The sequence below is a fragment of the Nothoprocta perdicaria genome, unplaced genomic scaffold (genome assembly GCF_003342845.1).
Source record: "Nothoprocta perdicaria isolate Ctin4 unplaced genomic scaffold, notPer1 scaffold_3, whole genome shotgun sequence".
NCBI lineage: Eukaryota > Metazoa > Chordata > Aves > Tinamiformes > Tinamidae > Nothoprocta > Nothoprocta perdicaria.
This window is the reverse complement of record NW_020455532.1, coordinates 7,884,722-7,956,199: the sequence shown is the minus strand read 5'-3', so window position 1 is coordinate 7,956,199 and position 71,478 is coordinate 7,884,722. Positions and strand designations below refer to the sequence as shown.

The window sequence follows — 71,478 nt, the reverse complement described above, 5'->3', positions numbered from 1 at the left end:
TGTTAGTGACTGTTGGAGGGATCTTTTCCTTCCCATTGCTGGCCTTGGGCACCCATAGCAGTTTGGGGGAGACCTGGGTCTCACACCTGCTCTGCAGATGTGAGTGTGAGCACTGCAGCACCCAGGGCCTCCATGTGAGGAAGCCTGGCCCAGGGTTCCTGTCCCTCCAGCCTCTCTGCCTTCCCTCCTATGGGAAATGAGGCTGTGCTCTGCCCTGACCGAGCTTGAGGAATCCTGTACAAGAGTCCAGGCATGGAATCTCCATCTGGCTGACACATCATCGCCCAAATCACATTAATCTCCTGGTACATCCCCTACTGAAGCCAGGRGAAATTTATGAAGTACAACTGAGCCCTAAATGTGAACTACTCTGCAGAGAACAACTGTGGGCGCCTAGCCAGCTCCTCGCTCCAGTTACGTAGGTGTAAATCCACTAGCATTGCTGGGGTTAGGTCACCCTCACCCCCGGGGAAGCAAGGGAGGACTTGACTATGTCCTGTTCCACAGCAGAGCTGGGCAGGATGGAGGGCAGTCCSAATGATGGCTGGAAGCTGAGAAACACATATGGGGACATACAAGGCAAGACCCAAAAAAACCGAGGCTCTTTGAAAGGCTCTGAGTGAAGTTTGRGATATGGGAAGTGCATTCTCTGTTAGGCATCCCCAGAGTGAACCATCCTTCTCAGTAGATCTCTGCCCTGCACCAAGGGATGGGGTAACCATCACCTCCCTGTACATCCCTATCAACCTGCATAAGTAGCAGTGGGATTTGGCCAGGAAAGGGTTAAGGGCAGGTCCCCATTACTGCTGATGAGCTGCACCTGGGGGAAGAGGGAGCTGGAGGTGGCCTCCCCTATAAGAGGGAGGCTGTGAAGGTGGTGACTCCTTTTGGGCAGGTGCTGCTAGTGAGTAGAGAAGAAGCCCTTGGCTTGATTTTGGGACTTGGTGAAAGGGAAGATCTGGGATTACAGAAAGGACAGTGGTAAGCAGTGGTCCTGGTTCTGTTCTGGCAGGGTGGGGAGGCTCCTGGTGATCCCTTAGAAGCACAGTGTGGCTCAGAAGGATGGCTAGAGAGTGGTGCCTACAGGGTAATGAGGACTTGCTGTGGGCTTGAGGTCTTGCTTGGCTGGTGTGTTTGTTCCTCTGAAGTTGGCATGCTTCTGTGACTACTTCACCTATGAGGTGTTTTGCTTCTGTGTGTATGCTGGGCTCTGCATGTTGCTGAAAGTATGMCCAGGACCCATAGCTGAGACATTCTCTGAGGATTTGACCCAGTGAATAGGTTTKGGTCATCCATGGACTGGCCTATATTTCCCTGTAGTGTAGGGAGGGAGCTCCTATCTCTTCCTATTTGAAGAAGGAACAGCCTAGCTGCTGGTGATCTAGCTAGCTGTCCAGACATCAATTAACCTGTAGTAGACATCAGAGAAGCATCCAAAAAACCTTCTGCATTTCAATATCTAACCATGTAGAAGSGACTGTTTTGATGGAGGCTATAGGGGTGAAGCAGGTGACTCCATAATGATGATAGCAATTCTGCCATTCTTGGCCCTAGTCCTGCTCAGGTGGCCTTCTGATTGCTGCTTTTGATTGTGGCTCAGCTGATGGAGCAGATCAGTGGTGGAGTAGTGGCTGATGGGCAGTTGTCACTAGATGGTGCAATTGCACACCAGCTYTTGAGTTGTTGTCTGAAGAGGGTGGACACACAGCCAGTGCTGGCAAGAAAGTCCGGTTGTCACTTGTGTTTGGTGTGTTCAGCTATGTGTGGGGCTGGTGCTCTGGGAAAGCTTGGAGAGAGCTACGCTCTGCTCCTATGGGTTTATGTGCTGCTCTTTCTCACGGACAGGGCTGGTGTCAGCCTGAGGCACCCAGGGACAGGATCAGCTCCTGTGCTAACTACTTCCTTCTGCAGCAGCCCTGTGTGTGGTTGCAAATCCAGTCATGCTTTGGTTATCTTAGAGACAAACCCTTTGGTTAGATGGGCCACGATAGAGGTACATGGGATAAAGGAGAGGTCAAGCTCTGATAGTGCTGCTTTTCCACAGGAGCATCGTGATGTGGAGTCCACAGTTTGGTCATGCAGCAGTCCCCCTTTTAGAAGGGCAGGAGTCCCTCCAGGAGTGTCCTTGAGTTGGCTTCGGACAGGTATGGAAACCTTATCTTTTGATGTTGTCCTGATGTTTGGCCTCTCTGTGTGGAAGTATGGTGGATCTTGCTAGRAAGATGGGTTTTTGTTAGCTGACTTGCACACCTTCACTGGAAAGGAGATTTGCAGAAACAGGGCATTTCATTTAAAAGAAAAATGTGTACATGCATTTAAATGTGCACTCAGAGTAAATCTGTATTTCAGCTGTCCAAACTCTTCTGTGGTGCTGCTGACTGGGTGGGTTTTTACATAATTGTCATTTAAGTGAGACTTGATCCTGCTGATGATCTTTTCTGTGCAAGGACCAAGTGCATTCAGCACAGTGACCTGCAGAATTGGTTTTTAGTGGTGCAGAGCTTAATGGGCATCAGAGTCTCCTTATCTTTCAATATTGCAGCAATTACTTAACCACCATCATTTGTCTCAATAGGGTAGTAATGTCGGTCATTTTATAATGGATATTAGTAATCCAATATACACACAGTTGATACTKTTCCAGTAGTTCCACAGTTGATACTGTTCCATGCTTTGACTTGTGGGCTGGATTCAGTAGATGAAACATGCAGCAATCAAGAGGGTCCTGATTTTTGATTTTAGTACACTGAAACTTCTGGTTACTTGTCCTTTTGAGGCAGGAGGGAGAGCAGGGTTATTTTGCCTTGCTCACTGTTACATTTGGAGATAAGCACTGTGTTACTTAACCAGATTATATGTGACAAACTACGGCTATTGACCTTACTTGGGACAAAATTTACCTAGAGAAGGTTTCTAGGTAGGGAAAGGGATTCCTGGCTCAAAYGAGTGTAGATGCTGCCAAATCTACCTTGCCATCTGAGGCAAAGCTTGGTTAGGCTCACTTAGAGTGGGCCTCAAAGTTTGTTAGGCTGGCTAAACTCTTTGGCCAGTATCCAGCTGTGAAGCACCTCTCATCCGGGTCATCTTAGGATACTGGGGTTAAACACTGATCGTAGTGGAGGGCTCTGATACGTGGCAAATCAATATAGCTTGGTGGCATGTTAGCTGAGCCAGCACTTACCAGCCTGTTGGTCCTCAGCACATATGTTAAGGTGAGCACGCTTAGCTGGTAATGGAAGCATAGGGCAGCCTGCGTTGGTAGCAGGCACCGGGACTGGTCCAGCCAAGAAGGGTAATGTCAGGCTCTCTTCTAAACCAGGTCAGGCTTGAGCAGCCACGGGAAGCTTCCTGCACCATGAACGCTGAGCTGTACTGCGGTAATTTGCTGAAGTGTTGCCTATAAAACCAGATGTCCTTTTAAAATAAACAGAAGGTCCAGTTCAGAAACCCAGACGCTGTCTGCTTCTTCCATGCAGAGGTTAAATGACCCAAGACAACCTGCCCTCTGTTCATGTGCCAGCCTGTCCTGACCAGGCATCCGGTGGGTTACGTGGAAGGACTTTGTGCTGCTTTTCAGGATGGGGTCTGCCAGGCTGGCCCCGCAGTTCCAGAATGTGCAGGAGGGAGCAACCTGGCTCAGGGCTGATTTTCTTTGCATTATGGAGCTGGTTTTTGGCTTTGGGCAGAGAAGGAGGCTTCATGTGGGCAGGGGGGTAACCTGGAGACTTGAACTTTTGCACATGGCAGCCTGTTTGCTTGACTAGGGCTTTCCTGGCCCAAGAGCCCTYACCCACTTGCTTGGGATGTGAGGTGTTTTCAGAAGAGACAGATCCCTGTGCAGCCTTTCTGAAATCCCTGGTGCTCTTCTACATCAAAGATGCAAATCTCACCATAAAAGTAAACTGATTTTGCAGCCTATGGTCCTCCCCAGCCTCCCCCACTCCTTGCAAGGGAGCAATTTGGGCCTGGGGAGCAGGACCCTGTGAAAAAGCAAATCGCCCATGGCATGGGCTGGTGCCATGATTTTTGGAGTGCTCCAGCCTCCATGTAACTGCTCAGACACTCCCTTCCTTRAAAAGTGAAGCTCTTCAGGCCAGGAAGATCTAAGTGATTTCTGGAAAAGCAGCACAGCTTGCCCCAGGAATTTGCCAAAAAAGACTGAATGCAAACAAAGTCAATACGTCTGTTGGTTTATTTAACAAAGTGGCATGCGTGTTCCTCACTGAAAATAAAATGTTTACTTTGGTGGATATAGCACTAAGTTAATACATTCAGGTGAAATGTTCCTCGACCAAAGTACAGTCGTACCACCAATACAGCCGACTGCAAACAGGAATCTGACAAGCCTCTGAACAAACATGTTACGCCAGAGAGTGAGTTGGAACTGCATTCCTGAGTGTTTTTGCCCAGCCTGGGTGTCCCTAAGAGGAATGGATGAGCAGGCTGTAAAGTAACCTCTTCACTGGATTAAATATGTGATTAGTCTTTATAGGGTTCAATATTAATTAACACATACACAGAAAGCTTCCTCTTTCCTGCTTTTCCCTGATGATATTTTAGGGGTCAATCTAACAGTCATCCCTTGTCGCTCAGTTGTACATAGAGGGGAATGGAAGGGACCTTGGTAGGGCTTTATTTTGGCTTCCCAACTGAAGCAGAGCTGCTGCCATCACCAGTTTGGGTCACCTGTAAATTGGTCTATCTGAGCCTTGGAAGCCTCTAAGGATGGAGACATCTGAGTGGCTCCCTTTAGCTTTGTGTTCATCACTTCTGTGCAGTTTCACCCTTTCGAGCAGTTGGAGCAAGGCAGCACAGTTGGTCTGGAGGTTGCCAGTGGAGACTATTYTAAAAATATGCATTTCCAGTCAAAATAAATACCGAGCACTTCCAGGTTGCTGTTGCCCTTGAGTCTGAGGTCTGCTTAGTCCATGTCTCATTGATAGGAAATCACACATACCCTACGGCTTCAAAATTAAACCGGCCCTTAGGAAATRCCTCGCTGGCGCTCAGCTGTGAAGCCTGAATTCTCATGTTCCTGTTAAAGAGATTTCTTTTTTAATGTAACTATTTCAGTTGGAGTTAACCTGGTGAGCACTGCTGGGAAAAGCAGGTCTGAATTTGAATGCTCCCTCTCTGAGTTGTTTTTGGGGGAAGTGGTGTAGTTCTTATCTCCCTGGTCTCCCTCAGCAACATCTATTTACATGACGGTATGGGCTGCTGAAATAGTTATCTTCTCCAAGGCTTTTGTTTTGTTTCATTGGAAACCAATATTTTGGCTATGATGAGGCTTGAATTCTTTTGTGACATATTTAATCTGGGTTCAATGGCTTGCTCAGGTCCCAGAGGTAGAAAGTGGAGTAGAAATAAATACTGGGAGGAATTGCTAGGATGTAACAGAAACAAAAAACCCTGGAATCTTAGCAATTTGGCAGGAAGGCTCTACTGTTTTTTCTAACATGGCTCATAATTCTGCTCAGGAATCCCAGCTCAGGAGGGAGGCAGATTGTCTCAAAACTGCTGCTGGCAGGGCCACCTGCAGGGACCTGCTTCTCCCAAGGATGGTGACCCTGAGCYGGGCCTAAACCTGCCTCCTTTGTGGCTTCTTCCTGATCTCTGCTCCAAGCTTGGAGTCTGCCCATCCTTTTCCCCTCTTCTTGCCTGTTCTGGCTGGGAGCCCTTTAGATGAGGGGCTTTGGAGAAAGGTAAGGCAGGAGGGTTTTGTCCTGTTAGTGCTGGAGATGCTGCTATTTCCAATCGTCACAGCAGTCTGTTTTGCCTCTATACTTGAACAGCCTTTGCCTGACTATGTATTTGCATGGTAGCCTGGAGGAGAACTTCACTTACTACTTTATCAAACCTCATCTGTTTCTTCTCTGAAGTCAGTATGGCAACGAGTGTTTTCTCACTTATCTGTGTAGCCACAGCTATTGGACAGCAGAGATGGGGAATACTAGAGATGGGGATATCTAAGCAGATCACTTCYTTGCAATGCGTATAAATTATTCCAGGAATTGGTTTTACTGCAGTATTTATCAGGCCATACAAGGTGTTGCATCTCCCATTGCAAAGCTCGGATCTGAATCTAAGTAGAAACTCTTGGAAAGTTTACATGCAGGTTTGGCTTTGAGGCAAAGATGGRTGTTATCTGTACAAAATTAACTATTTTTGCCTGATAATCCCCTGTGATGAAGCAGAAGGGAGGTTACGTGACTGGACTTGTTGAAATGGAGCTGGTGTCTCCAGCATATTCCCACCCTGGAGCTGGGAGGTTTTTTCCTGTTCCTTCCTGCCCTAGGCCCATGCAGCCTTACCCATGGGAGATGCAACCTTAGCAAAGGGCCATCTCTCTTCCTCCTCCTTTTCCTTCTCCTCTCTTTCCACAGGTGGTAAGTGACCAGGGGTGTCTCCTTCACCTGAGCAGGACTCATGTTGTGCCTTCCCCATCGCTTGCTTGTGTTTGCAAAACAGGGACCAGCTCAGCCTAAATAATGCAGAGCAGGATCTGATCTGGCACGGATCGCTTTGCTGGCTTTGTAAAGTTAATCAGTTGACATGTTGCTGTTGGGTCAGGAAAGCTAAGTTTGCCTTAAATAATTAATGATGATTAATTAAACACAGCTAATTGTGAAGAATTAAAAGGAAGAAAATCTTGTTTCTTGTGTGTCTTGCCTAGATAAACAAATAGTAACAACTTACAGAGCTTGGACAGTGGGAGATGAATTTACATTTATGTTTTGTGATGACAGCTCTATCCCCAAGGTTTGACCTAATTACTGTATCTTGTCTTGGTTTCTGTCTGGAAGATATTGTTGCTGTCAGAGTGGCAAATGCAGCTAATTGAAGCATCCTGTGGTTTCTTTAAAATATTAGCGTGGTGAGTCTGTTTTATTTTGTAAGTGCGAATGAGAATGTTTATATTTCTGATTTTTTTGGTGGCTGTCTTATCAAATATATTATCAAAACAAATATTCATCTAGAACTCCTGGAGGATATTTTCTGAAGAAGAAACATTTTGAGAGTAATTTCTTTAATGTGTTTGATAATCGTTAAAATGCTGATGGAAACTATTGAGATGACTGCATTTCTGACAAAGTTAGGGATGCAGTCAGGCAGACTAGAAAGCAACATAAATGATTTTCAGTAACGGGTAATTGAAATGCCTCTTATGTAGCAGAAATTTACAGGCTCAGAAATCTCTGGTAACTTCTGTTTTCCCACTGCCTGATCTTAGAGCTACTTAGCAGCAGCTTCCAGTAGTTTGCCRTAACCATTTGGGGGATCTTCACCATATAAATAAAGTGGGTTCTACCTAATAGCATTCAACAGAGAAACTAGCAAAGAGGAATACAGTATCTCCCAGTGTTGTGTCTTCTAGATGGGCACTTYGGAACTGGGGGGATTTAGAAGGAGTATAAGGTGTTTCTGAAAGGAGCCTCTTTCCTTTGCTCCCACTGAGTTACAAAATTTGTTTCCTAATCCTGAGATACATCGGCACAAAGAGACCACAGAGTTTTAAAAGACTTTCTTTGGCTCTGTCAGGCAGTTTCTTGCAGGGAACTAGCAAATGCCTGCTGGGTGCTTCAAGATTTACATGGTCCTGTGGCCTCCTCCCAGAGAAGGTAAGAGAACAGGTTAAGCAGATGAGCTTACAGGCCTCTTAGCTGGTTTCAAAATGAATGTGAGATCTTTCTGGTCCTAACGTTCAAAAAGAACCCCTGTGAGTCCCTGAACCACAGTGGGCTTTGCAGGGTGGCGCCTTGTTGCAAGATGTTCTAAGGTGGGTGCTTTCTCCAAAACATGATGCTCTTAAACCAAAGAGGTGAAGACAAAGAGTTTCTTGTTGAAAAGGGTATGTGCAGARAGATGTGGCAGCAAGGTGCAAGTTACTGGTGTGATGTCTTGCATTGCCTTTCACTCRGGCCTTGCCTGTTCATTGTCTGTAGTGATAGCTTGGCTTATTCTTATTCCTCTGGCAACGTGTTTATGTGAGTATGTGTATTGGTAGTACATGATTAAAGGCATTCTAGACAGCGATAACTCACTGATAGCTTTGCTCCTGATAGGGAAATAGGAGAGGTTTTGCCACTTTGGCTGCAATTCCTAGAGATCAGCATGTTAATGAAGCAGTCAATGAACTTTGGGTTGGATGTTGTAATGCTCTGTGGGCTGCGGGGCTTATCTGGATTGTTCTCTGGAGGAGCCATGTCCTGTCTGCCTTGCAGGGAAGCTCACAGAGCAGTCYATAATTCCATAGTAATGCACAGACTGGATTTGTTTTTAATCTGATCTGCCCTGTGTCACAGAACATTGCCAGCTGGTTCATCTGATTGAGGTGCCTGTGGTACTAATATAACCTCTGTGCAATGGTCTTTTCTCCTAAGGCAAAAGCAGCTTTTCAGTCTAAATCCTCCCTACCTGGTGGCAAAGCACAGTGGCTTAATAAGACCAAGCGCTGGAAATAYTTATGCTATGGGGATGTCTCTGCTAAAATATGGCTTTCTACGAGTTCTTGTGCCGAGTACACTGCAAGACAAGTGTGTTGTAATGTTTCAGAAGAGACATTAAATGCCTTAGTGTCTCAGAAGAGATCTATTAGATCTCAAATTTAGATGAATGCCAAGGCATATCTTGATCTGCCAATACCATTTACATTTCAAAAACAAGTATATCAGATGAGAGGGTGTTAATGCTGCCTGACTTGAGAAAGCTCCCAGTTGGAGCAAGGCAGCTGTTCTCTGCCTACTTATCCCCAAAGTAGGCATTATTGGAGCAGGGCTCATGCACTCCGCTTCTCTTCACCATCCCATCACTGTGCAAAAAAGCCTATGTTTCAGAAGAGCTGGGAAGGAGATGCTSCTGGTTTAACACTGCAATGTCTCTGTTTCTGCACACAGGCAGGCTGTGCAACTCCTGCTAGCAAATTTATCTGCAGCCACCGAAATCAGGGAGCTGCTTCGGCCAGAGCAGCTGAAGTCCTCCTCGTGCCTCCTGCATCTTAGTGCCCAAGTGAAGGTCMAGAACCACAACCTGCAGTTCGCAGCAGGCTGGCAGCTGCCTGGGTGCTTGCAAAGAGTTAACTGGCACCCCTGGTTGCACGACAGCCTCCAGCTGCCTGCATCTTCTCCTCCAGCGTTTCTCTCCACTATTTCATCAAACCAACAGGCATGGATTTAATTTTCCATGACTGACTTATGAAATACGATCCTTGCTGTAATAAAGAAATTATTTGGTTGGTAATGGATACATAAGAAATCAATTTCCTTTTTTAAAATTAGGTAGGATTAACAATGAAGCAAACAAATAGTGTGAGGGAAAGAAGAGTAGTGGGAGAAGGACCCAATGGACCAGAGACAGGGCTGACTGCACTGGGATGTGTTGCTTGTTATGACGCCTTTGTTAATAGCTTCACTGAGGCTGTTGCAGCTGTAGTGTTTCTTCCAGTGTATATTCATTTCTGTGCTTTAAAATTATGAGTTTGGGTAGACTTCTAAAGACTTATGATTCTTCTTCTGCTTAACAGTGACACAATGTGCAATATACCCTCCCTGCTTTCCTGCTCCATCTTCAGCAGAGACAGTGCTCAGCAGACCTGGTTCCCTGCACCAGGCTGCTGGAACCTGCTCCCTAGTGMCTGCCATAGAGGAAAAACCTTCCAGCCTGCGCTTTCCAGGGTTTTTGCCATGCAGGAGCCAGCTCTGTATTTGGAGATGTTGGAGCAGTGCGATGCAGCCTGCGGGAGAACCTGGCTGTTGCTGCTGGAAGCCTCTGCTCCCCAGCCCCGGCTCCTGCTCCTCTGCTTTCCCCTGTGGCTCAAAGTGCCCTTCGCGCTGGGGAGCCCCRTGTCTGGTAGGGCTGCCAGCAGCCCCGGGTCCTGCCCCGCACTGGGCAGCGCAGCCCCCTTCCCGGCACCCGCAGCATCTCGTCCTGCTGCAGGAGATGTTGACCACRCTTGGTCACCCTGCTGCTGCTGTCACTGGTGCTCTGCCAGCGCTGGCAAAGCCACCCAGCTGCCTGAGCCCTCTCAGGTGTGGGATCCACCTGAGACTCCTGAGCTCCACAGGGAGACATGGGCTGCTGTGGAGGTGCCGCTTCCCCTCATGCTGCTGCTCCCTGAAGCCATAGGCACCTCTGAAGACACGTTGCCCTTTAGACCTTGGCCTGCAGRCAGCTGATACGGCTCCCCTGCCAAGATATGCTGCACGTTGCCAGCAAGTTTGGGTGTCCTTAGCAGATGTGATATTACCCTGTGGCCTGTGCATGCTCCTCCTTACCAGGATCACACTGATCCCTGTCCCCAGAGCGCTCTGCCTTGGAGCATATYGGGGCTGTGGGGCTGTTCACAGCCTAGGAGAACCCAGGCGGGTGACAAGTCCGTCTGAGCCTGTTCCCACAGCCAGCACTGAACTGCAATCTGGACTTGCTAGAGCTCTGTTCCTGGTGCCAGCGTCTCCCTCCTGGCTGAGCTCCATGCTTGTGCTAAGTGGCTTTGGAGCTGCCCCAGGGGTCTGTCACGGGCTGGAATTAGAGCTGTCTTTGGCTGGGCTGCCTTTCCATCCTGGATGCTCTGCCTTTTTTTAAGCTTATCTCAGTTCTGCATGGGATTGCAAGTTCCTGCTAAAGTCTCTAACAAGATTTGTATGGTGGCTTCTTTTTCCTTCAAGCAACTGTAATTTGGCCAGAAATAAATGCCTGCAAAATTCTTTTTTTAAGCCTCTCCTTCAAGTAGATTTTAGCAGCCTTCTTGTGAGACAAGCCATAAAAACTGATCGGACTTGCAGAAATTGTTGGTGGGATTGTTCTGGGATTGGGCTGAGGTCCAGGCAGTTTCTTGTAATCTTCTCCATGTAGCTCTGTTATTGCAGGGGCAGGTACCAGATGCATMATCACTGCTCATCTCCTGCAAGGGTGACGGGGTGCCTGAGCACCACGGATAACTGTGATGGAACAGCCAGACTTCTGTCCTCATTCTGTAAAGGACTGAGAAAAGCCACCAAATCCAGTGCCTGCTCCTGCTTATTAGTGTCAGAAGGAAATTGCTTTTATACTGTAAGAATATCCTGTCAAGCAATAGTCCATAAACATCCTCCCTCTCTCTTCTCCAGCTGCTGTCCTAGTTACATTTACAGCATCTTTTTAAAATTTTTTCCTCTCCATTTCCATTGGCTACCTCTGGAGCTTTARGAAAATGTTGCTAGCACCATCCAGGTGGAAAGGGATGAGTTAGAGATCAAATGTGCATAAACTTTTGCCAAGAACTTGCAGGTCCCTCGTTCCTACATGTGGGATCCTGCCTGTGGGATTTCTGCCTTTAAATTGATAGAGCGGAATTAGCCTCTTAATAAACTTAATATTTAGGTTTAAGGTCATCTAGTAAGAAAGGTGGAAAGAAAACTTAAGCACCTTCAGTTTAGGCTTGTTCTATGGAACATCGTGGGAAGTTGCTCCTGTCTGGACAGATGCAGGCAGATGGTGATGGTTTCATACAAGGTAAAAGGAGGTTTTGTTGTGCTCTCCACATCCATGGCTTACACAGCACCGGTGTGAGGTGGCTGTGCCACCTACAACATGGTTACAAGGCCTTGTGGAGACTCCTGCAGATGCAGGGGGGAGAAATTCAGACTGTTTAACTAATATAAAGCCACTAAAAGTATACAAAGCTGGGTAAGGGCTGTGAGCCTGGAAGCGTTTTTCTGTGGGGGAAGCACTTAGTTTGTTCTGGAGAACAGCTGTTTCCCAGAGTGTGTTTCTGGGAATGACTGTTCCTTGAGCATCCTAACCTGGGAAATGGTGCTGTGATGCTTTAAAAAGAGAAGGAAAAAAAATCTAGTAGCTTGGTGGGAAAGCATCAGCTTTACACAATGTTTATTTTGCTGAATAAAAGACCTTGAGGATACACAAAAACAGCCCAGAAATTTTGATATATTATTTTAGGAGAATTAAAACTGATGGTTTCCTTTTTCCTTTTTTTCCCCTCCCCCTGCATTCCCCACCAATGGCTGGTATCTGACATTTTCAAAGATGCAAAGAACATTTTGAGATATGTATTATAAAGGAAGTGATGCTAACAGCTTATCAACTTGAGCTAAAGCTAAATTCCATCTCAAAACTACATCTGGTCATGTTTATGCTGCTGTAAAACCAGAGACGCTCCAACAGAGCCAATGTGAGGAGGAGAAAAACAAATGCAGAGGTGCCTGCAAATGAGGGCTTCTGCATGGCACCTTATAAAAATATTAATAATAAAGACAAGGATATTAATGCTTGAGATGATGCAGCCTGCTTTTTGCATATTAGTATATGTGGATTTCTGTAATCTGCTTGCTGAATCCTCCTGTGTTAAAATTTTGCAGTCAATAGTTGTATCTGTGACTGCAGAGCCCAACGTGAGGCAGGCAACAGCAATTCTCTGATTTATACCTAGCTATTTTGCAAGCAGGTTCACAGATGTGGCAAGGACCTGCTCTGGAACCTTCTTGACTGAGYTTTGCCAGCACTGAGCTGACAAATGTGCCCCTTTTTGTACTGCTGAGGATAAAGCAGGGCCAGGAATGCCCTCCGTGATCAGCTGTGCTGATTGCTAATTTGGATGTGAGAATGCTCTGCTTTGCCATTCGTAAGCAGCATTTCAGTAGCTGTTCCAGCCAGGTATGTCTCTCGTTATGATAATTCTTTCAGTTAAAGAGCTAATTGACTATCCTGCAGATAGTATGGAGTAAATCATGTTACTATGGTCGCCAAGGTTTTTGGAAAATAGTATTTCCCAGGTAAATGCCATTTCTCCAAATTTTAATTCCTTTCCTGAAAATAGTCCTAACATCAGAGTTGCAAGGGACCTGAATTTGATACTGCTTGCTTCCAAGAAGAGTTTTGCAGCAGGCTGGCTTGTGCTTCTGAGCTTTGCTTGAATTCAACCTTCATTCAAATAGAATCCACATGAGGTGTGTGGATATTCTATGCATTCAATCTAAATTTACTGAGCCTGATGCCTGAGAAAGGGTTTTGAGTGAACAAGACACAACAGCAGTTGAAAACTTGACCTTGAAACATGAGGATTGAGTTCAAAATGCTGTCAGACCTAGACTTCTCAACCTTTGAAGGCTGGATAAGGCCTGGATCTGAGCTTTATGGCTTAATCTGTGCTCATTGGCTACCAAGGCCATGATTTTTGCCTGAGTAGTTGGGTCATTTGGGGAAACAGCTCTAATTGACCAGAGCCTTCCCTGGATCGAGTGTGCCCATAGATGGGGGCTGTGTTGAGGATGGTGTCCCCAGCTCTAAGTTGTCAGGTTTGTTTTCCATACCAGCTGCACATACTTATTCCCATATTACCTCTTCCCTTCATCCCAAAAACATCTTAAAAGCATGAAATCTAGTTATGCTAGTGCACTGTTAGCAAAATTTATCTTTTTCCCCAAAAAAGCAAGAGTTTGACTTTTTGCTGTTTTAAAGACAGGACTAACCAAGTGCTTGAGAAAATGACTTGCTCGTCAACTTGGTCAAGACTGGGAGGATGCTTTGGGTTTGTTTCAGTGACTTGCAGTATAAATGAAGTCCTGGAGGCCACACCAGAGAGCATTTGCAGCTGACTTTCAGTTTTTGGCCTTGTCCCTCTTTTTGCAGCCACCAGTACATCCGCAAGTGCTTTAACAAAATACTTTGTTCCTAGCTTCCCAGAATACCAAGTGTGTTTCATAACACAGCTGCTGCAAATGTTATGGCTTTGTATACTTTGTTAGTCTTTCCTGTGCTTCCTTTTCTCTGAATCCCATTTAATAGGCCAAGTTTTATATTTCTTTCCTAATTTGTTGAAATTTATTACATTTGTTGCCTTCTCCTCTTCCTTTTGAAAATCAGGGGGAATTTCCAGATTTCAATTTAAAAGCATTTTGTTCTAATTCATTTTGTTTTTATGGAGCATGGTATTTGTTGGAGGGAGAGAAGCTGAGATCATTATCTGGCACGGCTGACTAAGTTTCTAAATTTTAAACCACCGCCTTCTCTCTTTTTAAACATTTTCTCTGCCAATGCTAAACATTTTGATCATTCAAAATGTAAATCGTACTCCCCATAGATGCTTATGGGCTAAGGATATATTTACATACAAAAGAGCTGTTAAATGATTCATGTAGAAGGTTATTTTCTTGTTCTTACCYTTGACAGAATAGCATTTTCTGTGGTCTCTGCAATGATTTGTTTGCCCATCAATCTGTGAGCAGTGTTTGAAAAGATGCGGGTAGTTAAAATRAGTGGAGAGAACTGCAAATGGTTTAAATACCTTCACCAAAATTGCTTGTGATATCCTCTTTTCGTGCATGGAATTATGCTGTATCAGGAGAAAAAAAATCTATGGAGAACCTCTGAGGTGAGAGCTGGTCAGGGGAAGAAAGTTCATTAACTTCTAACAAGCAGGCCCCCACTGGCAAAAGCAAGGGTTTTGTCTGAATAAGAAATTCATTTTGGRGGACTGAGGCCTGGTATTTCTGAGGTGCTCTGCACCAGCAACAGCGTGAGCCAGGTGGCTGCTCTAAGGTCATGGATGTGTTGGCCTAGGGTGAGGGGACCTGTTGACTCACTGCTCAGCAACCATGGGGCTCAGTTATCCTGTGCCTGCTGGATTTGGGCCTGCAGCACAAACCCTTCTGGGATGGAGGAGACCTTCTGTTTACAGTATTCCAGGCATGTGGACTAGGTCTGACCCTCCATGAAAAACCACAGGAGCACGCTGTGGTTGCTCAGAGGGCTCTGGAGAGCCCCAAGCTCTTGCACATCATCTGGGCAACTCTTCAACGTATCAGGAACTCTTCTGGTTCCTGGTTCACTTCCTCCTATGCTGAGTGATTTGCAGTCTTTCACTTTGAGGTTTTTTGGTGGTGAGTCCATTGGTGGGTATGCAGGTTCAAGAGGACCACATAGGTGACTGGTTTCCAAGCAGATGGGTTTCTGACAAGCAAACTGGTTCACTGGTGATCATTTCTCCAGAGACCGCTGAGCTCTTTTCATCAGTGTTCTCTATTGTCCGTTTATTCAAAGGTCTATTGACTTACGTTGTACTAGTTGCTTCAGAAATGGCACTGTTTCTGTCAACTTCAAAACCTGCAGCCAGGAGGTAGGTAGRGGCTTTCCAGGCGATGTGACCTCTCCTAGCAAACTCTGGAGGGCATCTGTTGACTAGCCCTGGCACTGTTTGTTTTGTGAGGAAGCAGCATCTATAAAAAGGCTTATTACACAATGTAAGTGATTTTTCTTCTTGTTAAACAAATATTTGCAATATATTTGGGGAGATCAAGCATTCAAAGCGAAAAAGCGTGATATCTGCCAGAGATGTGGGATGCATGTAAAAGACACTTTTAATCAGGAGAATGTAGGATGGTTTTATTAACTTTATCTAGGTGAAAAGAAAGCACAGACTCTTTGAGATCCTGTTTTCATTGAGCTCTAAGGCTTTAGGCATCTCAACAAATTCAGAAAACTCTTCCCAAGTTGTTTACTTCAACAGCTCTGTCAGTTTTGCAGAAGTTCCCACATCCTAGGGAATGGAGTCAAGCCTATGGCTTCAGGAAAGAAGCTACCTCCTAATACAGAGTTTTCTAGGGGACAGTTTATTTCATAAATGCCTGAAGAAATGAATAAAACACAGTCTGGGAGAGCACATAACTAGCTGAATCACTGCACTCTGCTGGTAAGCCTTGAATCATTTCTTTGGCTTGACTAAAAGTTGCAAGGAAAATTTGACTTGAAAGATGTCTTAATTATGAGGAGCAGGCAATGCTAGCAGAGAGCAAACTTTCCAGAGTGAATTCTCYTCCATGCCGTGGTATTGACGCGCAGCCCAATTTATAGGCATGTAGTTTTATAAACAGTGAGAATACTGGAAATGAGGTCGTATTTAATATAAACATTTATTTCAATAGTTTAAAGAACAAGCCATGCAAAACATCTGGAAATCACAGGAACAKGAGGCATATACAATAACAATATCTTAAATACACATTAGAAATACAAAGTCATCTTTCACTCTGATAAAAGTTACTTCATTTTTCTAAAAAATACTTAAGCTATGAAATATGTTTAGATAATACATATGTACAATATTTTTGGTAACTGATACTGCTGAAACAAAAAATTAATCTCAGTCTCTAGTGGTTTGTGCAGTAGGAAGTGTTGCCCTTTGAGGAGTGGATTGTTTTAGAATGGTGTATGCAAAACTGTGCAAATAATTTAAGCACATTATATCTATATGCAGAATTGTGCATGCAAATGATAAATCAGCTTTTAGGGCCATGTGCACATAGATCCACAGAATGTTCACTTATTCGCTACAACTGTGATGTAGTTATAAACTGTTAGGGCTGGAGTTTACTTCTAACATGCACTTCTAGTTTAACTAAACTAAAACTTATTTTTCAGCATAGTTCCCTGCCTGTCAGTGTGCTATTCCTACCGAAGATTTGCTGAAATGTGTGGCCTGTTTTGGCACATGTGGATTCATAAATAAATGTGTTCTGATCAACTATAACTGCTTTATCCTCTTTTCCAAGGCAAGCACTTCTCCTTCTATTTCATAGGGAAGGTCAGCATTAATCTGCCCCTCAAAGTATTGCTTGATTTCTTCCACCTCCTTTTCCCAGAACTCTTTGGGGACCTCAAACAGTTCAGCTAAGCTGACATCTTCCAAACCCTTCAGGTTCAAAGCAGTGTCAGCAGGGATGTAGCCTATGGCAGTTGGCTTGGCAGAGGCCTTCCCTTGAATTCTCTTGAACATCCACTCCAGCACGCGGGAATTCTCTCCRAAGCCAGGCCACAGGAATTTCCCTTGGTTGTCTTTCCGGAACCAGTTGACGTGGAAGATCTTTGGTAGTTTGGCAGCTGGACGATGTGCCATGCTGAGCCAGTGGGCTAAGTATTTGCCAAAATTATAGCCAAAGAAAGGTCTCATGGCAAACGGATCATGCATAATGATTTTGCCTGTTCAAAACACAAGTGGAGAATAAAAGGTAGTACATGAACGTACTCATCCTAAAGCACAAAGATGCAGACCCTCCCAGGATTTAGTTCCCAGATTCTGCATCTGAACCAAAGACTTTTTTTTTAAGAAGCTATATGTGCTTTATTCCTGAGGTAYATAAAAGCACAGATTGAACTTGTTTGTAACCAGTGGAAATTAAATTCTTAAAATTTTAGGTCAAGTAGCTTTAAATGAAGAAGGCCAAGAGCTAGCTTTCATCTGTCACCTTATTTATGCTGAGCCAGCAGAACAGAAAGTTTGTTTCTTTAGCCAAGACAGTAAAAGCCGACTCCATGCTAAGCCTCCAAGTACCCCAGGCCTGCCCCCTGTTCTGTGTGCTTGCCACCTTGGGGGGATTATCTGGTTAATTTGTCTTCTACTGAGAATTTAGGTTTTAGTTCCAGTACAAATATTTTCTAGGGTGAAAATGCACAGGTTGCAAAATTATCTGCCAAAACACAAATGTTAAAGGGAGGGGAGGTGACCAAAGTAGGCTTTCCAGAGAAGATTCCTTTAATAAAGGAAGGGATTAGCTTTTGAGTTACCTTTGTGCTCAGCAGCTGCAGTTGCTTCAGATCTCATAGCTGCTCCTATAAATACTCCATGCTGCCAGTTAAAAGCCTCGTACACCAGAGGSACACCTGTAAAGAACAAAATCCCTTCAGCAATTAAGGGTCAAGGAGCTTTTTTAATAACAGATTTTGTTACTGGAGATACTGCTGTATGCATATTACTGTGTAATTCTACTTTTTTTTTTTCCTTTCATCTTTTTACTCATTTGCTTTCTTGTTCTYCTATTACAAAGTTTGCAGGAATGCTGGCTCCCAAGTAGCTAACACGTATATGTTTAGATGTTCAACTGGAGATACGAGGCCTCAATCTTCTGTGGATTTTACTGGAAACAGAATTTGTTTGTGTGGTTGTGGTCTTAGACTCAGATCTAGCATATTCCTGTTTGTTTTCCAGCTTTGGTTGACCTTTAGCAAACCAAATAATCTTATTTCCTTGTTTGCAAATTGTTTATCATCAGTTCACTTCTCTATTTTCTGTCCAAGCTAGTTAGACTGTGAGGAATATGAGCCACCTAGGTTAGCAGGTCCTATTCTTTCTCCAGTTTTCYATTACCTGCTTTGCAATAATGTGTCCAGCAATTTGGACACTGAAATATAAGTGGCTCTGTGACTATCAAAGGCTAGAATGTGGAAGAAGCTAGATTATTTTCTTCCATTTTTGTCTGTGACAGCAAAAAGTGTATTTAAATGTACTTGTGTCTAAAATTTTCTGTGGGATTCAAGCACTTGAGGCCTGAAACCTGGATGCTGCATCTCTTACCAGTAGGTCTGCGGCCTCCAAATATGATGGCTTCGATGGGCACCCCTTCTGGTGACTCCCATGCGGGGTCTATAATGGGGCACTGGCTGGCTGGGGTGCAGAATCGTGAATTGGGATGAGCACAAGGTTCTCCTGTACAGATTAAACCATAAAGATCAGAATGGCAGAATTAACACTGATTCAGCAGAGAGGAACTGGTRGAAGAGGGACTGGACTGTAGCTTGAGCTCCATTACCATTATCTGGAGTCCAGTCCTTGTTCTTCCAGGAGGTCAGTGTTATTCCTGATGGTAATGGCTCATCAATGCCTTCCCAGTAGACACCTCCATCACTGGTCTCAGCTACATTGGTGAAGATGGTGTTTTTGAATATGGTTTTAATGGCATTGGGGTTTGTTTTGATTGAAGTTCCAGGAGCAACACCAAAAAAGCCATTTTCTGGATTTATTGCCCTTAAATTGCCTGAAATATAAAATGCAAAATATAAGCGAATGAAACTTTCAGTTCTCTCCAGAACTAGGTACCATATCTTGCTGCTCTTAAAAGCAAGAGTACCCAACCCTGCCACAATTCAGCCTCAGTCCAGACCTTGTTCATCAAATTTCATCCAGGCGATATCATCCCCCACGCACTCAATCTTCCATCCTGGCAGACTTGGGTTCATCATGGCCAAGTTTGTCTTTCCACACGCACTAGGGAATGCTGCAGCGAAATACTTCTTTTCACCCTCTGGATTAGTAATGCCCAGGATCTATTGAAAAATAAGTGCAGTTGTTAAATGTAGTTCATTCTTTCTGCATTTTTCTGTCTAAGGATTGTCTTCCAAAAAAAACCAATGATAAAACACTTAATTATGCAAATTGCTTCCTGCAAGAGAAGCATAGTACTACAGTTTGAATATTACAGTTGCCAGCTCATTAAAAAGTCCATTCTTCTTGCCCTTTAAACATCTATGAGGAGTTCTTGCATTTTTTCTAAATGTCAGGTGTATAGATCATTCAAACATTCATTTTTATTTTCCCAGKTAATGATATCTAAGCTGCACACAGCTGTGCTTCTCAGCTTAGAAGAGAACCAGGTAATTTTCTGAATGCAAGATTGGAGTAGAGTGAAATTGCTATGAATACTACTTGTGCATTTGACAAAATAATATAAACTGTTTTCCAAGATAATTCTGTTATGTTTTTCTCAAATGGTAGAATGCTTAAATGATAGTAGAAAGTAAAGGCAGGAAGGGTGCAAACCAGAACTCATTTTAAAAAATCTAATTCATATTTGTAGGTTTTTTTGATTGTATAAACTTCTTTAGAATATGGAAAAAGTTTTCAAAACTTGCATTGGTCTTTGCAGCAATTAGATTTGTAAGAGCAAAGCAGTTGCCCAGTGATGATGTTTAGGCTCTGCTCAATACAGGCATCTATCTACAAGCAGTCATTATCAGAATCTGTTTTAAATCTTTCTTTATACCCTTTTTTCATAAGTACTACTTAAAACTGGCTGCTATTTAACCTTTGCAAGCAATTTCCTATTTCTTATAAGGCTACCATGTGATAAATGCCTGTCTCCTGTTACAGGGCTGTCCAGGTGAGACTGCAATTTCATTGATATCAAGATGTATTTATGTTGAGCTAATTTGGGGTTTAATAGATGTTCAAACACATGATTTAATAGCCCTTACCAGCATGTGCTCAGCTAACCAGCCCTCTTCCTTGGCAATTCTGCTGGCGATTCTGAGAGCAAAGCACTTTTTCCCCAGTAAGGAGTTTCCTCCGTAACCGCTGCCAAATGAAATGATCTCTCTGCGATCGGGGAGATGAGCAATCAGTGTTAACTCTGGGTTGCACGGCCAGTTGTTGATTAGTGGTTCTGCAAAACAGAACGTTGTACTTGTGAATATAGCAATTTCCATGCTGGATCAGACTGTGTTGTTTCATCAGCATCAAGCCTCTGACAGCAGCCTGTACCAGATGCTTCCAAGGAAACCCCCCGGTAAGTACTTGGGATAATAATCTCTTTCCATGCAATTCTCATTGAGCTTTGATTCCTTTAATTGAGATTTGAACTTTGCCTTACTACACAAAACATGGTTTCCTAGGGTGAATTTACCATGTGCTGAGAACACACRGTCAACTCCAAAATGCATCGCTGAGTATTTCCAGAGGTGACAGATTTTAATTTTACCAACCTTTTAGTGGCAGAGGGCATCCAACTGAGTGAAGGCATTTTACAAACTCCCCATTGCCCAGGGCTTTCAAAGCAGCTGTTCCCATTCGTGTCATGATCCTCATGCTGGCTACTACGTATGGTGAATCTGTCAATTCAATCCCAATCTTGGACAAGGGAGACCCAATAGGCCCCATGCTAAAGGGGATGACATACATCGTACGTCCTGTAAAACAGAGAGGAGAACATGATCTTGCAAGTGGTAAAATAAGGAATGTTTAAAATAATATTTATTGACATGGAGGTGGTTTCTAAGTTATAAGGAATGTTTAAAATAATATTTATTGACATGGAGGTGGTTTCTAAGTTCTTTAAGAGCTGTTGGTCTTCTGGTCATTTCTAATAGTGTTCAGAGATCTGTAATTATCTTTGTGTTCAGACAAAYTGTCTAGTCAGCAGTAAAGATGGGTGGAGATGAAATTATCTGCTGGCACAAAATGCTGGATCTTTCACTGAAGAAATTTGTACTGGGAGTGGCAGTCTTACTTCAATCCTTTCTTAAAGGAACTTAAATTGAACTTCTTAAAGCCACCCAACCTTTCCTACCTTGCTCTGCCCCTCTTTATGCAAAGAATGAACTGTTTACCAGGGAGACCATAGTAAAGACCCAGATGAAACCTACAAGATGCCGAATATCAGGATTACCCATTTAAACCTTCAGCTGAAATATTTTTAATTAAAGATTACAATAATTAGTAGTAGTGTTTCTGCATTTCAAGCCAAAGTCAGCTTTCCTTTTCTCACCCACCTTGCATGCAACCTGGGAATCTGATATTGAAGGCTTTCTCAAAATCCTCCTCTGACATCCAGCGGCCCAGCTGGCTAGTTCCAGTTTTAGGGATTGGAATGGTATCTCTCTGCTCTTGTGTGATAATGACAGTTTTGCTCTCAATTCTTGCCACATCTCTTGGATCAGTGAGAGCCAACCAGCTGTAAAAATGATAAAATTAGGCTTTAATCACTTTAAAAGAAAAAGAAAAAAAAACCAACAAACAGTACAACGTTTTTAACCCTTTTGTAGCATCCCTTTACCAGAAAAGGTAAAATGTTTTGTAATAGTAAAACTAAATTGACAGAATCAATACATCTGACACAACCTCAGAATTCAGTCAAATACTTTCTCTCATACAAAGTATCTAAGGACACCRAAGAATGAATAACAAACAATAAGGCTTGGGAAATTCTCATTACTYCTTAATATTCTGCCTCTTCCATCAGCTTTATTTCCTGTTGCTAGCATGCAGGGGAAAGCTAAACTCATTTCATTTGTATTTTCATCAGTACAGACAAGTAAAAATACTTTTACATAGGGACCATGAAGTGATGCTTTTAGCAACATKCATGGATTCCAAGCTAGTTCTTTAAATGTGGGTATATATGTCTGTAGAACCAGAATCCAGGCTAGTGGATTGACATTGTCCTTTAAGTTAAAGGCCACACAAAAGAAATATTAAATATCATTAAAAGTAAATCTGGCTTATTAGACGGGATTATATTTTCTTCCTTCAATGAATGTATTTGTCATTTATTTACAATAGAGAATTGCTTTACCATTTTCACCTCATAGAAACAGAAATTTTCTATGAGGATAAAAATGTTCTAGTTGGGCTGTCATAACCATCATCGCTACAGCTAAGCATATAATTAACAATGAATAATTTATCTGGTGAATTTTGCCCTCTTCTCTCCCAAATAGTCTGCAAACAGATTGCCAAATTCTTTCACTTCTGAGTTCTTTGCAGATTTCTTCCATGAACATTTCTTGGTCAGCATGCAATTCCCAAGCATGTACTTGTTAATATTCTCTTTTCATGTTAGGTAAGTTGGGAGAGATGAAGGAATATTTGAAAAAAGTATTTGCTGAATACATTACAGTCAAAACTTATCGGCACAATATGAATAATGCCTGGGCTGAATAATATTTGAACACCCACAGAGCTATTTGAATGCCACAGAAAAGTATTTAATGAATAAATTAATTGACTGAAATAGTAGAATTCTTCAAAAGATGTATTTGCTAAAAAATGTTTAACCATTGGTAATGATTAGTTACCCAAGTCTCATGATATTGTTTCAGTTACCCAATTTTTGTAACTAATCAATAGAGACAATGTACAGTTGGTAGCCCAATTGATCCATGCAGTTTAAGTTCATTTTAAGGGGGAAAATTATGCTTTTCCTGATTATTAATCTATGCGAGCTACAGTTCTGAATTGCTTTTGCAAAGTAAATATTAATGGGTTTTCAACACTTTTAAATGCAAACAGATAGAATTTGCTTATCAYTATTCCGAGCTTCTGTTTGACTTCATCTTATGCCACTCACCAGTTCTCATACTTGCTCAGCTTCTTGATCATGCCTTGTTCTACCATGATGTCCAAAATTTTTTGGTTTTCTTCTTCAGAACCATCGCAGATGTGGATGCTCTCAGGCTGGCACAGCTTGGCATTGCTTTCAATAAACTCTTTCACTTCTGGAGGTAGGCTCTGCAAGTCCCCCTGGATAACCTTGGGGATGATGTTCAGCTCGGTCTTCAACTGTGGGGGCATTACTGCAGCCTGCAATTGATCTGCATGATGAATTTGAAACACTGAAGCTATAATCAAATGTTGTCTATTAGCATATTATGTCATTCTAACATTCTAACTAAATATGCTTTCCTGCAATGCTTCTACTTAAAATCAGTACAGAGAATTCAGATCATTGGTAATGTAAGCTGGAAAAAAAAATATATAGACCCCATTTTACTTGCCTTCTTTAGAAGAYCTCAGAGAGGATTTTGCTGTTCCTTTTGGTTGGTCCGATGTTTCTTGCCTAGGAATACTCCTGTGATGACTGGTTTCCAAAGAGGTATTCTCCTTTCTTAAATAGTCCTTGTGGAAGTGCCCGGCCCACTAAGTGAGGTGAGAGGGGCCTGTCCTTGACGTCACCACTGAATGTGCCTTGGGACACTGCCACTGACACATTGTCATCGTGAAGAGTTGTCAACAAAGCAGCCCTGAGAAGGTAATCATTTAACAGGTTTGATTAACGAGTGCTGAAAGCAGTGATTCCTAGCCCCTGGCTCTGCTGTTGAAGCAGTTAGAAAATGTACCCGTTTGTCCAAACTTTGATCTCGCTTGACTTTGAAACCCAAAGCGTCACAACCTCTAGGTGTGTGGGAAGGGCTGAGTACAAAGAGTATCTGGAACAGGGAACGGGGGGTCAGCCAGGCTGAGCACAGCCGGTGCATTTTGTAAGCAGCCGCTTGCTAGTTGGCTGTGAAGTGGAGGCTCGTCCAASGTGTGCTTATTTACCTTGGGAAGTTGCCTGATCTCGGGATAAAGTTCAGCAGTCACCAGCGATAGGCCTGAACACCCCCTATATATGCCGACAGCCTTATTTTTGTCCATGCAATTCTGAAAATATGCAATATGCAATGCCAGTCTYGAGGGAAGCAGCTTTTCCTTGCGGCTCATCTCAGGCTCTTGCAAGCTGGGCAGCTGTTTCTGCCACTACAAGCTCAGAGAAGAGGCAGGTCAGCAAATGCCTTAGTGATCAACTCCTTACAGTCTTACTTGCTAAATTACTTGGGGTTTGCAGAGCCATAAAGTATTAACCCATCTTTAAATTAATACTCAAAGACAAGGCACAAAATCGCTCAAGAAGGTGACTGCACACTTGCTCCATGGGTAGGTGTGGAGTCTGCTATATATACATCTACATATATTTGCCTACAGGTCTTTCCATGACAAAGAAAGCCAAAGAAATAAAACCTGCTGCCGTTTCATGCTGCTCCATTTACATCCAGTCTTTGCAAACATGTCTGAGGACTGAGTGACACGATTCTTTCACTTCAAACTCTGACAAGGGCTGATGCTGATGGGGCTTTCTCTGTAGATGCAATACCTTGTCAACCACAGTTTGCAGCACAGGATCTGGTTACCTGAGTTAAGGTTGAGGGACTTGAATTCAGCAAAGCTGATGAGTGGTGTTGACAACCATGGTCTTGAAGAGTCTTACGAGTCTTCATGGTTGGTCATCACATGAACGTTTCCCCTGGGACAGTATCCTCCTATCTTTCCTGCAAAGCCTTTTATTATGTTTTGTAAAAGCAAAGGAAAGAAAATAGTGAAGTAACAGGGGCTGTCCTTGATGCACAGCAAGGCCGAGCATTCCTGAAAAGGAAAACAAAAATCTGGTAGGATAAGAGGTGCTAAAGATTGCTCTAGAAGGGGCTCGGCAGCAAGGAAAGGTAAAACCAAAGACAGCTTAATAATGCCAGCAGCGGTGTGTCTTTTGGGTCTGTGTACTGTGTCACAAGCAGAGCTCTTCAGAAATATTTTTGGCCATCCATTTTCTTATTGAAATATATTAAGTACTTAAAATGCAGCAAAATCTTCAGCAATTCTAAGCATACTGGTACTTCAATGAAGTGCAAAAGTACTGGAGAGTCCTTGGCAGTGGCCCAGTAAAAGTCCTTCTATACAGAAATAACAAAGTGAGAGTAAAGCTGCAGTACTTCAGTTTACAGGAAGACAGCGGGCCTGAAAATGATCTCATTGCAGCATGAGTAAAGCCCAAATAAAAGCTTAAAATTGACAGTGTAACAGTGGGATTAGTCCTAGTGTCTCTAAATAAATAAAAAAATAAATAAATAACAACCCAGAGCATTAGCTTCTGCCAATTAAATTATAGTCAGGCAGGTGTTGTGCAAATTTTCTCACACTGCAATCCTAACCTCCCACAATCTTGCTATACAAACTGTGGGTTTCTCTTGAGAAGACACTAAATATGCCAAATTGGTGGCACTGTTATGAACATATGTCCATTAAAAATCACATTAAGGATTCCAAATGTTTTTCATTTGTGATGGCAGCAGGGCTTGAGTGCAGATGTCCACTGGGAATTCTAGACACTTGAGCATCAAATTACTTGTATTTAGGTAACACCTCTCAGCAGAGGATCTCAAAGCATATCACAAATCCTCAGGGAGCTTCAATCCCCGATATAAAACCTCTATTCCGCTTTGTGGTGGAATGGAATAACTGGAGCACATACAAATCGGGGCCAAGAATCTTCTAATTTGGGAGATTCAAATTTTACATACCCAACATAAAGTGTTGAAGGTTTAATCTGAAGATATTGCAAATTCTTATAACTTATGGTGGCTCTGACAAAAAATGCAATTAGAAACTCCAGTAATTCAGCTGTGGTGGTTTTGAGGCGCTCACTCAATATCAATGTGTGCTTTTTGCTGCATATACTCCTGTTCTTTTGGATTTAATGAGTTGGAAGTTTTGTTAGCTAGAAATATGAGAGGTGGGGAGGGATAATGGCTTTTATCAAAAAAAAAAAAAGTGTAATGTAAAGTTTTTTTCACTTAAATGATTTCTTTAGCAGTATCTGTATTCTAATACCTCTCATCTATTAACTGGTACAATTCCTTTGGTTTAAATTTTTTTGGCACTTTTTCTCTACTTTTTTGACACTTGAATGTGATGCTCATCAGGTGTCTTCTTGGAAGCTGTCAAATTATTTAAATGAGTGTGAATCTGACATTTCTAGATGATCGTTTCCAGTACTTTGAAAAGAGTGTTTTTAGGATATTTGCTTTGATGGACACCATTCAGGCTCTTCAAAACACAGGTTTTGAGCACCTCAATTTAGCCTGACTTACTAGAACTCAGAACTGTATATGTAAAGGCTCATTAGATGCTCACGGCAGAGCACAAGAAAGCTTGAGACTTCATTAATACAGAGAGGTGCGATGAAGCACTCAATGAGATTTGAAAGTTATTACTGGCATATACGGCTCCTTCCCTCCTCCCCTTGCTCATCAGCCTAGAAATTGTCACTTCAGACCTGTTGTTTTGTTATGATAGGGATTTTTGGTTTTGTTTTTTTCCTTTTTAAGATTCTTTGGGCAATTGTCAGTGAATTAGCTGCTGCCCAAGTTTACCCAGACCCACGGGTAAAGCAAAGGAAATCGCCATGTACATGTACGTGCTTCTGTTTCCTCATCAAAGTCATGAACCTTGGGTGTGCTTAGTGTCACCTTGAGAGCTCAGCCCTGAGCTCTGCTTTAGGAGAATTCCTTGCCATGGCACAGTACCTGATGCCAAACCAGCAGTATGCCCCAGGCAGATGGCTTTCTCGCTTGCTGTTCCTCTGCTTTGGCAAAGAAACTCTGGGGCCTTCCTACAGACTTCTGTGGGCTCTGAGATGTGGTTATAGACACCAAGGGAAGGTGAAGGTTTTCTCTCTCGTTTTCTCTTGCARAGACTGAAGGCTGGAGCCTAGGGCAGGGTGGTATTGTGGCTTGTATGCTGACTCTGTAAAGGACACTATGGTTTTAATTCTGCTTTTCCACTGACTTCAACTGTCACCCTAACAGCACAAGAGAACCGAGATCCAGACCATGGAGCAGTTCTGACATGGGAGATCCTTCCAGTAGCTAGAGAGGTTAGAGATGTTTAGCCTCACYCTCTGTTTTTACTGCTGATCCTTTTGTGGTTGTTCTGTCCCACATGCTCAGAGGATTCACAGGAGCACCCTTCCCCACCTGTGACTATCATGTGGGGACTCTTCTGCATAATATTCACAGCAGGCATCAGTGGGACTATTTGGGTAAGGCTCTGTAGCTGCTGATATCTGAAAAGCAGCCATGGGCAGGTAAACCTCCAAAGGGTGAGTTTGGGAGCTCTCCTGTTCTATTGTGGAGGATCTGAGAGGTCCATGTAGAGTTTGGGCCCAAGAAGAGCTTGATTGACTTTATCCTAGCTAAAACAGGGGTGATAAGAAAATAGCTATGATTCTGCGTGGTTAAAACAATTTTTTTTTTTTTTTTTTTTTTTGGCTGGATGCACAGCAGAAACAGAGCTGGGAGGGAAGGGGACAAACTGTACTAAACAGAGTGGAAAACAGACAGCATAAGGTTGTGTGTTTCCCTTCACCTATGCAGCATCTGCTCAGCTCAGTCATATGAAGCCCAGATGGCACAARAATCAGCTTTGCAAATAAAAATGGGTAACCCTTGCTGGAGCGAAATGTTTGCYACGTAGCTGTGTCTGCAGCTGTCAAGGACTCCCTGCTTCCTACCTGTGGCAGGGACAAATGATAAATATCCTTGTAAGAAACCCACACAGTTTCGAGCAGCAGGAGATATTTCAACCTGTTCTATAGAAGTCTTCTGGTGTCCTCATGATTACTGGGTTTCTGCTGTGTCCTTTGACAAAGATTTCACAGTCTCGGGCCCTATGCAATGAAATGCCATCACCTTTTGAAAAATGATTTATTTTATCTGAGATGACAGAACCCTGAATTTTGCTCCGTCCCACTCTGTGCTGGTCTCCACTTCTGTTTTCCCTGCTCAGAAGCAGCTCTCCATGCAGGACCATTTCAGCACAACCTGCACAGCTCTGTCGACCTGAGTGGCAGTGTGATTTTTTTTCTTTTCATTTATTTAAATATTTCCATTCACTTTCACCCCTACACCTGCAACCTGACCCAAAGGACAGCACTTCCTATAGCTCTTTCACTAGGCCAGCTCTCTAAACAGGCTCTGGACAGTAAGCCTGGGAAACCTCAAAAAATCTAGATTTTGTTACAGGTTTTCTGCTATGGATTTCCTCTCTGACATTAAGTCCCTAACTTGTATCTGCTGTCTAGGAAGGGGGCTGGGAGGTGATAATACAGCTTTCATTCTTGTGCATTCTTCCTAGTTTGACAGTTCCTGTGTGGAGGCATTTGCAACCTAATTGGAGAATATCATTATCTCTTATCATATTTATGTTCTGGGCCACAGGTAATAATCTTTGCTGGGTCCTGCTTAAGTTATTGTAATGCTAATAACGTGTTCTTTCTTAAAAGGAAATACATTTACTACTACCTGTTTTCTGCTTTGCTAGCAGCATAAAAGCACCAGCCTTGGCTGAACTGTGCTTTCTGTTTCAAACAAGATTTGTTCTATATTTTCATCGGGAAAATATCTTTGATGAATATTTCAAGCATTTTGTAACACTGTAAAAACAACAGGATAGAGAAGCTGATGGTGCAGAAGTAAGTCGGGTGGCACCCAGAGGTCAGAAGGTAGACCTGCCCGTGTCAAGCACAACAAACCTTGTGCTTTTTGAACCTGACTGCTGCAGCAAAATCAGTATGATAAAAACGAAATCCCTCTGTAACAGATGACATGTTTACTGGTAAACCCTGATGTAAGTGTTAATAGGTGAGGTGCAATCCTACATACTGTGCACGAGCTGCTTAGCACCTTTCCAGTAGGAAGAAGGCAACACAGACAGACCCCAATGGGGTATTTCTTTCAATGTAAACCCATCTTTGATGACCTGTGTAAATGGTTCCTACCAGAGAAGTGTCACAAATATCATTATTGCTATGAATGACAGTCTCAGTAAAGAGGCCAAGGCATCAACTGGGCCCGGGAGACTGTAGTCTTCTCATATCCTTTTAGGTCAGCATAAAGAYAGAAGTCTGACTCTGCTGTACTTGTTTCTCTTGATTGGCCACCTGTATCTGTAACCAGACTAATTCAGGCTGACTTATAAGCATGTGAACACCGTTTGCTTAGAGAAAAGCACCCATATATGAGCATAAAACGGTATGTTCAATTGAAAAGCGACTTGCATACGGCAAATTGAAAAAGAGAAACGCACTTGCTCATCTTGAGCAGTTCATACATTTGCATTGCAGTGGTACTAAGGCAGTGACTCATTCTACTGGATGAAAACACACAGGGTGCTCTGCTCAGGAGATCTTATTGTTTAAGATGGCACAAAAGAAGGGTATGAATGACAGTATATGAGACTAAGTGAGATAACTCTGAACAGAGGAATAAGCATTATTCAGAACATACCAGCCACTTAGCTGTTTTCATTTGCTTTCTGTTAACCACCTCATCTTACTTGTGAAAGATCATAAAGAGAAAGGAAATAAAGCTGATTTTGTTTATTCTTATGGTAACATAGAAATATTGTGTAGGGGAGAGACATCATGTGTGTTACAAGAACAGAGGAGGAGGAAGATTGAGTTTTAAGGTATCTCTGCTGTTGAATAACAAGGTGCAAATCACCTCCTGTCAGTGAAGTCACACTAATATATATTCCTTTAAATATTTCCTTAATTTTTGTAGCCCAGTGTTTTTTGTTGTTGTTGTTTTTTAACATCAAGAAACTCTACTAAGATATCGCAGGAAACTTTAGTACTTGCGGAGAYTGGTGATCTAAGCTGGAAAGAGATTTCATGGAAAGCCATTGCTCTTCTGAACCCACCAACCAACTTCTTCGTGCTGATTTTGCAAGGTTTAATGTGTACACTACATATCCACGTGGAAGCAGAATTTGAACTCTTTGGGGTTCTGTCCTGGTACATCYCACTCATTGATTTATTAGCACAATAATTTAATAGTGTTCTTTGGTGATCATATTAACTTCCAAGCACTCATGCCTGTTTAGCTGTGCACAAAGAACTGTTCTCAGAACTGTTTTTCTGATTAAAGATTAACAATGCAATAAAAGCAAGGAAACATGGGCATCCTTGAATTTTGTTTCTTACATCAGCTGGGTTAAACCTTTACTATCTTTTCTCACTGTGTATCTTCACTTGGTGTTTGGCAATCAAATTCTGCACAGCTCTAGCACGTTTCCTCCACTTTAGTCAAAACAAGCGGAAAACTTTCTGCCTTTTAAACTTGTAGCTCTCTGACCCTTGCACCACCAGCAGCAAAAACCTTTACTGACTAACTAAAGGGAGTTGTCTTTAAAACTTTCTTTGCTATCTCTGGGATTAAAGAGTATTCTCTAAAAACAGTGGAAGTCACCGAGGTGTAGCTATCTGTGCAACTCTGTTGTTGTCTTTTGAAATGGAAGAAGCACTGGGCATCTTAGGTAAACACCCTCCTTCCAGGCAGACCCAGGAACATGGGTCTGTTGTCTGCCTTAAGCAGCATATTGTGCGTTTCTGGACTGTGGAACTGCTTCTAAATATGTTTTGTTCTTAGATGAAAAGGYTAATAGATAAATTGCAATTGCGATTAATGTTTTTTTCAGACCACTTCCATGACTTAGGTCTGAGCAATCAGCCCTGGTACTTTCACAACAAGTTTATGTTAAATACTTCCCCCTTTATATAAGCCACAGCTCTCTATTGCTATGCCCTGTTTTTAGTGGTGTTATATAATTATAATCATTAACAGTATGGGACAGTGCTTTAGAAGTATAGACAAGACTTAAAAGCTTAAGTAGAGATGGGAACAGAGCCTCAYGCTTTCTTGTGTGTGAATCCAGGTCATATCTAAATACTAAATGACTTCTGCTGAAATAAACTGCAACTCCCATCTCAGGGCATGTCTAGGGAAAAAAAAAAAAAAGACCATTTTAATAATAGCATTCTTTCCAAATGATCAGTATCTGTTTTGAAATGCAGAATGTATAATTTCTCCTGAGAATCAAGTAAATTCTGAATCTGCAACTTTGTTTCCTAGATCAGCATACAGAAGAACATAATCCATTTTTTTCTCTTGCTCATTAGCTGACATGCTTTCATTTTTTAATTAAGGTTTCTGGCGGTCTCTGAAGAAGCGCTTCATCAGTGTGAAAGGCAAGTGCTAAAGGAACAGCAAGTTAACAATAACACCATAAAGTGCAGAGGAAAGATTTCAGCCATTTAGTGACYACAGCTTTGTAAGTGAACAATATTTGAAGGAGACATTTCAGTTGGCTTATAATGCTGTATTTGGTTCCTGTGAAACAGGTGATGGAGTGGAGAAGATTATTTACTGCTGTTAGGATCCAGAACTCTCTGCAAAGCAGGTGATTAAGGTAGCAATTGTCCCTAGTGCAAAAGGAAAAATAAAGGAATATGTTCATAGACCAGTGTTTAGTCACATAGACACCACTATGACGAGTGTAGTGTGAACATAATGTGCACTTGGAAACAAAAGTGAGACCGCAGGAAAGTGGTGATGGAAAACTTTCCAGATACCAGGTGGAATAGTATATTAAAGCTGTCAAAATAAGTCACAACAAAATGGCTGGATTTTCTAGTAGACTACCAGGAGTCATGTTCTGGATGAAAATGGAGTTTCAGCTGCAAGAAGGAATATCATAAATGGGAATCTTATGAGCATGTAAGGTTAAACTTGGGGCTTCTTTTTTTTTCTTTTTTTTTCTTTCTATTACCTGAATTGATCCTATGCTGCAATAGTCCTGATCTACTCTGAGTTTTGTGGACAGGTCAAAATCTGTAAATAAATTGCTCCACTATTGCTTCACATATTTTATCTATTCTGGGCCTAATTCCAAACCCATTTAAATCAATGGCAGACCTTCTATTGGCATCAAGGGACTATAGCTTCAGACCTATGACAGGAAGATGGAGATGCAAAATACGCATGATAATGGCTGCTTATTCTGTCTCTGCAGTCATCTGAAGTAACTTCTTAAAACACAGGAAATGAATGAAACCGAAGACTTTGAATTAACCTCAAGGTCAAAGATGTGTTATTACATGGTGATGGACCTTTAAAAAAAAAAAAGTCAAGCTGTGTCTACCAAGTATTGAGCCTATTAAAGGTATGAAAGACACTATTTATATTTAGTGAGTCTCTGAACAAATAATTTGGTGTTTTGCTTATGTAAAAAGTATTTGAGCTGCTTATACACAGCGTAAAACACATATTGCACCTAATTCTCTGTTTCCCTAGTGCAGCCAAGAGTAGATTTTAGTCTGCTGATTTAGAATTTTACTTCTCTATGTGTTCACCTTCGTGCACTGGTAGGTTCCTACCAGCAATTTATCTGCAGCTTTGTTTTTTATGTAACCATTTTTAGCACAAGAGAAGGGGAAATTTGTGAAATTTTCTTATCAGAAAATACCCCTAATAACCAATAATTCAAATTGAATTTGTTTACCGCTACAAAATATAATTATGGTGTAACAAAGAAAAAGGTACTCTCTTCTTTTTGTGATATAAATGCAGACTGTTGATTTGTTAGAAAGGAATGGACCCTTCAGAGGAGTGGGTAAAAGCTTGAGTGAAGTTAAAGATAGGTGATGCAGCAGACAATATTGGTTACTGTAGAGAATGTAGACACAATAGACCGGAACAGCCACTGCAGAGCCATTAACCTCCACTGTGTCAAAATGTAATTTGAGAGCGGTAGACTTTCTAGATTGCTGATCCAAGTGGTTCCTTTAAATTCAAGAAAAATGAACTGAAATGCTGTTCTGTGTTTGAGTTATAAATCCTTTTTAGGAAACATCAGTTTATAATGGAAATAATGACAGACTTTTAACTACAGCTGCATGGATGGTACTCTTATTCATAATGCAGAAGTACAAGGCAGGACAGCACTTGGATGCTGATGACTATTCAAGTTTACAGAAATAATAGTTATGAATTTAATTGTACTGAATAACTCACATTTATTTAATATAAAAGATGAGGATATATTGTTCCTGCCCTTAGGATCCTACAGACTTGTGGATAGGATCAGTTCTTGTCTAGAGTGTTTTTGTGGGAGCTACAGAAATTGTCATCTCTGAAGAAAAACCCAGTAAGGCTTTAAAACAGACTCAGTATGAGATCTGTTTTTCAAGATGTACAGGTTTTATTTTATTTTCTTTTCTGCAACTTGTTACAGCAGCCTCACCCATACAACCCTAATACTTCCTAGGGATGGATCTTCTGCAGGAATTGGGATCGCTGCCTTTTCCAATGATGTTGTATGGTACTCAAAGTGTAGAAATAAGATCATCCCTGACAAAATTCGTGGAAAATGGCATGTGTGGATCCTGGATATCAAGCAGTGTAAACTGTACTAAGGGTATTTCAAAAAATGCTGGGTTTAATGTGCTACTTACATAGGTAAGTAAACCCTGAATTAGTTTTTGTTTTAGGTTCAACACACTGTTGAACGGGTTTGAATTGTGCTGTGCTAAAGGCACTTTGCCATGTGCTATATTTTGTAACATACTGAGCTATCGTTCAGAGATAACGCTCTAAATCCTTCCTTCGTGCTGGTGTACAGCAGCTTATTAACAGCAAGCAGGCCTCACAAAAACGTTTGAGGTTGGAAGTTGCTAGCCTTGAAGGGTAAAAAAGATTAAATGTTAGTTTCTCTAATCTCACAAGTTTGCCCCAAAGCCATTTTTACAACGCCTCTGGAGGGCTCTCAACCTGAAAACGTCTTGTTCTCTCAGTGACTAACCAAACCTGCGCTAAAGCACAGCGCAATGGTGCTCATGCAGCGCTGCCCCAGCCTGCTCCCCTGTGAGGCCAGGCCGCCATGTCCCCACATGAAGCACGATGCGAGGCCGTGGGGAGGCCATGGCAGCAGCCGAAGGGCAGAGCTTGAAGCCAGTGCTGCCCTTGGTGGGACAGGGAGGCGAGGAGCCGCTTTCCCCCAGGGATAACCTGGCCAAGGACACATTCCCCCCATCTCCGGCACTATCCCAGCACGGCGGTAGGGCCGAGGGCCGGGCCCTTGCTGCTGTCGCCGCCCCCTGAGGACAGGAGGAGCTGGGCCCATCTGGTGGCCTCTGGGTCCGGTTGGGCTTGGAGGAGGTTGGAGGTGAGGGTCAGGAGAGCGGCATGGCGTGGGGGCTTGCTGGGGGGAGTGGGGAGTGGGCAGGGGGCATGGCCGCCACGTTGGACCAGGGAGCCCTGCAGCCCTTCCCTGCTGGCAGCAAGTCAGGGGGATCTGGTCCCAAAGGCCTCTCTCCTGCTTTTCTCCCTTGCCAGGGTGGCTCAGCGATGGACGTGGCCTTCGCTCTGGTGGAGCCTTTCACCAAAATCAAGACGGAAGAGAAAAGCTGGAGCAGGTCAGGAGAAGAGGCCATCGAGGACCAGGTAGCCCGGGCGCCGGAGAAGCCCGACGCCTGCGCCCACGCTGCTGGAGACGCCGCGCTGGGTGAAGGAGACAACCCCCCCGAGTGGGCCCTGCCCGCCGAAGAGGGCGAGAAGCAGCTGCTGACTCTGCAGCCAGTGCGACTAAAGGCCGGCGAAGACGACGAGCACGAGGCTGGCCCGGCGAGCGGGGCGCCCGCGGGGCCGCACAGCGCCGGCCTCGTGCCGCTGCTGCTGCCGGGGCAGGGTGCGCGCCCCGAGCCGCCCGCCGGCGTGGCCCTCGGTGCGCCCGACGGGCTCTGCGCCTTCTATGACCTGGAGTGGATGCAGATTAATATTGTGGAGGACAGGGCGCAAGCGAGTCACCCAGAAAGGACCCAGAGCCCCATGGACGTGCTGCTGATCAAGGTATCAGTTCAGTGCACGGTGAAGACTGATGCAAAAGTTGTTGGCATCTGAGTATCATGCTGATATTGTTCTGGTTTTAACATTATTTTGCCTAAGCGTTCATGTTAATTGGACGTAAATATAATTTTTTAAAAATTCTTTTCACTTAAAATGCGTTGTATTGAAAGAACATGCAACAGCTGGCATTAACACCATGCTAACCGATGATTTTAAAGGAAAAAGCATATTTTCCCTTTCAAAACTCATATCCATATTTTCAGAGGTATGATTATTTAAAAATTTATCTAATGCAAAAAATCTAGGGACCTTACTAATTGCCTAATGGCCAAGAACAATGCATAAACATTACAAGCTGGCTGTCCAAGTCCTCTTTAAAAAAATTTTTTTAAAAGGAACATATTTTCTTTGGCCTTTTATTTTAAAAGGTAAATGTGTTGCAATTTCATTTTTAAAAGTTAAAATATATTTCAGGATGTAAGCTTGTGTTTTGAGTGCTTTATTCTCAAAAAGATGCTCCAAAATTTCATATAAAATTTTGAGGAAATAGGACTCAATTTTAAAAATTGCTCATCTTCCACTTTCGCTACTGCACATTAAATGCAGACTTTTATTGCAGTGCTGTCCATTGCATTTAGGYTGAAAATTTAAATGCGTTGGTAGTTGGCTATTTGTTGGTGACTTGGTTTCTGTGTCACTAGTGACTTCTTTTGATTAGGAGAGTTTTAACCCTTTGTTTCTTTTTTCTAAATAGCTTGACACTGATAAACAGGTCATTGCACTTGAAAGTAAGGTCCAGCCGTTTATCCCATCTGAAGAAGGAGCAGAAAAGGAACTTGTTGGTGTTGAGGAAGGAAAGAGCCTGGACTGTAAAGCCAGTAGTGATTCGTTGGTTTCATGCAATAAAGAGCAGGAATACGTGACTCCATCTGAGCAAACTTCTACCAAAACCCCCAGATCTCTAAAATCTCCAATTAGCTCTTCGTATCAGAAAAAAGGTAAAAACGTGACTAGTTGTAGTTCCTTCTTAGATAAAATATTTTAGATCAGATTTAGTAGTGAAGTTGAAATGGCATAGGAAACTTTCACAGTGCTTATTGTTAGGTTTGGATTAGTTAAATCTCATTTCTATGGGAAATGGAGAGGAAGGGATAATGCTTTTCAGCCCTAAGTGAGGAAGATACTGTTTGATGGCATCTGTGTAGCGTCAGGAGAGAGATTTTGGGTAGCATTTAGAAATTAATAATGTTTTGAACAGTGTGCAATACTTGAAACCTTCAGGGAGCTTTCAATGTCAATAATATGTATAAATGCCTTTGAATAAGCCAGATAAAGTGCTTAGTCTTTCGTAGTTCCTGTATTCTGTTTCAAAATGTCCATGTAAGGATTGTGGATGAGCTTAGAATGGTTCCAAGCTACAGTCTGAGAAACAGTTGCAGGAAAATACTGATCAGGGTATCTACCAGAATCTAAATAAAAGGAGCATAAAATAGGTGATTGAAGAAACACAGAAGTATATTTCAGAAGTTAAGGTTTATTTAGAAGGGAATGGAGGTACCACAGTTTCTCAAAAAACTGTATGCACTATAATAGTTGGGTTGCATCAGTAGAGTTGAATCTATGAATGCATGTTTGAAAATTGAATATTAAGATATGCTGGACAAGATTGATTAAAATACAGATATTGTAGCAATTTTTAATACCTCTTGTTTTAACCTGTGTTTGTAGGGAACATTTGAATAGCTTTAACAAAGCTATAACTGTTCTTTGGGCATGAATCCATAATGAGTAAAAAGCAATAAAGTGTTTTTGTTTGCTGATATTGAAATGGAGTGTTAGCGGCACATTTCTGTGCTCTAAAGCATTGAATAAAATACATTTTGATCTCAACATGAAAATCACTACAGAGAGTGCGCTTGGGAGCTGAGATTGCTGTACTGGAAAGGCTCTTCATACATGAAAGTGCTTGCCATTTGGCAGTTCTGGATCTTCTTCAAAACTAGAAATCCGTCGTATTTCATCTTTATTACTGTCTACCAAAATTCATTATCACTRTGATATGAGTTTGGAAATGTTATGTAATCCAGGAAGGATCGTAACCAACATCTTTTGGCTTCTTCAAGGAATTGCTCTATCTTTCCTCAAATTCAGCTAGTGATTTTATAACTTTAATAAAATATAAATCATAATAAATTCTATTTTATGGTTTTAGGCCTACAAGAAAGCTCACGATATCTTAATCTGCCCTTTTGAGTTCTTTGAACAAGCTCAATTAATACTTACAACACACTTGAGTGTTGCCAAGGGTCCGTTGAGCCAACTGTTAATACCATCACGAGAAGGAAGTTTTGTTTTGTGTTGGAGATGAAACCTAGACTAGGAGTTAGGTTTCCTGGGTTTAGGTTCTAAGCTATATCACTCATTGGACTATTTTTGGATGAATCATTTCAGTCTTAAATAGCTATAATAATTCCTGTCTGACATCCCAACTTTTTTGTGATGCATTTTGAAGTCTTTCTATTAAAGGTACTGCAATAGTGTGAAATAATTTCATCCAGACTAGAGGAACTATACTGAAGTTGGTGCTATTTTTGAAAAAGTCAAGTCGTCATTTTGTGGCTTATATGATGTAAATGTGTCTTTGTATTCACAGCAGTTTTCAGCTGTGATTTGTGCCCATTCACCTCGCTCAGAATATCAAGTCTTAACCGTCACGTGAAAACCCATTCTGATGAAAAACCTCACGTGTGTCACCTCTGCCTTAAGGCTTTTCGTACAGCAACTCTCCTGCGTAACCACGTGAATGCACATACAGGTAGCTCTTTATTTTTACACATTGYCTGCAAAATTTAATAGGTGAATTTGTCTTAAAGGGCATATGCAGTTATTCATAGAATTTTCACAGATTTTTCTGAGAGTTTCCCCCGAAAGCATGTGGTTTGCAGTTAAGTCTCTGTATATGAATGCATTTATCTTGTTAGGTATCGTTACACATTTTTCAACTGAATCTAGGCTTCAGTTGGTTATGATTTCTAGATATATTGTGTCCTGTTTCTGCTTTTCTTTCTTTTTTTTTTTTCTTTTGCTATTTAACTAAATTAAGCAATTTGTTACACCCCTTATTTATAATAAATCTAAGGTGTATGTTTATTGTCTATAAAAATTAGGGTTCTCAAAAATAATTATATATGTAAAAAATGCTTATGCATGCTTATTTAAGATAGGAAAAGATGGGGGGGAAAAAAAAGCATTGTTGTGTATTTTAATGAAGAAAATCTAAGTTTTGATATATTCTTACAGGGACCAGACCATATAAATGCTGTGACTGTGATATGGCATTTGTGACCAGTGGTGAGCTTGCAAGACACAGACGTTACAAGCATACTTTAGAAAAGCCTTTCAAGTGTTCAATATGTAAATATTCTAGCGTGGAAGTAAGTGCAGCATTACTTTATCTTTTGGGAAGCCTTGCAGACTTTCAGATACTAAGATCTCAATGTACTGTGTGTTAAGAATGTTTTTGCTAGACAGGGACCTACCTGTGCATGTATCTTGCCTATATTGCCCTTGTTTATTGTCAAGTTTATATCGGAGATCAGCCCAGTAAATTACAGAGGTAATAACAGTTGTCAGGCTGCGTTATTAATATTTAGCTGGCTTGATTTGTGCTGGTGAAAGTCTCCATGGTGATGTGGGTGAATGTTTTTGCTGAGTTGGGAGGAATAGCCAAGCTTGTGGTTGCTGCAGTACCTTCCTACTTGGAAGGCAGACCACAGAGGGTGAGATAGAGGTAAAGCAGGGAGCGCCACAGCATCCAGGAACCAGGAATCTGCCCATATGGTTAAAGTTAAGGCCATGTTCCTCAAATGGCCTTTGGACTACACTGAAGTATTGAATTCCATTATTCTAGTACATTATTGCAAAATTAGTGTATGATACCAGATAAATAAAAGTTTTTGAAGGCACACCTGTCATATTTATGCACATTTTTCTTTCTTCCCCATCTTCTTTCAGGAAAGGAAAAAGTAGTCTGGATTCCTTRACTCGGTACTTTGTCCGTATAGTAATATTTATAAATGAATTACTTTGAAATTACTATGTGTGCATTTACTTAGCTTTTAAAAATAAGGATTTTTAAAAATGTACTAAACTGCTGCTAGATAATGTATTCRTGTTAATGTGATCCTGCAAAAAACACATGTTTTTCTTCTTCACTGAATATACTGTGGACAGCAAGACTGGCYAAGGAAGTGAAGCTAATAGACAGTGTTTATGCGCTTGATGTTGTTTGTTTTTGTTACAGGATTGAAATTTTCTTAATCTGTAAAAAATTAGAAACTGCCTCAGGGTTCACTGGGGAAAAAGAAGCTTTTGGTCATGCACCTGTGACTAAATATATCACTGTCATGATTGTGTCAGTAGATAATCAGCACCTAAGTTCTTACATCTGCATCAGGATCTAAAACTGTAGGACAGACTAAACTTTATTCTACCCACATAATGTTAGTAATTAGATTTTGAATAGCTTTTATCTTTAGAAACCTTTTCAGTTTATATTGAGGGACACTTTTATCCTCTGATTCGGTAACAAATTATGCAGCACTCACTGCTSTTGCAGAACTGTCACTGATACTGCTGTAAGCTTTACCTGAACAAGGAGACCCCTAATRCCCCATGCCTCTGGTTTAACTTTTGTATAGGAGATATCATGCATAATTTTACTCAAGTGAATGGTGCTGCTGTTTTAAATGCATTTAGCAGTGAGTTTATGTGGTGTGGTTATCAGTGGAGGAATTCCACATTAGGGAATCCTAGTTTTAGGTTGCATACCTGAAGTATTTGTATGGGACATATCATAGGAAYAATATATCACGGTGAAGTGAATTGAACTTTTGTAATGAGATTGTTTCAGTGGGACTTGAAGATGAATAAACACTTCGATTAGTGAGTTCTGGCTTTCATTTATTTTTCCTGATTATTTTCAAAGCATTTTACATTTGCTTTAGGCTGAGGCTACCAAAGTAGCCTGAAAGTGTTGGGAATCCAGTTTTGCTGATTTAGAAATTCTACCCTTTATTRTCTCATTATGAAGTTTCTCCTTTTCTTAATGTCAGGTGTTAGGAAACAAGAAACTAGGGAGGAAGGGGAGAGAAGTATTGCCTAACCAAACCCACAAAAATCTGATTGTACAGGAAAATTGGGAAGGGACTAATTTTGGGGTTGAAAATAAATTGCAGCAGAATTATTTTGTAACACTGCATACATTTTAATTGATTGTGCTTTCGGGATGTGAATGTTATTGCAGAAAATGTCTTGTTTTTACGACAGGCGAGCAAGCTGAAGCGGCACATCCGTTCGCACACAGGAGAGCGTCCCTACGCCTGCTGCCTTTGCAGTTACGCGAGCAAAGACACATATAAACTGAAAAGACACATGGTGACCCATTCAGGTAGGACTTCTGGTGTAATCAATCCTACGTCTCCTGGAGGGCTTTAAAATTCATAGCTTTACCAGTTACTTTAAAGGGACCTAATTTCAGACTCTAAAATGTAACCGCTGAAAAGCAGTTTTCCATTTATCATTTTGAATAAAAACATGGGAAACATTTTGGGGAAGAAAGATAAGAAAAGAACTTACCTTCCCCCATTATCAGTGGCTTTTGTTGCATTATTTTTTTAATCACATAAAGTTTACACCCCTTCAACTCTTCTTTCACRTTTGACCATCATTATTTTATATGAAGTATTCCAAACAGAACAAATGATTATTAAAACAAATGGCAATTAATAATTTAGGATTGTATTAATGGCTTTATAGTTTTGCCAATTTGATGCACAGATACTACAGTCCCAAGATCTTGCAGGATAATCAGCCTCATAAACTTGTAGAGACTTTTGTGCATTATCTGTTACCAGGAGGATTTTGGTGGGCCTGGCAACTGATGCTGTTAATAATGCCTGTCTGTGGGAATTTTGTGTTTATCAATTCTGGAGGCAAGTGCTTCAAAATCTGTACTGTTTTTTGATTTTCATAGGTGARAAGCCATATGAATGTTACATTTGCCAGGCCAGATTCACTCAAAGTGGTACAATGAAAATCCATATATTACAAAAGCATGGTGAAAACGTGCCAAAATACCAGTGTCCACATTGTAGCACGTTTATTGCACGAAAAAGTGATCTGGGTGAGTTAAAAAAAAAAAAAAAAAAGTAAAAATATAAAAAAAAATGAAATTAGAAATAATTAATTATATCTGATTTTTACTGCTTATGCTGACTTTGTATCATTGTAGAATATCTCCAGAGAAAATGTGTTTATTGATTTAAATGTAACTTCTTTCTGCAAGGAGATGGGGCGACATCTTGTGGTTGRTGCTTTGTTTTATGGCTAAAATGAGAATTTTAGCTTTCTTTTACTCAATACCTGTTGCATTGGGGCTTTCTTTCCAGTGAGAAGGTTCCTCACGAAAATTTACATRTATATTGCTGATTTTTTCCTTAAAGCTGCAGAAAACAGAGCAAATCTGCATGGAGCCATTTCACTTCTCTCATTCTGTTTCCTTCTTGGGTATAGCCAGTATACAAATATCCATGTAGCAAAGTGGAAAACTAAAATAAATGGAACGTTTTACTATATGTATGTTTGAGCTTATACAAAAGCCTTTACTTCTAATTTTTCTGCTTTTTTTTTTTGGTTGCTGAGCACATCATCCTTGTGCTTTAGAGTAATACATGAAATTGCTTTACTTAAATACAAGTTAACTTTTAAGTTTGACTTCATTAATTCCATGGAAAATCCTTAGAATTCTAAATTTTATTAGATCACTACCAGAAACGATTTTTGAGGTAGCAGTCTGTGACAGTCACAAATGATACAATGCACGTACAAAAAAAAAAAAAAAAAAACTTTTAGGTGCCTTTTGTATCTCTTTGTATTTTCAAATAAAGTTCCCTTTGAAATATAATACTAGTAGAAATATGAAATGCAATTGTTATTTATATATGCCCTTTCTTTGCTCTTTTTATTGTAAATACTACTTTATGTAGCGTTTAATTGTGTACAGAGGTAAAAGCAAGGACCTATTATCATTTTCAAAAGGGTTTGATTTCCATGGAAATTGATGAGACTTATGCTTATAAACYGTTTAATTTCCCTGGAAAGCCCCAGTGTCCTGTATTATTTATTACTAAAAACACAATTATTAGTGCATCTTTAGGTAGTAACTGAAAAACTGGCTATTTGGGACCCGAGAGAGCCAAATCTCATGCTTTCTGGGGTTGAGGTCAATAGTACATTTTCTATGGATTTTGCCCTTGTAATAAGGAACACAGAAGGCTCTTCTGTATTTTGCTCTACCACATATGCACATACTCGGGCACAATCAAACTCTTATGCAGAATTGTGGAAATTCACAACTTACCATTAAAATTAATTGCTTTTACTAACTGTTTAGGTGTCCACTTGCGAAATCTGCATTCCTACATGGCRGTGGCAATTAAATGCAGTTACTGTGAAGCTGTTTTTCATGAGCGCTACGCTCTTACTCAGCACAAGAAGACCCACAGAAATGAGAAAAGGTTCAAATGTGATCAGTGCAACTATGCATGCAAGCAGGTATGTGATTGAGAAATGATTGCTTATTGAATTGCTTGTTGATAAGGTATGGTTGCCTTTGGGAATATATTTACCTTAATAAGACAAAAGTTTTTGTTACTGCAGTCTTACTAAAATACTGTAGTTGTATTTATTTGCAAGATAAATTGTTGATGGGGAAAAAACAGTAAAACTGGAATGCAAAAAAAGTCTATAGCTATCAGATAAATCTTTGCACATGAACTGTTAAGGAGTGTAAGAGCAGTCATTTTTGCTGATGTTTTGATGAGAACAAATTACTTGCAAGTACACATTTCAGCAGTGTCAGAATGGAATCTGAACTGTTTTTTTTAATTAAAAAGTGTGATAATATTTGGTATATTACTGTCTCCAAATTTTGAGAAATGATTGGATTTCAGCAGAGGATTACTGCAAGGTCACAGACATAGCAGCTCAACGGGAGTGGAATTTCCGAAGAAAGTGGGGAGAAGAGATGCTGAGAGCTCTAAAAACACTCAAAATAGAGAGTTCATGATTCTGTGCTAACTTTCAGTTTTATAGAAGAGAATAAGAGAATTTAATTTTATTTCGGACTTAAAAAAAAAAAAATGAAAACTGTAGGTTTGGTCGTATGCTACCTTTGGTTCTGGTTATCTTGTTTGTTAACGTGAATAAAGTTAGGATGATAATCTCTTCTGACCTTCTCCTAGTCAGTAGATGTTAACCTAAGATATTATTTGGCATCTCCTGGCATGAAGGTTATTAAGGGGCCTGGGAAAGGTCCTTGTATTTCTGTGTGTGTCTTCTGAACACGTCACCAAGTTGGGTACTTACGTTGCATGTACTTTTTTGATGTTGTTTCAGGAACGACACTTGATTGTCCATAAACGAACCCACACTGGTGAGAAGCCCTTCACTTGCCTGTGCTGCAGCAAAAGCTTTCGACGCAAGCAGCTTCTCACAGTGCACTTCAGGAAGCACCACGATTCCAATTTTAAACCTCCAGTTTATGAATGCCCTAAATGTGGTAAGGGCTATTCACGCTGGGTAAGATGCTTCCTTTTAAGGAATCTCAGTGGAGTTATCTTTAGTTAAGTGCTGCATATCATGTACAGAAAATAAAAAGCAGGGTGCTGGCTAAAATGTTAACCTCTTAGTGCTAAGCCAGCAGCAGTTTTTTTGTGKTTTTTTTTCCAAGCCTTATGTTAGTAACATATTTTTCCATTTCAAGGTATAAAACATCTTTCAGGTGGTAKTTTCAGGGGGTGCTACCAGTTTCTACAGCACCATGTTGGAATTAYTAGTGTTGAGTACAATAGCCTCCTCAGAACAAATACAAACGTCATATAGAGGTATAAATTTTAACACAAACAGAAGTGYTTGGAGGGCTGATTGAAGGGATGAGTTCCAGGGCCAGTTTAACAAGGAAAATATGAAATTATTGTTCGTGTTACTTTCACATAATATGCGATTTTATGACTGCTTTTTGATTAACTATAAAAGCAAACTATTAGCTTCAAAAGCCAGTGCAGCCCCTTTTACATTAGATCTGAAAGACCATATGGCTTATCTGTGAATCAGATAATACATATTATTTTATACCCGTCAAGTAACAGAATTCCTTTAAACTATTTAATTTCAGTATATATCCTGGGCAGATCTTTAGGAGTTCAAGGAAGTTAGTAACTAAGACATTCACTTAATGTTCCARAATGTGCTTATCAGAACCATATTTGTATTTTTTTGGTATTAAAGTGCTTACATAGATTAATATTGATTCATATATTTATGCTTCATTATGCTAACAGAGTAATATGCATAAACATACTGAAAATTGTGGATTGGTGAGAGAAAAAGCTGTTGCATCCAGAAAAAGAAGCAAGGGCAAAAAGAAAAAACGTGAGAACCTAAGGCATGTGAAACAAGAAGGTAATCAGCAAATAAGTTAGAATTTAATCATGTAAATTAGACTCAAGAATAAAAGGCTAAGGCAGTGAATCTCTCCTGCTGTTTAATTACTGTTTCACAATGAAGCTTATTTAAGTGCTAATAATAGAAGAATGCTCTGGAAAAGTCTTTATTATGTGTCAAAATTGTAGACATCTGAGATTGGGTCATTGCTCAGGTGCCCGTTCCAGAACTACCTTTCTCCTGCTCCTGCATATGTTTTCCTAAAGTCCCTACTCAGTAAAGTGTACAAATGCATTTTTCTTTTCTATTTTAAACATTCAATTTTCCCTTATCATTTCTGGGTGAACCATAGTGAGCTTTCTTAAGAGCTCATTTTTTGGTAATAGATACTACTTTAAACACAGACCAGCTTGAAAACTCTCCAATTTCAGAATTCAAACCAGATGTTAATCACAGTAGAGCTACTACAACTTAACAAAAGTTGTTCTTCTTTCTGTCATACTTTCGCATGGTCAAATAAWAATAAAAGTGCTAGTGGTTTAAACGTCTAGATTTTTGCCTTCCACTGGCCACAAAAATGATCAAGCCATTTTTTGGGGCTCTTGTTTCAAGATATGTGCTCAGACCCTTGTAATTACCGAGTATTACTTACTGTAGATAACTCTTGAGCACTGAGTATTCTATAGTTTTGCATATAGACTATAGAGTAATCTCTTTTCTCCTCTTCCCTTTGCTTCCCAATATTTTCTCATTAGCCTAAAAAAATACATATATGTGTATATATATGTGCATACSTATATACACAYGCACCTGACCAGAGCATCCTGTTAGTTTTGGCCTGTCTGACTCGCAGATACTGTTTGAAGGCCMTGATAATCATCTTGATATGATTCTTAAGGTGATTTTTGTGGAGAAAGCCTGAAGAATGGAGATGTATCTGAAGGCCTAGGTGTTCCAAAACCTTACATTTTTATACCAGGTTGTGTCTACACATATGTATATGATTTGTGGCCAATGGCACTGAGACATGGTGCCATTTCAATATGACGTAGTGAAAAGAAGCAACGTTGATGTTTTTCTGAATCTAATGAATATATATATCAGCAGCTGAATTTACATGAGCATTGACACTTGTGTTTTCACTGGTAAAGCTGTAATGGTATATTTAGAAGGAAATGCTACAGCTGCAGTGTTTCTGTTTTTGCAGTAACTAGATTTTACTGTTTATTAATGTTTTGCTATGTGCAAATTATATCATTTTGGTATCTTGTGGATCACTTCAGCTGGAAGCTTTGTTTTCTAAATAGAGATTATGGCTCTTTAGGTGTTGCTCATATAAATACTCAGTCTGTTAATTCTCTTGCACAAATATTGTAAATTTTGTTGCTGATTGCAGAAGTTATTCCTGGAATTGGCTTTTTTGGGAGCATACATTTCTCTTCACAATTTGCAAGGGCCTGTGTAGCTTTATAAAAGATCACATAATCTAAATAACTTTGCTCTTTTAGAAAATATTTGTACAACTGATGACAGTTGATGACTTGCTGTTATTAAACACAAAAAAAAAAAGAAAGTACTTGTACAGGAAGTAAACTTCTAGTTAAATAATGTTTAGCATTCCCCTAATAAGAATCCATGGGTACTGCTCATTAACAGAATTTGTAATGCTCTATTCAAACTAAATGTACTCATATGATGAGATGTGTTAATATTGAAAGTATTCTCTCCACTAAATTAATTGTGTAATTAAATTTATTGAAGTATTTCTTTTCTTGGTTAATCACCACTATATATATGTATTTTTTTTTTCCACAGTTGGCTTGGAGTCTTTTCAAGATGTCTCCACTGTGAAAGATGAACATTGTGCTATTGAGGTTGTTCCTGTTTTAGATGGAATAGAAAGAGCAGCTCCGAGCAAACAGAAGACAGAAGTGACATGCGAAATGCTTCTCAGCATGATGGACAAATAAAGCATGGACAGACCCTGGTTCTCCCTTTTAATGCTGTTTGTAGCTGACCTGTTCAACGTGCGTAGCTATGTCCAGTTAGTAAGCTAGAAATGATATTGGTTGAAAGCTGTTGGAATCCTTCTGTACTTGTTTTTTCTTCTTGTTGCAATTTATATTCTGTAATATTATTTGTAGCCAAATAAAAAGTAGGCTAAAGAAATGTGAAAGTTCTAAGAAGATTTCACCTGTTGTATTCCATTCACATACTGCATTAACATAGTAACAGAACAAAGGGGRAAAAAGATCTATTTTCAAAGTAATTTATTATAAAATGGGTAAGATTTTTTCAACTTTCATTTTATTTTTCTGTCGGATTTACTCAGAATGGCATACTGATCTAAAGCAGATCTTTTTCCCTCCGTAGCTCTGTACAAATGAGAGCTGCTCCTGGTAAAATATTAAAGTTTCTGTAAGTTTTAGGGTACAGTTTCAACAGCTGACTCAAACTAATGCAAGACCATGCTGCCACTGAAAGGGCTTGCTTTTCACCATGCCCCCTGGGCAGAATTTTCTTTCTTCTTTCCTGCTTCACCTCTGGCAACCATATAGCTGGGAAGGCGGCTTGGATCAGCCTGCTCATCTAATGAAAAACTCCCTTTTTTGATGGCTTAGTTCTCAGTCAGATCAGGAACCTCTGGACTGACACTTCACACCCCTGCATGATCATTAGGGCTCTTGAAAGATGAAGCAGCAGCAAAGCAGCATGAGTGCTGGGGACACAGCAGTGTGCTGGACCTCCCCATTCTAGGAGTGCCTAGAATACCTTTACATCTGCTTAAGCTAACTTAGATCTTTTTAAGTGATAATTTTAATGCTACTAAGAACAGGAGATGACAACTATTCTTTTTTCTACAGCAGTCATGTAAGGGTTTCCATGTATTGACTGCAGTTCTGCTCAGACATTCAGTACAAGATTCAATGCACACCTGTGATTTTAATTAGGTCTTCAGTAAAGCCTSTGTGTGCTATTTCTGAAAGCTTCATATTTATGCTATATTTCAGAAGCAGAAAAAGTCTGTCAAATATAATGCTCTTTTTTCAGTTCCTAAGAACTAGATGTCTTACTCCTCATTCATGATTAATTAATATATTTAGAGTAATTACAGAAAGTACTGTTGATTTTTATGACTAGTTACAATGATACAGTTGTCATACACTGCTGACTCAATGCTGGGTCATGTCATGAGCAAATAGTTATAATTAATGTCAAATACTTATGCTAATTTCAATATACATTCATAATTAAGTTAAAAGCACGCTAACAAAAAACTTGCCCAATGTAAGTTCAGACTGATGCTGTCTTGATTTTTGCCTGTTGAGCAAGCTGCTTGATAGTTGTGTTTATGTGGTGAGGGGCAGTAAAATCTGCTGTTTACTGCGTGTTCCARATGAACTGCAGTTTGAGATGGAAATACTTGCACTTCTTTTTTGCTTTAAAAAATCTATTTAAAAACACATTTCCTTTATTTCTTTCCAGTTAATATATCAATTGAACAGGTTTATTTTATATATGATAGCATATCTACAAGCTAATAGGATAGGTTTGTAAATTCAGTGCCTGTTTTATGACCTGAACCAATGGTATCCTTGGCAGCTTGAACTGCCTTGTGGTGTCTTAAGTATTTCCATGTACTGGTTTCCCTTGCAGGCTGGAAGGTGGGAGTGTTGGCAGCATCTAGCAAGAGATGCTTGCTTTATTCAACCAGCAATACCAAATACATGAACAGGAGTTACTACTATGGCAAAAGAAACCTCATGCATTTTTGTTAGCGTGTTTTAGTAATCATTGGGAAGACAGTAAATTTTCATAATGGGAATGTTTATCCAGTTTAAGTAGGTTCGTAGTTGGTTCTGGCTGCCATGTTGCATCACAAACTTGAAAATACTTTTTTCTATGATAAATGTTTAAATAATATTGTTAAATAATAGCGGTTTTGCTGTGCTATTAATCATTTTAGTCATAAATACTGAGCAACAAGTACTGGAAAGTAATTGAAATTTTACAAGATGTATAAATTGATCGGTTCTTTTGAATACATTGTTCATTTGAATTGCTGTTAATAACCTGTTTGACTTCAGTCTTGCCCCAGTATCTAAAAATCAGATTGCATTAAGCGAGATGTAAATCTAATAATAAAAGACCTTGTTATCTCTAAACTTGCAAAATAATTATTTAAATTTTTGGAAGCTGTTGAAAATCCAGAAAGGATCTATCAGTTCTGTAGATTTTTACCTGGAAATAGTGATTGTTCTTCATGATAAGAACTTGCATTTTTATGACTTTGAGGTGCTTATTTTACAAAGTATGTTTAATGATAACATTAATATCCCTTAGATTAATAAACATTTATTAATATGGTTTAAAACAGTACACATTTGTACTGTYGAGGATGTGTTGAGGATCCTATGAGGATATGCCATTTTAAGATATTTTATGATGCTAATTATGGAGGAGTCATTAAATACATAGGAACRATTCATGTTAAGAAATGGATGTACTGAGGTATCATATAGCATCATATAGTGTTCTTTAGTTATTTGAAATAATGGTTTTCAGTTTGAAGGGAGACATTCCTTCTGAGTTACCTCTGCAAGAAAACAAAAGCCTACACTTTAAATAGTTAATCTAGGAGGAGAAGTACAGTTTCAGCATAGCCACATGGAATACACGCCCAGCAGATAAAATGAGAGGATAGAGGCGCAAAATGCTGCTGGGTTCCATAGTTTTACTGCGATTCTGAAGTGTAGTAACTTCAACACTATTAATGCGGCATGTGCCCCTACAAAAGTAAGCATATCTTGAGGTGTCCATTAGAGTAAAGTTGCCTTCAAGCACTTCTAAACTTAGAAGAATTGCTTTTAAAAATCTTAGCATATGTCAGGGAAATCAAGAAAAGTAACTTTGGTCAGAAACAGACAGACTCTGTCTTGAAATGTGTGCTTGCATGCTAACTTTTATTTAAGCATTATGCTGATGGATAGAAGGAAGTAGGAGTTCCTGTAGATGGCAGTGTATATTCATGTCTTTTTTGTTAGTCATCAGAAGACCAACAAATGATGAAATGATRSATGTTAAAGGTGCTTTTATTAATAATAATATTATTATTATTTTGTCTTTGACTTAGTAATTTATCTTGCTGATCTAATCAAGGCTATGGAAAAAGCTTTTTTTCTACAGCTGGCTAATGAGTCCTGGGGTGTCCCCAAGGTGAAGTCGCTGCTGTGGTGGGACGTGCTCCATCTAGAGAGCGGTGGGCTGCCCTGGGGCTGCTTTGCTGCTCTGCAGRTGGGTGGCCCTGGCCCTGCACGTTCATTCACTGTGGTTTTTTAAACCTGGATGCTGCTTTGCTGAGTTTATTTTCTGCAGGTGGAGTAGACTGAATTGGCCAAATGAAGGGTCAAGGGAATGCCAGAATGCACCAACACAAGGGTGCATGAGGAGCAGGGTCTCCTGCTTGGCCCTGGTCCCACCAGTGAGCTGGTGGGTCAGCTCACGTGTCCTCTGAGACCTTTTCTACAGCAGCCTTTTCCAATGGCTGGGAAAGGCAGAAAAYTTTGATGCATAACCACGTATTTTGTGTAACAGTGTGTGTTAGGCAAGAAAAGAGTGTGCGTAATGAGATAAATGCCCCGTGTCACTTGGTTTGCAATGTTTTGGAGAGTTTTCTAGAGCTGTAATAAGGAATTACTGCAATAATGAAGTGATCGAGCCCTTTTATATTATGGTGAAACGACTAACTGCTGAGCTTCAGGAAAACTTCGTATCTTATGGTATGTTTCATAATTGTTCAGTATTTATTGTATTTTCTTGTAAAGCGTGTGGTAAGGGCAGCAGATGATGGCATTGAGGTTTGTTACACAGACAGRTGAAAAATGTCCTTCAAGGTGGGACTGTGTATGGTGATTTGTCCCTTCACAAGAGTATGAGCTTGTCGTATCTTTTAATTCTGTTTTTCCGTTATTTTTTTGCCCAGGTTGAGAATGGAGAAAGCAGTGTGGAAATGGTGCACAGTCATCGTAAGGACTAACTTTTTGTTCAGWCAATCTTTAAAGTTTTTTGATTAGAGCAGATGAGAAAAAAAATCCTTTCTTCCCCCAGATTGGGTGGGGGATTGGATCCAGATTGGATCCTTCCATTCCAGCCGTATTTTTGTGAGGAAATTCTGTTCGCCTGTGTTTCAATGAAGTAATGCTGGACATCAACTGACGTGAGAGAAAGTTAGCAAAATGGGATTTAAAAAATTTGTAATGAAAAAACCAGCTAACTCWCACAAAGGTAGTGATGGTTCCCTCCTTGGGGAAGAGAGGAAGAAGAGCCGCAGAGGCAAAGCAATCTCYGATTTAATTCTTTTGCTTTCAGCAGCAGTGAAGCCTGCCAATGGTGCAARTCCACTGCTGCTTATTGCTGGTCTAATAACCTCCCTGAACTAGAAATAGAAGCCCAGGGGTGTTGCAGCATGTTAACRATTAAGTTACGTTAATAGAAGATGGTGAGCAAGCATGCAAGGACTTGACGACATTAAGGCAGTGCTGTTAATCACTTCCAGAGCCATTAAACTCAGAATATTGAAAGTGAAATAATGTTTTTAACTTCTTAAAGGTCAATGCTTAAGATATAAAATGGTGACTATATGATATAAATGGCAGCTTGACTAACAGCCATGGTTAGGAGTCGTGTGGTCTGGTGTCTCCTCACAAGGAAATACGGAGAAAAATCAATTTCCTGGTAGTTGGGAAAGTTTGCAAATGAGATGCAGACTCGATAGCCTTAAGACCTAAAGCAGGAAGAGTAAAATGAGTAATCTGGACCACAAAGGTAGACCCATTCCTGTCTCCTTTGCACCGAATGTAAGCTACCTTCCTATGGTTCATAGTGGATTCTCTGCTGGCTGGCTGAATACTGTGCTTTATGGCTCCAAGAGCGACCTCCACTTGCAGTTTAATATCCRTTTTTGTTTTGAGAAACCAAATGTTCATTTGAAAGCAATTTACCTTAATGCAGTATGCCTGCAGGCAAAAGTCCTCCCCGTTGTTGCATTTTTAAACAGTCCAACTATTGTTTGAAGTTAGTCTGAAACACTTGGGCCTGCCTAGCATTGCGGCTGTGTGATCATTACTAGATTGTACAGAAGTTTCTGACAGTTCTGATCCCATCTATTTTTGTCATCAAGTGCCAATTCAAAATGAAGAATTGGTGTCTTTCTCCATTGGTAGTTGACTTTTTGAGTTACCTCTGTAAATGATTTTTGTCTATTTTTAAGTCGGTGTTTTTTCTAGATTGAATCTATTATGAGTTATACCTCTGCCCTGCCCACATAGCAAGGTCTGCAGCTGATGGTAAGAATGCAAAGGAGGAGTGACATTATTGTTTGTTTGCTAAGAAAGAGCCTTGCTTTTAGTACCAGCCATCAACTGGTGGGTAGTAGGTAATCATGAGTATGCCCATATATGTGCAAAATAGCCAAATATGACAATCAGGTGGGGATGCCCAAATATGGGTGTTTTTCCCATATATGTATTTTAACCATATATGGTCAAAAGGTTCAAATATGTCAATCAGATGGATGCCTAAATAAAGCCATATATAACCAAAAATGGCCATATATGGGCATCTCTGCCATATTGCCATATTTGGCTGTTTGATGCTATATATAATAATGCCTATGTATGGTCAAAATAACCACATATGGCATTCAGGGGGTAAGCCTGCATATAGTTGTTTGACCATATATGGTCAAAAYGTTCAAATATGGTCAAAATGAGTGAAAAAGTGAAAAGTGAAAAAAAAACKTAAACACTGTTCACTAAGAAGTAGTTTAAAGCAGCATGAACTAAAATGTGAAAATTGTGTTTTTTTTAATCTCTGGCAGCAGTTCATGTTTAAATTACRTTTATGCTACAGAGCACTTTCTGTTTTAATTGACTATTTCTTTTATTGTGAGGAATTTTCTTCTCTTTCCAAAGGATAGGACACAGACTGTTTATTTCCAAAAGAAGATATTTTGTCCCTATTGTAACAAAAAAYGAAGCTTTACCGAGAGCAAGGAAAGTGAAGCACGATCCTGTTTAGTAACAGAGGTTTACATCTGGAGAAACGGACATTCATCTGTGCTTCATGCATCAGTTTTCCGTGGTTCCCAGAATCTGGCAGAAGAAAGAGGAGCAGGAGCAGCCTGGCAGTGCTTTAACCAAAGCCACGTTCCTCTCCGATGCTCTCCGGGGACTGCTGCAAGTCGGGACATGTTCCTTCCTTACCGACAGGTACACAAAGGCTGGGGAAGAACTGCCTTTGCTGAAAACTGCTTCGGGTGTTATCCCCTTTCCTCTTTCTTCTCCATGTGTTGTTATTTTTCTTTCTATAGTTTTTTTTTCCCTTTTTTTTTCCCTGCTCAAATTGCAAAATGGTGCATTAGGAAAGACAAGTATGTTTCTCTAACATGTATGCTGATATATGTACAATGGTAATTAAACTGTTCTTGAAATACTATTTAGAATAATTGCAAAAATCAGAGACGGTCTTCTTGAGATAACTATTGCATAGGAACTCGGCCAGCTGTTTGTGCTAGGAATGCTTAGGAGAGAGGGCAAACATGGTTAAATTAGCCAGAATACTGGAAGTTCAGTCAAGGACACTGCCTGAAATAGTTCACCCCGAAAAGGAAAAAGTTTTTGTACGACAGCCCTTTAAGAAACTCCAATCCCATTAACAATTTTAAATAAGTAAATATCAAATGCAGTAATTTTGTTGTGACTTTGTGTTACAACAGATTATTGAGATGCTTTAAATTRACATGTCACATAAATCCCTCTGTGCAAAACTCATTACCATAAAAACATAGAGGAATGTGTGTTTGTGCCTTGGACTTATTGTGTTGTGACATGGTTTTTACTTCCTGATGAATACTTGTGACCTTATTCGCCCTAAAATAATATTGACCTACAGAGCATAGGAGCTTTGATCTTCCCTTGCAGGAATAAAATTCAGTGTTCACTCATAAATATTTTTGTATATGTTCTTGTTCAGTCATAAGGAAAATGGAGAGGAATGAGGTTGCAGAGCAAGTTGAAAGATGAAGTGTTCATGCTGTTGGAGTTGCAGATCCTTGTTCGTTGTGTCATCCTTTCAAACTTGTTTGATGGGCCATAGGAGCTCTGGAGGAGCTTCTCCTCCAGAATATCCGATCCATTTGCACTGGGCCCTCCGTGCAGGATGTGAAGCCCCGTTGGGGCTGCCCTAGGCTGAGTTGTTCCTGGGTTTCTTCCTTTAGAATCCTGCTCTTGCTTGGTGGGCATATTCAGCCCTCTCTGTTTATACATCTTCCATAAATCAGGGGTTGAGATACCATCAATCTTCTGACAAGACATCCCGCCTTGTAATAAATCAGAAAACATTTCTCTCCAAGAAGTCCTAACAATCCTGATCCTTCAATCCCCAAAACTGTGCAAATACTCTGCCTTTCACCTCCTCTCTCCAGTTTTTCCATCTCAAATCCTTTCAACTGCTGCCGAACTTCCAGTGTCCTCCGAAATGACAAACGGGTGGCTGCAGCACCCCATCTGTTAATTCCCATTCCCCAGCTTAGTTTCTAATCATCTAGGCAGCTAGCAACTGTACTCACTCCTATGTACCCAAAAAAAGAGCGTTTTAGAAGTTTAACCCTTTGCTRAGAGCGATGCTGCGAGGGCTACGTTTGCAAAGGGACAGTGCCCAGCACGGTTTGCACCTCTCCTGGCACTGTTTCAGAGGAAAAAAATATTCTCAGGTGTTTTAGACCTAAGTATTTTAAGGCCACATGCTAGTTACTTAAGTTGATTTATAAAATAAATGAATGATATATTCTCATCTATTAAAGGCCCCAAAATTCTTTGTTATTACYTATAAATAAAATAGGAATTAATCATAGGCTTCTGTAAGTAAAAACAATTTCATTTTTATTTGTTTCAACTTTATTTTATCTGTACCATAGGCAAACACAAAGTGGACTTGCACAAAAAGGTACGAAGTTTAAAGAAGAAAAATTTATCTACTGATAGATCATGTTTAGAACCAATTTTTAAATTCTGTGTTCTCCTTCTTAATGATTTTTATTAAAGAATACATTTTTGGAAACTTAAATGGCTTACATAAAGAAATTTATGTTCCCAGCTTTTCTTTTTTTTTTTTTTTTTTTTTTTTTTTGGTCTAAAACCAGTTCTAACTGTTATCTGCTGGTGGCACCATTACACCAGGAGAATTTAATCTCAAATTCTAAGCAGGAAAGATGACATAAATTCCATCTTTCAGCTTGTTTTAATGGAAAATTTTACATTAYTTTCTTTCTTTGTAGTTTGAAGTCAGTTAGACTGTGTAGCTTCAGTGCTACACAGACTGTGAGCATCAGCGGGGACCAGCGCAGCCCACACAGCGTCATATCACAAACAAAGCCCCTTTAGATGCAGTATTTGGTGCTATCGGTCCTTTGCAGATGAGGTTTAAAAAAATGGGCTTAACAAGCAACCTGCARGTGATGTAAAACGAGGGAAATGTGCCCCCTAAAGCAGGCGATCTATTGTGCAATCACATCCTGTTCTTGTCCTGCCTCTGCAGTACCTGGACATGAAGTTTAATTCTCCTGTTCTGTTTCACCCAGGACTCTGGGTGAAATAACTAAATCCCAGTTTGGAACTCTGTTCATCTCTGGTACTGATGTTTATCTGTTCTCATTTGGCTTTTCTAGTTGCACGTGGGTAGGAGCAGACACCTGATCCCGTGTCTCCTCTCCAAACCTTTGCAAGGCTTTGGTCTGTGGGCTGACTTGCTGGTGGAACGCTTCCTGGTGGCTCTTCGTGTGCTGCAGAGTGACTGAACACAGGTACATCCGATTTTGCTTGTGGGTCAACTATGGCCATGTGTTTCTGTTGGCTGCTGTAACAGAGACGTGATTCTTCACCAAAGTTTATACTGATGTAAAAATGATCTATCAATTATAAATGTAAACACATTGTAATGCATTTTAAAACATATCAATTGACTATGTAGAGAGGTGATCAGGATTTAGGGAGTTTTGCTTGTTTGTTTTGTTTTTCACATAGTGAACACTCTACATTCATTATGGTTTTCCTAATCCATCATGTCTTTTCCTAGTTTTTTATTCTCTACTTGAATTGTAACCATATGAGCCAATTGTACCCAATGAGCCCAATTGTTAGGGCTGACTCTGAAGTTTGGCTTCTCCTATGGCAAGGAGAGCCAAGCTCATTCTGCAAACAATGGTAAATATTTCTCTGCGCATGTTTTTTCTAACTTTATTTTTAGATAAACACTATGGAGATTGAAAGCTATGAGTAGCTCTCTAAGCTAGTGTTTCTTCTTACTGGAAAAAAAAACAAACCCCTTTTATTTAAATTCATAATGGGTTGTATTAACATCTAATCAGTCTTTTTCTTACAAGGAGCTAAATTAGTTTAGTCCCCTCCCTTTACTCAAAAATGGGAAAATCATATAACACATTAGTCCATTGTGAATGTTCTTATCCATGACATCACCTCTGTATGTGCTAGGATTAAACAGGAGATAAAATGCAGTTTGCAAATGCTTTGGTAGTTTTATTTTTCCCCTCAGTGCCGGAAGACACAGATTCACCCCATGTTGCTCACGCTTTCTCATGGTTTGTGCTGGTTTATATCTGGGTAGAAGTAATCTGTGTAAAACATATTGCTTATAGGACAGTGCCTAAAAATATTCCAAAAGGTCACTGCACATCAGACAGAAGGCAGTGCTCTTTCCAGACACCCGCTCGGAGAGCTACAGCTCTTTGTTAATATTAATCGGGTGTATTTTAAACAGCGCATGTTTTAAAAATGCACTGCACAAACAAGCAGCAAGGAGCACTTTGCTCATCCTGGGCCTGGATAATGGAGGTGAGTTCTGCACTGATGATTTTAGAACTGTTTCCTGGTTCCAAACTTTTACATTTGTCCATTGGCGCCACAATGTGCACGTGCAGGAGAGAGGAGCATATCCTCATGCTCACTGTATTCCAAATGCAACTGAAATGAAATTAATAATAAAAATGTATGAATTACCAAGATATATAACCAACCACTTGCACACTCACCATGATTGCACTTGTCACAGTGGCTACACATGCAGAACTTGGTGGAAAGATCTGCTCTGAGATGAAGTCCGTGTTCTTCACGTGCTCAAAAGGTGCTGAGCTGCTCCGAGCAGGTTGGCTCCAAGCCCTCCATGGCTTCCCACTTCTCACTCCCCTCCCTGGTAACTAATGGACCCTGCAGTCCTCTCTGCTGAGCCCAGGTAAAATGGAAAGATGCACTTCTCCCCTCAGGGACACGTCATTTAAGAACCCCCCCACTCTGAGACCTCTTTACGTCTACAGGGAAAATACTTGGATATTTATAATCTTATATTATTATTCAACAAGGAAACACTAACACCTGGACACCTTTTCTATCAAGATCACCTCACTCCAGGACACCTGGTTTGTTTTTAATTTATCCTTAAAATATAGAAAAGAGCTGATTCTGGCCTTGCATGGGAGATAGCGAGACTGTGTAGGTACATAGTTGTTTACAGCATGACAGAATAGCAATTTAAAAACCAACTTGTGTTGGAAACATTTGCTTCTACCTCGTATGTTTTTTTTTTAGAAAAACTAGTGTTAAAATGTGTTCGCAATGGTGATTATTGGCACGTTTTGAAAGAAAAACAAAAGAGTGTTGAAAATATGAAGTGTGCTAAAAGGTCAAGTGTCATGCATCTAGAAGATGCAGAAAGGCTCTAAATGTTAAGCTTAKGAAGGTAAATGTGAATTCACTCTTGGAAGAACTGAGGTAAACCATGGGGTGCTTGCCAAGCAAATGGCTCAAAAAGGAAGCAATGTATGTTGACATTTCCTGTTTTTACATCAATTTTTCTCAAATAACTTGTGAAATTTTCTTGAGTGGAATAATTGCATTTAATAGTGTGGCATGAAGACAAGCATTTCTAGCAGCCCAAAAGGGCTGCCTTGCACTGTACCTCTCTTCTGCTGTGTTATATCATCCTCTTTGATCTGGGGCCAACAAATGGCACAGACCCTCCATGCAGTTCTCATTGCTGCTTCATTGGCTGTCATCCACCTGTCCACTCCAAAGAGATTTCCTGCATTTTACCATTGAAAAACTAGGTATCACCCCTGAGCATCTCCCCCATCAGCCTCCTTTAGCCTTGTAAATAATGCTCTGCTGCCTTCTTCTCAAGTAACATTTGAACATATGGTTTACATGGAGATGCTGATGGATGACAACACCTGCTGCTCCCAGGCAGCTCCTACCCTCCTATTTGGGTTATAATTACTCCATTTGTTGTGCTCTGGGCCCTGTGTTTGCCCACTATCTGTTCCCATCGGGTCTGCATCTCCTACAGGCTTCCCATTAAACGGTGATGATAATTAAATCTCGGCTCTGCCAGGCAGGTCTGAGCAGGGGGAGCGAGGCCGACCACGTCCATGCAGCTGCCGAGGAAGAGGCATCTCAGAGCGCAGCCTTCATCACCTGCCCCTGCACAATGCGGGGAGCCCCGACTTGCTTCAGACGAGGGAGTTTAGCAGCTGTCGGATGCTACTGGCTCTCAGCTGCCCACAACCTGTGCCCTGTGCAAGCCCGGGGGGCACAGCACGGAAACGTCCATAAATATTCATGTGCCGCTAACAAAACCCGAAGGGTAAATATGGTTATCAGCTTGCACGAATGTATCGCAGCCTGCCCCTCCGTGTGGGTTTTAGTGGGGTGAATGCAAATGCAAGCAGATGTTTTGAGGTGATGTTGTCCTTTTGTTTTGAGGGAGGAAAAACTCCACTGAAGGCAGCGGTGTTGCAGGAGTGTGAATGAGCGCAGAGTTTGTGCCCCTGCCCGGTGCAGACWGCTCAAGATTGACATTGAGGTATGGTGTAGATGAATGGGGATTTTTTAAGGATAGAAAAGATTTTTTTTTTTGTTTAATCATTCTGTTTGCATTTCTGTTCTGATTCTTCATGTGAAAAACTGGAAAGCTCTCACTAGATCTTTGCTAAACGATCAGGAAAAACGAGAATGCAGAGACTGAGCGCAGAGTTTTGGGTCTTACATTAATTCCATGTATTTAGAAACAGGAAAGTATCAGATGTGGTGAAGGTTTTCTAATTGCCCACCGCGCTAGCACCCTGAGACAGCTTTGGTATCAAAACAGTTCATGAGTCTTTTGGGAGATTAGGAAGCTGTCTTCATAGATCCCTTACTTTTTTCATCTTTACTGCTTTGAGTGAGTTTACCAATGAAATTCAATACAAAATTATCACCTTGAGCTGGACAGGGATTAAAGGATCAGTCCTGCAACTGGTTTCAACAGAGCTAATTGTACTTATGAGATTTTCAGCAGGAAAAATCACACTCTGATTTACCTGTGCTCTGATTCTCATTTGCCTTGACTTGGCCATGTTCTGCTAGCAAAGTGTAGGAGTCAGTCTACACAGGCACTGAGCACATGAGAAAGGCTTCTTGAGTACGTGTGAACAAGGGCATCGAGCTGATTAGTCCCATCTAAATCTGAAAATACTGGTAATAAAGTTGTTATAAATTGCTGCAAGTATCCTAGTTCCCTTGCACTACCCATATAGTGTATGTGCTTATTACGCTCTGGTGGCGTAGAGGTTTTGTGGGAATGAAGTTAATTCAGTGTTTCAGGTACACAGGAATATTTTAATTAGAAATTGTTGTCATAAGAGTTACACAAAAGGCTTCAGGTACTCTATAACTTGGTATGAATAAAATATTAAGTGATACAGGTGCTGTTCCTGAGCCATCAAAGACTTTCCTGCTGCCACACTGTTTTATTAAAATGTGAAGAAGAAAAGAAAAAAAAATTAAAAAAAAAAAAAAAAAGCCATGTGCTAATCCTTTCCTTTGTTGCTTAAGGGAAATTTCAGTATAAAGTAGCAATTTCCATATCATTTGAATAGCAGTTGCAACCCATTTCTATTTGAAGTAAAATGTACAGCTACTATAWTCAGCAAAACATATGCAAATGCCTTGTCTTTCTTTAAATGCAGTTTGCTCCTTGCAGTCACAATTAGGTTTGGAGAGGAAAGCTTGATCAGATAATTAAAAATATACCAGCTCATCTTTCATTAGTTTCCTAGTTCGAGCTCGTTAGGTAGCAAGTTGCTGCTGCCGAGTGCAGCTGCCTGTGGTGGGAGCACAGGCTGGGCAGGGACACGGCCCCAGCTCCCCTCCGAGCTCCAGGAGGACATTCCACCTGGATCCCAGGCTCTTATCACTATGAACCTAATGTGTCTGCTGGAAAAGTCCCTCTCGGGTGCATGTCTGTATCCAGGAGCTGAGGTGAGCTGGGATAAAGCAGGGATGTGAGAGAACCGGGCCCTGCTCATMCTTCGAGCAGAAGAGACTGCAAGATGCTGAGGCCCAGGAGCTTCTCCAGCTTCTCAGAAGTCTCCTCTTTCTTTATTTTATTTTTAATTTTTTCTTGAATATAGAGTATGAAATAGCTGTGTCCTCCTAAACATGTTGTCTACAGAATGAGAAGCCCTGCTTTGCTTCACTGAAAACACTTTCTGGAAATCCCTTTGGGAAGACTTTACGTGTGTCTGTGTATATGTACAGAGACATACACAACATTATTATTTTGTCCTAATCAGGAGGTGTTTTATGGAAAAGGATTTCCATCTCGTGGTCAACTGCGGTAATAATCCTAAAAAAAAAGAGAAGAGTCTCCTGGCAGGGCTCTTTTATTGCAAAACATGTTGTTTTTAATAACTAATAATCTAGATCTAAGTCACTTATGCAGGTCAGTGCTGGAGATGTCACAGTCTGCTTGCATTTCTGCTTGGGCATTAGCAGCTAAAAACCATATCAGGATTAGCCCACTTCAAAAGGCCCTCTTAGGGATAAATCCAAATTGGAAGAGGTATCCTAGAGTTATCCTGCAGGTTATTTATGACAGAATATGCAGTCTAGATCAAATATACAGTATGATGGTCTCCTTCTTTGGAGATCTTTAAAACCCGCTTGGATGCAGCCCTGTGCCCTGTGCTCTAGGTGACCCTGCGTGAGCAGGGGGGTTGGACTCGATGACCTCTGAGGTCCCTTCCAACCTTCGGCAATCTATGATTCTATGATTCTACAGGAGCCCAGAATAAGGACCAAGCTGAGCAGAGGAGAGCCAGCTGCTCCTGAACTTTTGGGAAAATTTGCATCCAGAGCCATGTGTTGTTGCTTGGGCTGTTTTATATTCCAGGAAGACTCTTCATACAGTGTGATCAGAATTTCACCAATGCACTCGTTCTTCGGGACCACTTTTGAAGCGTGTCTTGATCTAGAAATAGCGAAGTGCTGCAGGGTTAAGTGCTGAATTCACTGGAAAATCCACGCACTGGAGTGCAAAAGAATTTTTTAACCTATTAAAGGCAAAACAAATCTGTAAAGGTCATTTTAAAATGTAGTTCCATGCCTGGAGGGTAGGGAAGCTGCATGAGCTGCTGGACCTGAGAGCTACTGGTGACCAAGTCCATGAGTTGTGTCCCAGGAGCTCTCTCAGTGCCCTCTGTCCTACAAGCTACAAGACCAGGTGAGACTGTAAAAAAAGGAATAGCCTCATTCTTATTTACACCATTATGTTTATGCTGCTTATACCATATAGTTGCACTGAGGGGTTTCTGGTTCATCTTATTTAGGTGAGTGCAGGACTGTACCTGCAAATCTAGGAGGAGATTTAAGTAAGATCTCAAAKCAAATGCAGACATATCCATACAAGAAGGTTATAGCCCGTGTGAGGGGGAAGGCAAATCACAAAAGAGGTTGGGGGTGCCCCTAGCAATGGCAAGAAACTGGTTTTCAGAAGTGTCTGAGTCTTAGTGAAAATCAGTGATTGCTAGGTATATTCTATCCAAAGTTTATACAACTGCTGCTGAAATCAAGCTATGTATATATATATATGCATATATATATATATTTGGAGGAATAATAAGCAAATATTAGCAGTTAGGTAAAGGATGACTCTGTATATCTCACTTAACTGATGGCCGTATGTAATTAGGTTATAAAAACAAAAAAGTCTAAGCTTGCACTTTAAACATGAGTGCAAAGAAATCAGAAAAGCAGAAAGAATTGTGAACTCTCTATGGCATTGGGTAAAAAGTGTTTCCACAGAAACCTGCTTCTCAGATTTTGCATGTGGGCCTTGTTCTGTTCCTGGCTGAGGTGAGTGACAGTTTCTGCCATTGTTTCTACTGGAGCACGACTGGAACTGGAGTTTTTATTTCTTATGTGGAAATACCTAATACCTTAAAAACATATGTAATACCTTAATAACAAAAACTTAAGGAGAAAAATACTGTATCTTATTTATTACAGAAAAAAAAAAAGTAATCTGAACTACTGGCTAGTTAAAAGCTTTAAAAATATGTCAGGTAGAGCTTCCTAAAATAAAACAAATCTCTTATTTTGCTTTCAGATCTTCCTGGAGAGGGCTGTGTTTACAGCATTTATTTTAAGTGCGAGGAGGTTATGTCAGATGGAACCATTAGCAGCTCTCCAGGGAGCAAGCAGTGAAGTGCCCAGCCCTGGGTCTCTGTTAAGAAATAGTTTCTACACGTCTGTATTTCACCACAGGAAGAGAGCGATGGGGAGGAGTTAGCAAGAGCTAGTGAGGAGAAGAGCAGCAAGGGAACCAACCGGGCTCTGCTTGTCCTGACAGTGACCGATGGGGCCAGCAGGACACACGGCCCTTCTACTCCCCCCAGAAATTAATGTTGCCATTTTAAATGTGTTTGCCTGGAAGATTTTGGCTTGATTCTTCTTAACATGACCATGAAATGCRAATTATCCTTAATTTTTTTTTCAGTTTGAGAGGGTTTGAAGAGCTGCAGTTTGGAACTATTCCATTTGCAGCACAATGTGCTCGCACTTGAATTTCTCCTTCCAACAACTGGGGAGCTCTGTCACATTCCCATGCCTGTGTTTAAGCTAAATATTGGGGTTTTGCTGARCTTGCTGGTGAAGATTTGAGGTGTTTGTGATGGAGGGATGAGCGCTGTTTATTCTTCATTCCATGCAATAGTATTGGTTCCCTGCTGCATTTTGAACTACTGCCTTTGAATCGCGCCAAGGGATTTGCCTGTGGCTGGTTTGCAAGGAGCTGGCTGACCAAGCGGCCTGTTTCTTTTTCCTTTTATTAACGGTTGTTAAAAGGATGCTCGCCAGCCCGCTCGTGTGCTGCTGCTTCTCACGAAAGCTCCCACCAACGTGTGATGGTGTGAGGTTGGCCGAGGCGTGTCCCCGAGGCGTCCCCACACCGAGGACTTCAGCCACACAGAGGTGCAGGCCACAGGAGCCGGGCTGGAGACGTCTCTCCTGGTGGTTCCCCATCTGTGACTGATGGTGCTAAATGACCCAGCAGGCAGCAGAGAAAATAAGCTGTAACCAGGCAGGTTTTGGTAAAGGACAAGGCTGGAGAAGTCATTACGTGGTGGCCAGCAGGCCAGGAAACCCTGCAGAGCCAGGACCTACCTGCCCCGTGTCCAGCAGGGATTTCCTCGGGAATGCCGCAGTCCCAGCATGCAGGGGACCTGGGGTCTCCAAGGGAGCGACCGAGTTCCCAGGAGCAGAGACGTCACCTGCTTGAAAATCTGGTTTGTTGGGGCTGTTTTTCTGTGATTCACATGCTGGTGACATSGAGCTGCCAGCTTGCAGCAGCAGCATCCCAGAAATTATGGTTAATCACAGGTTTATTAGCTTATAGCCTGAGGCAAACCTGAAATCATTAACAGTCCATTTGTTGGGCTAATGACTCTTTTTTACTAGATGTATAATTTAATATACGATAACTTTTATGCTTAATTATGCTCTTCAAAGCTCCTTTTGAAGGAATTTATTTTCCGGCATGCATTTACTTAAAAGATTTAGAACCTGGATGGCTTTGCTTTTTGCTTGCATGCAACTCCTGTGTTAAAATCTACATAGTTTGAGAAGATTTTAATTTACATAGGGTTATTTCCTCCTTTCTTTCTCTTTCAATACTTTTACAAGTGCTTTAAAAAGTGAATAATGATGAATTACCAGTGTGTCTAAAATGCATTATTTTATGTCTCGCTGCAGCTTGCTGCGTTGTTTTGGCTGAGCCATAAATCCAAAACCCTGATCAACAAGGCCCATTGTCGGGGCAGTTTTTGAGTGAATGCAAATCCTGATCTCTGTGTCCTGGCCTTCTTCCAGCCTCATTCCCATTGACTCAATTGCCAGTCCCACTTCATTTCTTAGTGACCTTAATGTGCGCCGGGAGAGACCACAGCAAAGTGCTGCTAATCCCACGTGCYGTCTGCGAGCGGCACTTGTAAAGCATCCTGGGATCAGCTGGGATGAAAGGGGCTATGCATGTACAGTGTTTTTCATTGGCATCCCAAAACCATTACACTATCAGTGAAAGAAGATTATGACTTTTTTAATCATGTTTTCTTCCTTTTTTTTTTTTTTTCCAGTTACGCAGTTTATAGGGAAGGGTAATGAAAGGGTGATTTTGTCTATGTGAGCTGTAGTCTCCCCTTCATGGAGATTAAAAATTTCCCAATACTGTTTTCAGCTCCACGGAGCATGCAAAAGAAAAACCTCCTGCTTGGATTTACTCAAACTGTTGTGATCCACTAATAGGATCGCCATACAGTTTTGACTTAATGAGCACTGGGAGAGGATAATCCTGTTTATTCGGTCATCCAAAGCACTGATGATCTGAGATAATCAGAGGGCTGAGAGCAGGGGAGGGGGGATGCATGAGGCTCTCTCTCCCTCAAAGTTCATCTGGTTAGATCTTAGTACTGGGCAATCATTCAACCTGATTTCTGCAGGCCAGACAGGGCACAGGAGAGCACATAAAACACCCCTCACAACTCTATGTAGAAGCCCACCTACTGCTTGGCAGAGTCTCATCCAGGTGCTGTGCTTCTCTTGAAGGAATCTAAATTGATCTTCTTGAGCCAAATGTATTACAGAAAGACTCAGCTACATGACTGAGTGACCAGCTCAGAGACATTTCCCCAAATGTTTTCACCAGGAGGAGGTAGTGCAGGGGCTGTGCGAKAAGTCTGTATCCTTACAACTAATGATGTTTTTGCTAGATACGAAGGACACTGTTTTTTCCATAGGACATGGCATATTTGTACACTGTCATTAGATCGCTGTGAGTGTAGGAGCACATTCTGCAAATCTAAAAATATATAGTTTGTAAAATACTTTCCCTAGCGATCTAGAGATAAGCCTTGGGACTGGGTTTCACAACATCTCTTGTTATTTAGATTTATATTATTTAGATGTATGTTATTTAGATTTCAAAAATTTTCTGTTCTTGTGATCACTAGAGCTTTTACACCTTATATTATATCCTAATCACTTGCCTGTTTGTTTATTAGCCAGAAATACAGTGAAAGATTGTACATCAACTTTTATTTTATCTCAACCAGTTTATTTACCAGTCAATGCTTTCCCATCACAGACGTTTTTGTATTTGCAATGTTGACTGCTACACTTAACACATGATCTGTGGATTAACTTAAACAGGGCTGCTGACTCATAAGTCTTATCGTACSATCTCGGCGCTGTTGTGGTCCAAACGACAGGTTTGCAGGGTCGGGCAGCCGGTAGCGACGGCTGAGCGTTGGTCTCTAGAACAAATGCACTGTAGGTAGGTGAAGAGCCTGGCTCCTCACCATGGTGACACTGACAAATACTGAGCACATGCAAAATGATTCATAGGCCCCGGTATAATGCTTACTTTAATTAATATTTTGCAAGAATACAGCTTTATTTAACCTCCAAAATGAATGGATACAGGGAGGCAATCCAACGCACAGAATGTTGCTGTGTAAAATTTATAGGCCCTCATGTTTGTGTGCTTATTTTTGAAGAAAAAGGAAAGAAGAAAAGAAAAAGAAGAAAAGCTTTTCCTTCTCTGTGTGCTGGCAGCTGTTCAGGGGCTGGCAAGGGGCTCTTGTGCTTGTTCATGGGCACAGTTGGACGCTGGGCTCTGCAGAGCACTGTCCTGCCTTCCCTGCCTCCTTCCTTGCTCTGCATTCAAGGGCAGCTGCTGTTGCAGGGCTGGGCTCCCCCGAAAAACCTTTCGGAAACGCTGTGCAGGGAACGGGCTACGGCAGCACACAACTGCAGGTGTTCAGCATCCTTGTTGGCATGTGGTGTTGTGCCCCCACCACCAGATTCCCCCTGCAAGACTCAGCATTTAGCCTTATTGCCATGAGGCKCTTGCAGGGCAGGCACCAGCAGAGGCTCTGCTGGAGCTGGCAGCACATGGATACGCAGCACGGTGGCTGCAGATGCCTGCAGCTCTGTGGATCTCTTGCAAAGGGGCAGCAGAGGTAGCTTGGATCCACAAGCCTTGTGCTGGCAGCTGTAGGCAGGTCTGCAAACAGACTGAAACCCTTCTTGGGTTTGCAACCTGCAAAGACCAAGCTCGCCCGGTGGGTTGAGCAGCTTTGGCCACAGCAGTTCTGACAGCAGCCCCAAGGGAGCAGCAAAGTGGCACAGGCTCCATTTGGTTTCATGAGTCACTTCTGGATTTCCCCCTTCGCATCACCCTTCAGAAATGGCTTCTATCTGCTGTCCTGGAGAGCCAGGACAGTGTCCTGTCCTGCCCTCTGCACGGCCCGCTCACATCAGCCTCCCCTCATCCTCCTGGAGAGGCCGCAGTGGCTGCCCTTGATTCTCCTTCCAGCCTGCCCCTTCCTGCTGCCCATGACACTGGAGCGAYGCAGCCTGTGGCACCAGAAGCTGCATCTGGATGGGGACAACGGCTGGAATTGGCTGTTGTTGGGAATGCTGGTAAGTGAGTCCTAGGCCTCCAAAAGTCACCTCTTTTTTAACACAGCACAGATGTCTCATTTGCACTGCTGATACTGTGGGAAATCCAAACAGATATAGCAGCAAAGTGTCCTTAAAACACTTCTCTATGTGACTAGTCCCAAAACTGTTCTTCAGAAGTGGACTGCTATTATCAGGCCGTTCCAATTTTCCATGCACCTTAACTGGCATTCATTGCCCCCTAAAAATAAATTGGTAGGCCACAAACAGAAGTTTCACCTGACAGAGAAAGCAGCAACCATCCCCCTAACTGGTGGCCAACCAGCCTTGCAATGATCATACCTGGTGCAGTGATCATCCCTTTGGCTGCCTACTAGCAACGGGAGATTGCACTTCACACTTGGAGCAATGACATGAATGACCAGCAACGAGGAGGTTTGTGAGTGCATAAATTCACGATTTGGAACTTGCCAAAAAGTAGCCATGTTAGTGCTGCTGTTTATATATAAATATCGTTCCTCCTGTTCGTCATATGGCTCAATGAAGTGCCCATTAGTGCCTGTCTCAACCCCTTTTATATAAAATTGATACTGAAGGAAAAATCCTGCATGAAAGAAATAATAAATTCATCTTCACAGTAGCACAAAATACTGTCATATTGCTCAAAAGATCTGGATTTGGTCCCATGTACTTTTCCTTGTGTGTTTTGCTTTTGCATTTTTTGCAGCTTGGACAGTGATTACATTAGTTTCACTGCCGTTCATAATCTGTCTTTTCTTTTTTTTGTTTTTTTTTTTTTTTTAGTATTATTATTTCCAAATCTGGAATATAGCATTATGTTACAAATTTTGGCTTGTGGCGGCTTGAGGAATATGTTTGTTTAGACAAAAGCTCTTTCCTTCCAAGTCTATTTTAAATACCGTGGAAACGTTCCTCTTAGTCCTGAGGTTTTGTTTGCCATTGTTAGTTATTAAAAACCTGCGCTCAAGGACATCGGTGACCCGACCATCCTTTTCAGGAACATTCTGGCATCTGGCAGTGGCAGCAGGGCAGCAAGGGGGGCTCTGCAGAGGAAGGGTCCTCTTCCATAGGGGTTGTAGCCAGTAGTGGGTGTCAAGGAGGGGCTGGCAGAAAACTGATTGAGGAGAAGCAGCTCTCAAAAAGTGACAGTTTGGAAATGGCTTTGGAAGGTCCTGAAGGGGAATATGGAGAAGACGAGGAGTTCCAAGGGTGAGAAGTTATTCTAAGTGATTTGAAAGTTTTCYTTTTCTCTGAAATGTGTATTTTGAGCTTGCAGAAGTTACCATGAGGCAGCAGTTGAAACGCCCAACTGTGCAACATTGAAAGACTGCTCTGGCCCAAGATCAGTGGACATCCTCTGGTGAGTCTTGTCCCCTCCCCTTTCTTTCATGGTTGGGAACATACTGTGATTTAAAACCGCTGTATCATTATCTGCCCGGTTATACAAAGCAGGAGACTGGGGGACTGACCTCATCCGCTAGAACAAGTGGTTGAAGGTTGGCCAAAGTTCAAATCAATCAAGAGGTCAAGCTTGTTTAAGGCTGATTATCAGAGCAGTGCATGATAAGAGAGGGGATACCTCAGGAAACTCATTCCCAACTGCTGGAACAGAGCCAGCCTGGCTACAGGAAAATCACCAAATAACACAAACCCTGAAATGCAGTGACAATTGTAAAACTGAGGGGTGTTTTTTTCTAGCTGAAGATAGGGAGCTGCAGGGAATTCCCATTAACTGCATCAGAGGAAAACTGGACCCTGGTGAGCAGAAATGTGGGAAAATTTCCTGCCAAGACTTGGCCTGTTAGAGTTAAGTCACAGTTCCTTTAATTTGGTGAGGTTTTGAGCCGAGGAGAATGTGATTTTCTCATCAAAAGATTTCTCCTTTTGAAGAAGGAGATAAAGCTGTTGTATTTGTAACGATGTCTGCTTGTAGCACAGTGGCTGTCTGGAACAGCAGCTATCTTCCAGCATCTATGTAGACATAGATATGGTTGTTAGAGAGAGATGTACAAAACTTGTGATTAGCAAAGGAAATTGCAAAGGAAGCTCAGTTTGCCCCAACAACCAGATAGAAGAGGATAAATATCCCCTTCAGGAGGTGAGGAGGGTAATAGGAACCTCGTACCCTGCTCAGTTGTGATTGGAACAGATATTTTTCCCATACTATTAATGACAGATTTTTTTTCCCAAAGTTTCCTTTTGGACACTAGTACAGACTATGACATGGGCAAAAAAAGGGGGAGGGAAAGAGGACTTCTTATTCCATGCCCCTGACATATGAGTTATGATGGAGCAGAGTTTATAACTAGGGACCTAGCAAGCCCATTAGTCTCTATGGCACTCAGCCATGATTTCATAAGCTTGCAAAGGTTTAATTTATCTATCTATATATATAGATATATATTTATTTATCAGAGGAAGCATTTTCCGAGGGGCCAATACAGAAGAAATCTTTGGCCCTTTCTGGCAGAATTCCCTGTTATTTACACAGCCAGGATGTTTCCTGCTCCAGCTCTTATGCGTGACCCATGATCACAAAATATCCAGGGCAAAACGTTCTTTTGACTCAGGGCTGAATCTGACCTTTTTTTCTCATGTGGAGAAAATTTGAATAATTCCATTGACAGATGAAGAAAGATGATATTCTGGATGAGGTGATCCAGGCGGTTGTCCTTCACATTAAAAGGAAGGAAGGACTTTGGATAGAGCAATAGATCTGGTGTTTTGCTGGGTCCCTGTTGCGTGTTAGAGCAGATGGGAAGGGCAGATCTGCAGGGAACACGGCAGCTTGGGGCTGCATGCAGATGAACAGCAATTAATTTACATTATGCTGCTGTAGTTGTAACTAACTGTAAGTAAACTGAATGTAAGAAAAAAAGTGAATATAAAATGGCTCCTTCTATGCTCAGTTCTGCAAAATCATAAAGGCAATGTGAATTTTTTGATATTCTGGGCCTGCTAATGTTGAGGTAGGGCTCTCACCTTGGAGCAATACAGTGGCCCCAGATTCTCCAGGCCCTGGAGCATTGGCTGAACCCTAGAATATTGTCACTAGAATAAGCAATAGGACATGTCCCTGGGGAAGACGGGATGCATCCTGCCCTGGGAGTGCTGGAGATGAGGCAGGGAGGCAGAGCGCATCTCCATCGTGCCCAAACCGGAGTCAAGAGGGCGTCTGCTTCTCCTCGTCCTCCTCCCTCCGGCCCCAGACATTAGAGCAGCCCTGCGTTATCCCGCCTTCGTCTCCACTGCCGGCAGAGCCAGTGGCACCAGCAGCCCTGCAGCAGGGAGAAGTTGCTCTGATTCATGAAACCAGATGTGCCGGGGTTTTTTCAAGCGCATTTGAATATGCGATGCGCTTTTAGCTGCGAATAGCCATCAATTACCAGATGTCTCTTAAACTGCTGTGCCTTAGTCAGGGGTTAAAACTGTGTCAAAACGGTCACTGATAAGAATTTGTTGCACTTAAAACCCACTGTGCAGTTTTCAAGCTCTTTTTACTGGGAAATTCTCTTGTGGAAAATTCATGATTCGTGAAGGATTTGCCACCCACCTTTTGCTATGGTTTCAAACCCTGCTTTACTGATAAATGCTTTAAATAATTAAAAGTCTCAGGGGTTCTGTATCCCTTTCTGATAGATCTCATCTCTTTGGCATTTAAAAAAAAAAGTTAAAGGGCTCAGTGTAACTGGGAGAGTCCAAAGGGCTGTATTCTGGTGGAAAATACCCCCATGGCATGGTCCGGATCCAAATCTAGATCTTCTCCTGTGACTGAAGTTGTTTGTATGCAGAATTTTGGCTGGGGCTCAGCGTTGAGCTCAAAATAGCAGGAGGGGCAGAGATACTCGCAGGCTGCCTATGGTGAAAGGAGGGCTGTGGGGCCCAGCAGGGCTGGGAAGGAGGAAAAACGGACAGGTTCAAGGGTGAGCTCCTTCTCACGAGGAACTCTCGAGTATCCTCCAGCTTCTGCCCTGGCTGCCAAAAGTCCCGAGTGGCCTTTTGGGATAAAGCAGCCCTGAGAGGTAATTTAGAGAAGCTTAATAAAAGTGATTAATGAGGTTTGACGTGCTGAAGATGAGAGCGCGCCTGCCCCGACCGTGGAGGTAAGAGGCTAAGTAGGCGCGGGCACAGTGGGGCCAACACAATGTCCTCACGGGGCCGGCCCGTGGCCACAGGGAGCTCTGTCCTGCTGCGGCTGGTGACGACAAAGCAGCCCGGACAAGCTGGCACCGTCCCTTCGCCTGTAAAAACCCAAGGGCAGCCACAAGGTGCAAGCCAGGAGCCGCCCGGCCCCGTGCCCTGTGCTGCAGGCGTTTGGCGGGGACTTGAGCAGCTGTCCCCGCATAAATCCCCGTGTCCCCCGGCTGCTCGCAGGGCGCCAGGCAGCGAGCGCGCTGCACAGGGAGCCGCACATCCCCACGGCTCCTCCGGCACCGCTGGCACGGCCGCGCTCCCTTCCTGCCCCTCTCCCGTTCTTGCACGAGGGCCCAGATCCCGACTGCCAACTGCTCCGGGCTTTTGGCTTCTCTAACTTTTTTTCTCCTCCTTTTTTCTACCATTGGAGCAGCCCCGAGTCATGAGATCAGTGTTTATAACTTCCCAAATAATCTATACACTGTTTTGAGTGCTGACGCTGTATGTGAATGGCTGTCACCGCTGCACTCATGTTTCCATGTGACACTCAAGCTCACTGTTTTCTCCCGTTTCATAACTAATTAGTGAAATGAGTTTGATGGCCTTGGTTCCCRTGTCACAGCTAGGCTTTCTAGCTGCAAATTCCTACTCAGCAGAGTGGCAGGAGCAGCATCTGGTGCAAAGTTTTACATTCTTCCCCAAAGTTAGGTAAAGCCAGCTGAAAGTAGGATGTTTGAAATAGCCTATCTGTCACACACCAAAAATACCTAGAGTGAAAGTATGTCCCTTATTTGCATCCAAGCACAGGACAGTTGAGCTCCTCTGAAGAAAAGAGCAAATACCACATTTTAAATGCTGCACTCTTTAATCTGGACAATTCTTCCTTTCCCTATATATATTTGTGTGTGTGTGTGTATTGATATAGATATGTATCTGATTTTAAAAGAATGATTGTTTTCCAAGGTATAGATAATATAACTAAATTGATATGGACAAAATGTGTTTAGCTCTCAGAGGAGTTAGCTCAAAGTTGCAGCCTGAGTTCAGATACTGCTTGGATATTGTCACAATTTTGCAATGAATACAGGTTGCATGTCCTGCTATTAATCCTGGGGTAGAAGTCAGCTTTTTATAATGTCGGGTGCCAAGGCAAAGACATTGGCCT

The 71,478-nt window shown here is 41.5% G+C and overlaps 2 protein-coding genes and 2 long non-coding RNA genes across 5 annotated transcripts; 3 read left to right on the top strand and 1 right to left on the bottom strand.

The window, feature by feature from the left end:
• The first annotated feature begins 907 nt into the window (after nt 1-907).
• On the top strand, nt 908-9,959 carry LOC112949692. Its single transcript, XR_003249858.1, has 3 exons — nt 908-981; nt 2,045-2,144; nt 8,895-9,959. It is a non-coding gene; the product is annotated as an uncharacterized LOC112949692 (long non-coding RNA).
• Nucleotides 9,960-16,109: 6,150 nt separating this feature from the next.
• Nucleotides 16,110-23,565, bottom strand: PCK1 (phosphoenolpyruvate carboxykinase 1). Its single transcript, XM_026041890.1, has 10 exons — nt 23,311-23,565; nt 22,884-23,127; nt 21,307-21,488; nt 20,521-20,724; nt 20,014-20,201; nt 18,924-19,086; nt 18,573-18,797; nt 18,338-18,469; nt 17,551-17,646; nt 16,110-16,965 (listed from the first exon to the last, which is right to left on the bottom strand). Exons 2-10 carry the CDS (start codon nt 23,105-23,107, stop codon nt 16,511-16,513), a joined length of 1,869 nt encoding a protein of 622 aa, XP_025897675.1. The 5' UTR covers nt 23,108-23,127; nt 23,311-23,565; the 3' UTR covers nt 16,110-16,510.
• Nucleotides 23,566-31,286: 7,721 nt separating this feature from the next.
• On the top strand, nt 31,287-32,121 carry LOC112949707. Its single transcript, XR_003249861.1, has 2 exons — nt 31,287-31,366; nt 32,007-32,121. It is a non-coding gene; the product is annotated as an uncharacterized LOC112949707 (long non-coding RNA).
• Nucleotides 32,122-34,681: 2,560 nt separating this feature from the next.
• CTCFL (CCCTC-binding factor like) lies at nt 34,682-47,724 on the top strand. Of its 2 annotated transcripts, none has more exons than XM_026042221.1 (10): nt 34,682-34,812; nt 35,564-35,807; nt 37,466-37,624; nt 38,110-38,243; nt 40,138-40,258; nt 40,844-40,993; nt 42,263-42,423; nt 43,267-43,449; nt 44,211-44,331; nt 46,129-47,724. In XM_026042221.1, the coding sequence occupies exons 1-10, from the start codon at nt 34,729-34,731 to the stop codon at nt 46,281-46,283; spliced, it is 1,512 nt and encodes a 503-aa protein (XP_025898006.1). In that variant the 5' UTR covers nt 34,682-34,728; the 3' UTR covers nt 46,284-47,724. The 2 variants fall into 2 exon arrangements, with proteins under 2 accessions (XP_025898006.1, XP_025898007.1); XM_026042222.1 differs by lacking the exon at nt 34,682-34,812 and adding an exon at nt 35,038-35,074 and having other exon boundaries at nt 37,463-37,624.
• Nucleotides 47,725-71,478: the final 23,754 nt, after the last annotated feature.